We start from the raw sequence: 70,704 nt of genomic DNA, 5'->3' as shown, positions 1-70,704 counted from the left end.
TTGCACAAAATTAAATTAAGAGAAATCTAAAAAATAAATCAATAATTACATTAGGTTTTAGTAAAGGCCAAAAAGAAAAACAGAGCATAATTCAATTTTTTATATTTGAATGTGAAGGTGAGGATAAAAGAATAAAAGAGATTCTCAAACTGAAGGGAATTATATTAATTTTATATTGCTTCTCATATTTGGCATATAATTTTTGTCCAATGATTCACTCATATATATTATTGGATCGCTTTTGATCCAATGAGAAAATTGCTTAGTCATGTGGGACCCATCTCCACAACAAGTAGTAGGCTGCACACAGTTGAATGTTAATACAACCTTTATGGAAATGTTTCAATTATTATTTCTGAGAGAATAATACAGTTAATTAATTAGGTCAGCTTATTTATTCCTCAGAAAATGTCATCAATTTTGGTTTATGGCATAATTTCATAATCATCATTAGGTAGTGATTGATCCTATTCTAGAACTGCATGTACTTCAATACGGAGGAGATGCTCAAGCATGCCTTCTTTTTTTTAAAATTCTTTTTTAATGATTACATAAGCATATTTTTGTTTTTCAACAAAAAAACATACAAGGACAGAGTGTAACTAGTTTTTATTTTTTGTTTTTTTATTTTCACGATATGTAATTATCCAGCCAACATGGAATAATTTCCTTTTTTATTTCCTGGGCCGCACACATGGAATATCAAAGAGATATGTATCAAATAAGTTCAGTTAAAATTTCTATTCTAAATTAGTCTAATCTAGAGGATGGAGAACTCGAATTTAGATGCAAGGGGGTGGATTCGCTGTTATGGCCGTCTATGTCTACGAAAGTTTAGAAAGGGTTATATGCACATTTTCCCCTAGTTACATTTTTTTATAACAAATAGTAGTGAGATGCCAACAGGGTCTAACTCAATGAAAAATGGCATTAACTTGTAGACTAATGGTCTCAAGTTCGAATTCTCATGGCACCTTAGCAGATGTGTACGAGAAACCCCTCCTCCTTGTACTTGTATAAATAAATAAAAAGAGTAGGTGAGTGAGGTATAGCTGAGTCAATTGGTTGAGAATATTTGTGTAAACTCCCTCCCCCAATAGCTTGTACTAAAAAAAAATTAGTAGTAGGGTTTTCTTAATAGAACTAATTAATTTCTTAAACCCATTAATTGTTACTTCTTACTTCACCAAAATATTCTCTAAATTAATTTTCAAACAATATCTATTTATATTTTTCATTTGGAAAGAATAAAAGCTTTTGTAGCACATTGAATGACCGACCCCATTGTAATTTGTAACGATGTGAGTAAGCAAACGTGTACACATAGCATTACTCATTTGGAAATGTTAATAAACCTAATATCTCATTCTTCTTTCTCAGCTTCTGCAACTCTAATGGCAATTCACCTACAAAAACACGACTTGACCAATTTATGTAACACAAGAAATTAATTTATATTTTTCCATTCAAACTTTTCTTTCTAAATTTTGATTTTCCTTGAATAAAAGGCCAAACCAAACCCATTTGGATTCTCCTTACTGCAAGCAAATTCAGTCCATGGGTTTCTTGCGTTCAACTTGTCAAAGTTCGGCAAAAAGCCATAAACAAATTAAAGCTTGCTGCAATGCGCGATTAGGTATCTTCATGCAAAAGGTCAAACTATATATTTCACATACACATGAAGATTTTTATTTTTTGGGTACTAGTTATCTCTTTAGCACTCAATATCTTTATTTCTAAGTGCATTTGCTTCCATTCTCTGTAACCAAACGCAGCAGCTCTTCATTGACATTATTCGTTGTGGTGGTGTGAAATTGAGGTTTAGCTTTAGCTTGTTTTGCTGAAGCACAAAAGCTGGAAAAGAAGCCTCTCTGTTCTCTCTACTCTTTGAATTCACTTCCTTGATTATCAAGGTAGCTAATGTGACCCTTATGTTGTCTTTCTTTTCTTTTGGTCCACATACATACATGGTCTTTTTTTCTTCTTTTACTTGGTACATGTATTGAACGTCATGGGACAAAAATCAAATAATTTTTTTTTTGGAAATTGGGGTAGACAAATTTAATCTTATTAGTTATTTTTTTAGTACAAGCGATATTCTAAACTATAGAGGAGGGGGGTTTCTCACACGCACACAACCAAGATATCATAGGGGTTCGAACCTGAGACCTCTTGTCTACAGGTCAAGGCCCTTTTCCCACCAGAATAGACCCTCTTGGCTTAATCTTATTAGTTAAAATATGGGGATTTGGCCAATTGGGTATCTTGAACTTCTGTTTAAAAAAATGATTAAGGACTTTCCAAGGTTCAGAAATTGAGGGCCTTGATTGGTTTCTGGGGTCCATTGTGCAGTAAAAATATGAATGAGACAGAGAAAGAGAGGGAGTTTGGGGTTTACAAAGCAGTGCCGAAAACGCAGGGGTAGCCCTTTTCTACGGCAGCAAAGCCGGCTTTTAAATGGTGTCTTAAGGGTGGAAATGTTAAGAGTTGTAGTGAAGGGAACGCATTCACTTAAGTTCTTTGTTATTAAAATCCCATCAGTTTTTTAATTTTTTGCGTACCATGTGACCTTTGATGCATTTTCCATGGGGGCTTCCCTTCCCCTACACTTTTGTTTTACCTTTTACTTGTATATATAATTCTATATTTATATATAACTACAAGAGCCCTCTGCTTGTCAACACAATTAGGACCAGCTCAATTCAAAGCCAAGGCCTCTCCTTCTTTTCGTTGTGAACTTGGACTCCTCATCTTGGTTGGTGGTGAAGTCCTAGTGTTGAAAATTCTGATAGAATACCAACCTCTACTTGTTTCATAGCTAGCGGTCTAAGAAGTTCATATTTGTTGTTTTTACTCATTTGGGTTGTGGTTTTTGGTAAGTGTCAAGCTTTGGTTGGTTTACAAGTTTGAGGTTTTTAGCTCCAGATCCAAGGTTGGCTGACTGATTATGAATGTGCTTGGTATTTTTTCTTGCAGGTGTTGGATTGATCTGGACTTGAATTCAAATGACGGGGCTAGCTCGAAACCAGAATGCGAGAAGCGGGGATTACTTGGAAGGAATGCTAAATGATTATGTTGGAGGGAAGGCCAAGTTGAAGGCTCATAAGAGTACTTCTGCTAGGCTTGTCACTGCTCTCACTTGTCTCCAATTTGCGTTTGCTGTTTATGCAACGTTCTTACTCTACTACATGAGTCCTTCGATCGATTTACGAACCAAACCAGATTTTGCATGGGCTACCAAGATTGCACAGCAGTGGAAACACTTCATAATCCCACCCCACATTCTTAATCACTACCAAGTATCCTCTTCTCTTGTTGGAGCCGAAATCCAACCGATCACACCCTCAGACGTTTGTGAGCAAGAAAAGATTGATTTCATGCAAAAGAAGTCCAATGATGCACAGATGATCAAGCTGAAGACAGAACTTTACAAAGAGGTATTGGACTTTCAGAGCAAGTCCATTGGTACAGAAACTCTTGCTCAGCTAATGGCAATGAAATCAAAGTGGGATTTGAAAGGTCCCAACAGACCAAAAATCACTGTGATCTTAAACCACTTCAAGAGAAAAACACTTTGTGCTCAGCTTGACACCTTGCATGAACAGACCCTTCCTTTCCATCATGTTTGGGTACTTTCATTTGGGAGCCCAAATGAGCTCTCTTTGAAGAGGATTGTAGATAGCTATAACGATTCGAGGATAAGCTTCATAAGTTCAAGCTATGACTTCAAGTACTATGGAAGATTCCAAATGGCTTTACAAACCGAAGCCGATCTTGTGTATATTCTTGATGATGACATGATTCCTGGTAAGAAAATGCTGCAGATATTGTCACATGTCGCTGGAACAGAGAAGTATAAGAACGCGGTTTTGGGCAGCATAGGGAGGATTTTGCCATTTAGGCAAAAGGACTTTACCTTTCCAAGCTACAGAAAGTTCAGGTCTAAGGAGGCAGGGCTTTATTTGCCTGACCCTGCTTATGACATCACACTGGATAAAATTGTGCAGGTGGACTTTCTTTCCAGCTCTTGGTTCTTGTCTGCAGAGCTTGTTAAGACACTTTTCATTGAGACACCCTTCACCTTCTCAACCGGTGAGGATCTGCACCTCAGGTATGTCCAATTCAATTGAAACCCTTCTACAGTTTTGGTTATTTTTCATCTTGTTGAAGTTTTTACTTTTATTTTTATTTTTTAATACAAGCGATAATCTATTTTAATCTAATTTAAACTACGGAAAGGGGGATTCGAACTCGGGTGTAGAATGGGGAGCACATCCACTCTAGCCAACTTGGCTAAGGCCATGTCCGCATTGAAGTTTTTACCTTGATATAGGCTATATTTCACTAGAGAAAATAAAAGTTATAACTCCCGTGAACTTTACTAAGTTATTGGCTTAACTAAAATATTAATATGTTTAACAAATCCACATTAATTCAGGTATGCTTTAGAAATATTTTATAGGGAACAAACTTGATCCTAGTGTAGATACTAGAGAGTTGAAGATCGAGTCTGTAACCAATTGGACTTTCAATTAAATTCTAATTCCGAACTTAAATTAGATTTCTTTTCTTGATGGGATGAATTGGTTGGTGTGAAGGAATTTCAACACTGTTGCACTAACATTGCAGTCAACTTGTCTGTTATGGATTAAAATATAATATCTTCCCTTTAATATGGCTATTTCTCTTGCCATGTTTCCACTAGTTTGATTTTCTGGATCCACTTGCTTCACGTTGTACATGTTCATTTTGCTTAATGAAGCAACAACTTCTGGGAAAGAGTCAGCCAAATTCCCTTTTCGAGATTCCCTATAGCATTATGGGATTATTATACTCAACTCCATTAGGGTGCTAGGAATTTAACAAATCAGTGGAATATTGTATTAAGCTGCAGATCATAGAGCCCCCTCTTAACAACTAGAATTTTAAATATTCCCTTGAAAAATATTTGGAACATTGGTTACAACAAAGAAAAAAACAATTAATAGGGTAATGGATGTTAAATTCTGAGCTACCACAAGAATAAATAAATAATATTTTTATTTATTTTTTGGTGGTGAGAAGTAAGAATTTCGTTGCACAAGAATAAAGAAAATGGGTAGTTAGATTTTGATCCTGGGATAAGATTGGATTTTGATTAAATCCAAGTGTTAACCTAAACTTTACTGTTTTCAAAATATTTGCTATGTATTATATACCATTTGAATAAGTTTCTAATGGTTACCTTTCTTGACAAAAATGCAGCTATCAGCTACAAAAGTACAGAAATGCTGGCTCATTTGTTCTGCCAGTTGACCCAAAAGACAGGGAAACTTGGGGTGACAGTGAACATAGGCTTGCTTATGTGTCTGAAACCACTGTAATTTTCAAAGATATTGTTCAAGTCAGAGATGATCAATGGTGGAAAGCACTATCAACTGGTTATATCACTCAGTGGGCTGCAATGTATCCTCAAAAAATTGATGCTCTCTTCTATGCTCATTCTGTTGATGAAGTTAAGGCACTTGCACCCCTTCTTGAGAAATTCAGGTCTACTGTTGGAAAGAAAGCCTATATTGCTGTCTCCGGAGGCAATTACTGCGCCTGTGAAGATGCAGCAACTGCTCTAAAATGGCCTCAGTTGGTCTGCAAAGAGCGAAGGTTTAAGATATTCGATTTGGCTGTGGGGGCTCTTTCGGGAGTATCAAACTCGGAGGTGGTAGTGCTGCAAGGAGTGTATTCTAGCATGAAGGGTTTGATCAAAATTCACAACCCAAGTGTGGTGATCACAGTGGCTGACATTGACCCTAATGTGAAGAAAGCATTGAAAATGGCAACAGAGACTAATTTGAATGCTACAACATTGGTTCTTTTACCAAGGCCTTCAATTCCAAAGGTTCTTTGGATGGCTGATCTTAGAACAACAGCATTGCCAAGTAAGAATAGTAACTTTTCTGTTTTTCATTTCCATTTTAATTTGGGCTATACAAACTTTTAATGGATACCATTCAACTTCTATTAGTTGATTGAAACTTTGCTTCAGAATATATCAGTAACATTTAGTACCCTTTCCTCCTTTTTTTTAAAACTGCATTCTGATTATCTTTCATCTAACCAACCTATTTATCGAATGCAGATTGGAACCGAATGCGGATTTCCATCAACATCATCACCCAAAACCGAGTTCATTCACTTACAAGGCTTCTCAAGTCTCTCAGTGATGCCTACTATCTTGGGGATGAGGTACCTATCAGCTTTAACATGGACAGTAAAGTGGATGAGGCAACCGTTAGACTAGTAAGTTCATTCGAATGGCCTCATGGACCTAAAACCCTCAAAAGGAGAATCATCCAAGGAGGGCTTATTAGAGCTGTCAGTGAGAGTTGGTACCCTTCATCTGATGATGATTTTGGTCTGCTACTCGAGGACGATATCGAAGTCTCTCCTTACTACTATCTATGGATCAAATATGCCCTCTTGGCCTACCATTATGATCCACAAGTGTCTCTCCCTGAGCTATCCTCAATTTCTCTTTACACCCCTAGGCTGGTTGAAGTGGTGAAAGAAAGGCCTAAATGGAATCCAACTGAGTTTTTCAAGAAAATCCATCCAAATACACCTTATTTCCATCAGTTGCCCTGCAGTTGGGGTGCTGTCTTCTTCCCCAAGCAGTGGAGAGAATTTTATGTCTACATGAACATGAGGTTCACTGAAGATGCCAAGAAAAACCCAGTTCAAATTCCCAAGTCTAGGACCAATGGTTGGCAAGCTTCATGGAAAAAGTTTCTGATAGACATGATGTACCTCAGAGGCTATGTGACTCTTTATCCCAATTTTCCGAACCAGGCAAGCTTTTCCACTAATCATATGGAGCCTGGGGCTCATATCAGTGCCAAGGACAATGTTGTGAAGCATGACAAGTCAGATTTTGAAGTGCCATTGTTGAAGGAAGACTTTAGAAACTTTTTGCCAGGTGGCAAATTTCCTCCAGCCTCAAGGTTGCCATCTTTGAACCTCTTCAACCAGCCACTCTCCCTTAAAGGCCTAAAGGCAGCTGGAGCCAAGTTGGGGCAGGATGTAATTGGATGCAATAATGCCACAGAGATAGTGATGGTTGATCATCAAACAGGTCTGCCATCAAGGTGTGCCAAATTTTAAATTGAATTGTTGTAATTTGTTATTCTTTATTTTTATACAAAAAACAAATGTTTCTGTAATTTCCTTCTTTCCTTTTTTTTTCTTTTAACTTTTTGTGAGTGGGGTTGGTGTGAGAGCAATTGGGTGGAGGAAACAGTGCTGAATTAGGTGGTGAGGATAGAATTTTGGCAAGTAGAATTGGGATTATATTGCTGATGTTGTAATGCAGCCAAAGTGGCTTGTATAAAAACCTTGTGAGTAACCAAAAGTGGTTAATGTGACTTTATAAGCAAAGGAAAAGATTGTTCAATGAATGTAAACTCTCTCTCTCTCAAATGGTTGACTGTCTTGTTATTTTTTTTTCTTTCATACAAGCAATATTAGGGTATAAGGGACTCAAACACAGAACTTCGGGTGCATAGACGTTTTAATGTATCATATTTCCATTTCCAATTTTTTTATTTCTACTTATTTCATCTTCAGTCCCACTCTTTTGGGCTTGAGGCCTGAAGCAACAAGTCCATTCCACAAAACAACCTTGACAAAACCCACTACCAGCATGACAAAAAAATAAACCACTACCATATGTCCTATATGTATTGAATAATACAACAAACAGGTGATGTACCCGGAACATATAAAAATTTCTCCACTACCAGAAAATCTCTACAAAAAGCCATTACACGGATCGACACCCATCTTCATTCTACCTTTTTATTCTACCAACCGGCTAACCCATGTTAAACCCGTTTACAGTAAGACCAGCCCAATGAGCTAGGCACTTGCCTTGGGCTCGTTTTAAGCAAAGGTCCTTTAGAAAAGGCTCAATCTTTATTTATTTATTTTTTGCCAAACGGTAGAAGGCTCAATATTTAATTGAACTTTTTTTGTAAAGTAAAAATATTTATTCCAAGGAACAATTTAAAACAATTCTTTTCAATAAAAAGTTATAATATGTTCTGTAATATTGCAGGTGTAACTATAAGTGTATTTGCATTAGTATAAAATTAATTTTGTATTTAAAACTTAAATTAAAAATAAAAACAACTATTTTATAGATTGGTATATGATTTTTCGGGGAAAAAATTTACATTGGAGTGCCAATCCAATTTTTTAGCATCTTAAAGAAAAAAAAATCTCTAATACATCTTCTTGTATTGGGATAAACATTTGCTCTCTTTTTCCCCATCAAATATGACACAAGAAATCATATTGGCACAAAAATTTAAAAATTATCAAGTGTGAAATAACACAATGTGGCATATTAACTTATTTTTACGAATTTCTTTAAATTATCACACACATGTTAAATGCAGAGTTTATATTTTTAAGTTTAATATTAATTATATAACGTGCTATAATTTGGGTGAATTGTCACATGTGAAGTGATGTTACATTGTTAATACACATACATGCCAGCCGTTTGTAATACCAAGCATTGAGTGTCTTTGCCAAATTTTGGTATTTTTACAATTTCTTTATCTGAGGTATTTTTATCATTTTTGTGTGTGGAAAATAGCATATTGACACAAAAGAACAAGTATACGACAGAGAAATGAAGGACGTCATGAGAGTTTGGCGTGTACACCTGAAATTAGGGGTGGGCACTCAAACCGGCGAACCGGAAATCTAAACCAAACCTCACCGAACCAAACCGGAAAAAAATCGAGTTGACCAAAAAGTCAAAAACCGGTCAAAAACCGAACCGGACCGGTTTGGACCGGTTCCGGATCCGGTTCCATGTCTTCAAAAACCGAACGGGGCCGAACCGAACCGGTGAAACTAAAAAAATATATAATTTCAATATATATATTTATATTTAATGCTATATTTTTAATTTCACTAAAAAAAACATAATATTTATCCAAGTTCAATGTCAAAATATCTCTATTTTCTCACTTTAATATTTATTTTTTATATGAAATTGAATAATTTGTTAATTTTTAAGTAAAAAAATAATATTTCAGTTGAGAATTGTATTAAAAAGTAATTTAAAAAAATAATTTTTATAATTCGGTTCAAAACCGAACCGGAACCGGAATCGGACCGAAACCGGTTCAAACCGAACCGGACAATTTTTGAAATTTTTTTTATTAAAACCGAACCGAATCAAACCGGATGAATAGTATTGGATCGGTTCTAATTTGAGGCAAAAACAGGTCCAAACTGAACCGTGCCCACCCTTACCTGAAATGCAAATGTTAAGTGTCGTACGTGGCACGCATTTAAAAAAAGATGAGAAATAAAGGGCAGGTACGTTTATCAAAGCTCGAACCAAGAGCAAAGCGGGCAATTTGATCAGCATATACAAAACTGGAGCAAACCATTTTTCGTAACCAAAACCATAAAAATACCGAGTGTAGCCGCGAAGGTGTTTGTAGGCTGTAGCAGTACATTCTCTCTTTCTCTCTCCCATACGATCGGCGACGCGCGTAAGTTTCAAACCCTAGAACCTCTGCAATGCCATTCCTGTCTTTGAATTTTGATTTCGAATTTTCTGTTTGTTGAACGAAGACAATGTGATTTTCATTTTTGTTCGTTTTCGTTCATTTCGGTTGGTTTCAATACTTCCGTATGCCGCAATTCAATTTGATTGCTTAATCGAACGTTGGGATCGTTGGAAATTTTGATATTTTCTTATGTTGATGAAGAATGCGAATGTGATATGAGGAAGGAGCAGGGGATGAATGGTGAAATTGATTTGTGATTTTGTGTTGATTTAGGAGTCAATTTCGGGGCTTGTTAGTTTGATAAAAGATTGTGAGATTGAAGAATGCAATATTGGCTGAAGAAGTTGCTGAACCAATCGAGTTTTTTCTGGGAGTGTGAGCTTTTGAGTTGAGTCTCAGAGACAACACCAATATGGTCACTGTACATCGTAGGTGCGTATTAATAAACTGATGCAGAATGCCAGATGCTTCCTAAAGATTGTTATTTTTACACTCTGTTCCTCATCAGTTTTTTTCTTTGAACTTTATTTATTTATTTTAATTTTCAGTGGGGTTGGTAAAAAATCAAATGACAGTGCCAGGCTAATTTTCACTACGACATTGGGAGCTGTCTTTGGATTTTTCATTGGCGTATCATTACCGGCAGTTTCTCTAACCAAGGTATATTGGCCTTCATCAGTATGTGTCTAAAATGAATTGGACGTGCATATGTATTTGATTTGTTTTAAACTCCACAGATTAGGTTTCCGTCAAGCATTATAACATCTCTTGATGTAGCCTTCACCGAATTACGAAGACCTAATCCTCCTCCAAACAGAAGTCTTGAAGATGAAGGATCAGAGGGTGTCCCTAAGGTGCCTATTGTGCTCACTCTGAATATATGTGTTTATTGTTGATTTTTCATACTGTTTGTTGTAGAAGATAGTGATAATTGTAGGAACTCAATATTAATATTGGTGACCGAATGTGTTGTTTTGCACAATACTTTTTATAATCTTACCAAAGGACACTATGCCAATAGTTAACTAAAATTCCTCTAATAAATAGTTCCCAAACTTGTTAGACCTATATAGCATATGTTCATCAATGCATTTTCATATGTGTAATAGTTGTCTGACCAAATAAATTTCGTCTGATTTTCTTTGTTGAACTTTATGATTCAGATAATTACAGGCGTTGAATTTGGCTATTAGATGACTGATTTTGGGTTATGAAAATCCTTTCTTAAAAAATTAGTTAAGTGAAAAATCATACTTGTTGATCCTTGTTCATCTGTCATGTTTATTGTCATCACACCACAAAAAGGAACTATTACAGCCTTCTCTTTCCTAGAGGTTTGTCCTTGGTGGAAATTATTCCGATTGATATTGTTGCATGTTGCTGAATTTAGTGTAGTTGGGGTTCTCGATTTTTATTGTTATAAAATTTTGTTCCTAGTGCTAGTGTTGCTGCCATAATTCATGTCCATCGCATTAAGCAATAGTGCTTCATATTATTTTGTTAATTTTCTCACAGATATACGTTCCAACAAACCCTCGTGGTGCAGAAACACTACCTCCTGGAATTATTGTTCCACAATCTGATCTTTATCTGCGTAGATTATGGGGTGAACCCAGTGCGGTATGATATTTAATGGTTATATTCAAAATAGCAGTGTTGCACATATTTTAATTTTCAAACTAATTTTATTTATTTTTATGAAGTAGCCACATGTCTGAATGAATTAGGATTCATGTGTTTTGCTTTTGAGTGGAAAGGAGGAAGTCAGGAGATAGTATTGGAAGGAAAGATTAGTTGGGCGAATTAGTCAAATTTCGGATGCATAAATTGTCCGTATGTGTCTATATCAGTGTGTAACCTTGGAGTAGTTTTCCAACTAGTAGTAGTCCTACACTTACTCTCCAGCTTGGGGACCGTTATTGATTTTGCATGTTGCTTATTTATCTGTCTGTGAAAATGCTTGTAATAACGATTTTGAATTCTGCAGGATCTGAAAACAACGCCTAAGTACTTGGTATCATTTACAGTTGGTATTAATCAGAAAAAAAATATTGATGCAGCAGTAAAAAAGGTTTTAAAAAATGTGCCATTCCTATTTTCTTTTTCTTTTTCATTTATTGATTTGATTTCAAGAGTACTGATGTTCATTCATTCTTACATTTTGGTAGTTCTCTGAGAACTTCGCAATCTTGCTTTTTCACTATGATGGTCGGACTAGTGAATGGGATGAGTTTGAGTGGTCAAAGAGGGCAATTCATGTTAGTGTGAAGAGACAAGCAAAATGGTAAGTTTTAATGGTGTTTTTCATGGTTTAAAGTTCTCATTTGTGTAACTGTTTTCAATCCGAAATCATTTTAAACTAGTTGCAGTCAGTTTTAATTTCTTTACAGAATCGAGCTTTTGCAGCCTCTTGTCATGTATATACTTTTCAATGTTTACAGGTGGTATGCAAAAAGGTTTTTGCATCCTGATATCGTAGCAGCTTATGAATATATTTTCATTTGGGATGAAGATTTGGGAGTTGAGCACTTCGATGGAGAGAAGTAAGTTTCTCTTTCATCAAACATGTTTTTTTTTTTGTTCACCCATCAATCATGGTTTCTAGTCTTGATTTTACCATTCATGTTTTTTACTCATTCCCTTTTACCTTATTCTCCAATTGATGCTCTGTGTGATTTACCAGGTATATTCAGTTGGTCAAGAAATATGGTTTGGAGATCTCTCAACCTGGTCTTGAGCCCAATAATGGACTGACATGGGAGATGACAAAGAGGAGAGGTGACAGAGAAGCTCACAAGTACTCTCTCTCCTCTCTTACTCAACACCCCTTTCCCCTTATACACTGACTCAAATCATCATGCAGCTATAAAATGTGCCATGTGTTGAAAATTAATTTCAGCATTTCTTTATGTCTGGGTTGATAAACAGGGATACAGAAGAAAAACCGGGCTGGTGTAGTGACCCACATCTCCCTCCATGTGCTGCGTATGCTCTCTCTCTCTCTCTCTCTCTCTCTCTCTCTCTCTCTCTCTCATGTACCATGAACAGCCACGTGCATGCACATGTTTGTTGTGTTCATGCATGTATCCATGTTTGTGTGAGCTCGCGTGCTCTAAAATAATGTGGATATGCCTTGCCTGGTACTCTAGTGCTTATCTTGACAATGTGCCCATTTATACGCTATGCTATTTACTGTTTCTACATTTTATTCAAATTTGTGGGTGCTTCAAGCAAAAAATTTAGGAAATTATCAATTTTGTAAATATGAGCTTTATTCAGTTGAAGTGTTTATTAAGTTGTTTGGAGGTTAAGCTTTGTTAATAAGGTTATACTTACATATTTTGCATGATTAAATAAACAACTTTATTTTATTTTATAGTTCTGGTCTCAAAATTTAGTCAGAATGATTCTAAGTCTAACAGTTAACATTTCCATCTGAACATCGTTCAGATTTGTGGAAATAATGGCCCCGGTTTTTTCTCGGGAAGCTTGGCGGTGTGCATGGCATTTGATTCAGGTATGGTGTATTGTTAATTTCCGGCTGGGTTATTCGTACATAATGACAACGTACAACAAGATCTTTTCAAATTTCACAATCTTCTCTTTTGAAGGGATTTTATGTTCTTTTTCTTTGTTAACTTCCCTTTAATCGATAATAAAATGTTTTGTTTGTGCTTGTAGAATGATTTAGTGCATGGATGGGGATTGGATTTTGCTCTCAGAAGATGTGTAGAGGTAGGCAGTCTTTGCATTTTATTGTTCCTCTTCGTATTTTTTAGGATTGCCTTACATGGGTGGTTATGTTTCAATTAATCAATTTTAAAGGCATGGTGAAATACACAGTTTCATTTCATGTCATTGTTGATTGGTTACTGCCACCCTCCATTTCGTTACCTGCAAAATACTTTTTAATACAAAAACATATTTGTGCACTTCGTGATACTATTATTTCTTTTGTCTGAAAATTCAAAGCTTAATTTTCATGTAGTGTCTGCAGAGGGTTTCCTTGAAACAAAAGAAACAATGTATTGAATCAATGCAGGCAATGATTGTTGATTTGTTGTTGGGCATGTGTCAACACCAAGGAACTTGTAAATAAGTGCCAACCCAATTCCATTCCTTATTATAAATAGCTCAATGTTTAAAATACAAGTATGAAATGTTAAACAAAATTATGCCTTACCTATTTCTTTGATAGATTATTTATGAGCTATGCTGTCAATGTGAGTGCCTGTCATTTATGAACATCATATTAACATGTTTATTAGATGGCATAGTCTGATCTGTTCATTAGTGTAGCCTTATCTATTTTTGGAATGCAATTCATCTGGAGTAGTAAAGTAGGCATGTGTTAGCTTGTACTATTAATTGAAGCGTTGCAATTGCTAGATGAGATATGCCTTTCTACTCTGAGAAAACCTTAAGACTTCTGTTTTCCTTTTGTTTTGTTTTGTTTTTTTTTTTGTCTCACCAGCCTGCACATGAAAAGATTGGCGTAGTTGATTCACAGTGGATTGTTCACCAAGTAATTCCTTCTCTTGGGAGCCAGGTGAGTGATCATTGGTATCTGTTCTAGAGAGATAGCCCATGTATGCATACACACATTTACGAGCATATCGTATGTAGACAATGACAAAAAGAAATCATACATAGAATAGGCAGGGTATAGTAAAACTTAAGAAAGTGGTACGTCTTGCTTTGGTTAGGTTTAAAAAATTATGTGAAAAGATTGATATCTGGTAATTTTTAATTTTATGTAGGCATAGATGTAGGTGGAATGGCACAGCATATTAGTAAGGACCAAGACCCTGCTTTTATTTATTTATTTATTTTTGGGCAGAACAAGACCATGCTTTTTATGCGATGGTGTTATCAATTTGTTTGGCGTGAGGTTGTTATCAACTAGTTTTCTACTTTTAAGTTGGTAAAAAGCCAATGGATGTCTCTACCTTGCATGGGGTGCTCATATCATCTTGTAGCTACTTTTCTTATGTTTAACACTTTGTCTTATTTCTCTAATGAAAACCTGTTAATCTTGATCATTCTTAAATCATCATCAATTTTTAGGGAGATCCTGAGGATGGAAAAGCTCCATGGGAAGGGGTACGTGACATGGTATATTAAGTTCTTATCATACATTCTACACTTCTTCTTAGCTATGTTCTAGATTATTGAAATGGATGTCTTTATCGTTATGGTAGAGACTTATAACCCATGATTTCAACCGCTTTTTTCAATGCATTTACTGGTTTACTAGTTTAACCTTTTCAAACTTCTGAGTTAAAAATTCTGCATTCGTAATTGTTGGGGAAAACTATTTCCATTTGACTGTTTTACTTTCTTTCCTGGTTTTCCTCATGCAGGTAAGAACAAGGTGCAAAAATGAGTGGGCTGAATTCCAGGCTCGCCTCCTCGGCGCAGACCAGGCATACCTTTCTCAGAGAGGAAGGGGGTAAATACAACTTTAGCCCCTAAAACAAAAGCCTCCACCTCCACCCACACCCACCCCCTTTTCTCATTTTGTACATGTTTTTACTTGGCGAGAAAGGGGGTGGGGTGTGTCGAAGAAGAGTCCAATTCCGACTGTAATATTTTCTCCCCTTGCTGAGCCGAATTCTATGTATCTTACACGTTGTTAGTTTTGTAAGAGGAGAGAAATTTACCCTGCCTGAGGTAGAGTTTGTTGAGTATCAACCTTGTGCGTTTCATAGAGGGAATTGTGGTCTGCAAAGGCCAATTTTGTATGGATTTTGGAAGTAAGCTATTTATATACAATACAGCACATCGATCAATGCCAACATTTTCAATATCGCTGGTTGCTTTTGCTTCTCAGGTCTCTCAGAGTCCTCTGTGTGAATCAAAATCGATTTTGAGTCTCTCAGAGTCCTCTGTTTGAATCAAAATCGATTTTGAGTTTATTCATCGGTACGAAAGAGTCGGTACATTGATGAACTTGCGTCCAGACGCTAACTAGGAAGAACAGTCGGTACATTGATGAACTTGCGTCCAGACACTAACTAGGAAGAACAAACAATCAAAGACACATTACATGAACTCCTATGGTTTATCAAATTTTCTTTTTCTCCTGATAGGATTTCCATACTCCTCAACATCTTTTTTGTCATAGTTAAATTCAAATTTCTTGGCTGTTGCACCAAAGTACTTGTAATGGTTTTTTTTATTTTTTTATTTTTAATACAAGCGATAGTCTAAACTATAAGGGAAAGAGGGTTTCTCACACACACTACAAGGGTGTTATATGGATTCGAACATAAGACCATTGATCTACAAGTCAATACCCTTTCTCCTGGTTATACCCGTTTGTAGTAATGTTTTAAGAGTGTAAATAATGTGCTTACTAAAAAGGTTTCTAGAATACATGTTCATAAAATTCTATAGAAACTGATGCTAAACAAACTGAAAATAATCAAATCAAAATAAAAATAAATTAAAAAAATGAAGTTAATATAAATTACTAAACTGAAAAATATTAACACTATAAATTAGCGAATTTTTTTTATTTTTGGGTTTAGTAAGTTGTAAAAACTCGAATCGAACTAATGACAAGTCTAGTTAAGACCAACAAAAGAAGAAGAAAAGAGTCAGTGTGTTATAGCTAAGTTCGTTGAGCTCTTCTACCTCTATTCATGTGGACGGAGTTTCGAAACCCACCTAATGAATATTTGTGTAAAGCCTCCCTTCCCAAATTGCTTATACTAAAATAAAATAAAAATAAAAATAAAAATAAAAATCTAACCGGGCAGCCAATAGGTTGTGTACCCGCCAAAACGACATTGAATGAAGTCCATGCTGTCGTGCCCTTCCTTGTCCAAAAATGAAAAACTCAAAGGAAGACAAAGAGACGCAAATGCGTGAACGAGATGAGACTCTCTCTCTCTCTCTCTCTCTCTCTCTCTCTAACTCTAACGCAGGGATCTTCTTTTCTCATTCTGAGAGGAACCAAAAATGAGCGCGATCGATCTAAACCCCTACGGCGACGGTGCATTGTGCTCGTCTTTACGCTCGCGGTGTCGACGGCGAAATCGAAGCGGCTCTTCAGGTTCCTAGTCTTCCTTTCCTCAGTCGTTTCGTTTGTTAATTGTGTTTGGTTGCAGAGAAAATGTTACAAAGAAAGACAGGGAAAACGAAGGTTGAGTATAATGTGATGAAATATACAGAAAGTCGAGAAGGCTTTGACGGAGAGTAGTTGGGCTATAGAGTTGCAACGAATGTGGAGATTAAGGCTCGATTTGTGGAGGAAGTTCCTAAGCTGCCCAAATTGGCTCAGAAAAAAGGTGAACTCAAATCTATGTTTTTAAATTTTAAATTTCATTTTTGTTTTTTCAATTGTTGTGTTTAATTGAAATTTTATGAAAGATGCTTGATTAGATATGATTTGGTGAGTCACATTCAATTCTGCCAGTGATGAGATTTTGTGTCGAGATTAAGTGTGATAATATCTCCAAATTGATGCCATATTCTTATAACAATGATTCTGAAACAAGAGTGCTTCTTGAGTGCTTCTTGTAATGGAACAAAACAATCTTCATCAATGAAATAGGCTTACTGTAGCAAAATCTAGCAGGAACAAGACTAGGAAGTTGAGGTTGGGGATTTTATTTTATTTTTTCCAAGATAGGACACAGAGGAAGCTAATTGGAGACAATTTGATTCTAAAACGATTGGCATAAGAATTGGGACTCTGAAAATCCTTGCAGATAAAGGAACCCAAATTTGGTGGTGGAATAGCATCAGTTTCTTTAAGCCTAATGACCTGGCCTGTGTTGATTCTCAGGCTTGATATTGGAGTCATTTACTTTTCTCAAAATTTACAATCTCTGAAAAAATACAAATTTCTGAGAAGGGCTTCATGTCATCTGCTTTTTGTTAATTCCTTCTACTATACACCATTTCATTTTTAATGCTCATATTTGACCGTCAAACAACCTTTTAACATGTTACCCTGCTTCAAAACTTTACTTGCCACCTTATCATGTTTCCACTGCACTGTTGGTAGCTGATGTGAATTTTGCTCCGATAACAGAAATTGAGTCATACTTGGGTCAATTGTTGATCACTAATTTATAGATACTTGATTCATACTTTTCGATCACTAATTTATATCAAGAGCTGAAATGGCTGTCAGGGGCAAGATACTAAATGTACATACCTAGACTTATATCTTCAAACCTAGATTTGTTGATTTCTATCAACTCTATTATGTCTTAAGACATTGTGTAGATTCAATTTGTTTTGCATCCTGTCTAAAGTTGACAAACTCCACCCTTATAACACTAAGCTGTTTGCTTATAGTTTCAATGCCGCACAATAGCAGGTTACAGGGCTGTCAAAAGAAGAACTAGAAACGCGTAATGACTTCGTTCTTTTCCTGCCTGAGAGGATTTAAGAAATACCATATGGAACAAAAAGTGCAGCCAGAAAAGCTGGGGGATGGGGAACTTCAACTTCTTATAAGATAAATGTGTCGTATGTTGGAAATTAATTTCAGCATTTCCTTATGTGTCTGGAATGATAAACAAGGATACAGAACAAATACCAGGCTGGTGTAATGACCCACATCTGACTCCTTGTGCCGCGTATGCTCTCTCTCTCTCTCTCTCTCATGTGCCTTTCTAAGCATGCACTTGTGTTCACATCCATGCTGGGTGTGTGCATGCATATAGTATGTATGAATTCGCCTGCTCTAAAACAATGTGTGTATAGAGTGTCCGGTGCACTCTGGACAATGTGCCCATTTATGCACAATGCTATTTATTGTTTGTTTCTTTACTTTAATTGTTCTATTCTTTGGGTGCTTCTTGCTAAAATTTTATGAAAATGGTCAATTTTGTAAATATGAGGTTTATTCTGTTGAAAAGTTTACTAAGTTTGGACGGTATACGTATTTGAAAGTTTTGCAAGATTAGAAAGCAACGTTAGCTTGAAGGAAGATTCAATAGCTGGAAGGAGATGATATTTGTTCTTTCTCTTAGTTTTTGGTCTCAAATTGTAGTCATAATGATTCTAACAGTTAAAACTTCCATCTGAGTATTGTTCAGGTTTATGGAAATGATGACCCTTGTCCTTTCTGGGGAAACTTGGCGTTGCAGGGCATATGATTCAGGTATGGTCTATCTTTAGAATTCATACTAATCACTTACAAACAAGATCTTTCTGAATCACACAATCTTCTCCTCTAAAGGATTTTTATTTATTTTTTCTTCTTTAACTTCCTTGAAATTGATAATGAAATGCTTTGTTGTATGCTTGTAGAATGATTTAGTGCATGGATGGGGATTGGATTTTTCTCTCAGAAGATCTATAGAGGTTAGCAGTTTTTTCATTTTGTTGTTTGTTCCTCTTCTTCGTATTTTCTTTTCTAGGATTTTTGCTGCTATGATATTTGCCTTGAATGGTTGTTTATGTTTCAATTGCTCACTTTCAGACCTGCACTAGAAGATGCTTGTTAGCACAATAGTAAAGACGTTGTTTAGTGGTACTCTTGTTACTTATGAATAAAAGTTAAAAGCTTAAGTTTCATTTAATATCTGCAGAGGACTTCCTTGAATGGAAAGAAATGAAGTATCAAGTATCAAGATTAAGTTGGACTTGCTTGGACCGTATGCATCAACAGGAAGGAATTTGAATATAAGTGCCAACTCAATTCCAGTCTAAATATTAAGCAACAGAATCATGTCTAAATTATTTTTTGGATAGATCGTTTATGAGCTTCGCTCTCTCTATAGGAATGCCTGTCATATATGAAACATTTTATTTGACATGTTTATGAGACAGAGTATTTCGATGTGTGGATTATAAAAAATGTAGCCCTGTCTAATTTTTGGACTGCAATCCTCTAGAATGGTAAATTAGGCATGCTAGCCTGTACTATTCACCGAAGGGTTGCAACTGCTAGATGCTCTAAGAATCTTGTTTTGTCTGTCTTTTTTATTTTTCTCTCACCAGCCCACACATGAAAAATTGGCGTGGTTGATTCACAGATGATTGTTCATCAAGTAATTCCTTCTGTGGGGAGCCAGGTGAGTCATTATTGTTATCTGTTACAACTTACACCCATTATATGCAAATTGTACATAAACATGTACCTATCTTGTGAAGTGTCTAGTAAAACTTAAGCAAGGGGTACTTCTTGCCTTAGTTTTAGAATATTATATGAAACGTGAATGAAATGCTTTATTGAATGCTTGTAGAATGATTTGGTACATGAATGGGGATTAGATTTTGCTCTCAGATGATCTGTAGAAGTTTGTAGTTTTGTCCATCTTATTGTTTGTTCCTCTTCTCGTATTTTCTTTCTAGGTTTTTGCTGTTATATATGTTATTTGCCTTATATGATTGTTTATGTTTCAATTGCTCACTTTCAGACCTGCACTAGAAGATACCTGCTAGCGCAGTAGTAAAGGTTGATATTTAGTTTAGAATATTAGAGCATCTACAATGGACTCCCTAAACCACCTCCTTAAGACAAATTTTAGGGAGGAATCGTAAAAATGCAACTCCAACCATGCTCGCTATCCACCTCCTAAAATAGGGAGTCCTCTAGAAGCTCCTAAATATGAGGAGAGAGAAAGGACTCCTAGTGGCTCCCTAAAATTTAATGCTGCTTTATTTAATGAGTATTTCAAACCTTTATTTAATGCTAAATATTTTATTTTTTTATTTTTTAATAGAGATGGACCAATAAAAAAAGAGTTATAGCATTTATGACTCTCCAAATTAGAGAGTATGGTTGGAGTTGAAATTTTTTAGAGAGCTCCTAAAATGGCTTTCTTATATTTTTAGCTAAATTTCAGCTAAGAAATAGAGAGCATCATTGTGGATGCTCTTATATGAAACGTGAAAATGTTGATATCTGGTAAATTTTTATCTTATGTAGGGATAAATATAGGTGTGACGGGGGGCTGAATATTAGTAAAGATTTCTCTACCTTGAAACATCATAGCATGGGGTGAAAGTAATCATATCATCTTGTAGCCACGAAGGGGGTGAGTTGAATTAGAGTCCAATTCCTAAAAGTTTACATGCAGAAGTTAACTCAAAGAAAAAAAAAATTAAAATTAAATTGCGTATACTAATTAAGAAAGGAGATTACAAAGTGTCAAAATTTGGGTACAAATATTCAATGTTTCACCCGTCCAGCTGTTTAAATTTGTCTATGTTTGTGTGAGGTTGCCTGCACACATACAATGTGGATGTGCTTTGCCCGATAATCTAGTGCTTATCTTGACAATGTGCCTGTTTATGCAGTATGCTATTCACTGTTTCTTCATTTGCTTATTTGATTCTTGTTGTGGTGTGCTTCTTGCAAAACTTATAGGATATATATATATATATATATATATATAACGGTCAATTTTGTACATATATATGAGCTTTATTCTGTTGAAGTGTTTACTAAGTTGTTTGTTTGGACGGTATGCTTGTTAGTATGCGTACACTTACAAGTTCTGCAAGATTACATAAACAGCGTTAGCTTGAAGGAAGGTTTGTTTGCTGTAATTGTTCTTGTTCTTAGTTCTGGCCTCAAATTTTATCAGAATGATTCTAACATTTTACACTTCCATCTAAGAATTGTTCAGATTTATGGAAATAATGCCCAGGTATTTTCTCGGGATGCTTGGGGTTGTGCATGGCAAATGATTTGGGATGCTTGGTGCTAATGAATTTGCATGCAGAAATTAACTAAAAGAATTAAACAGTTAAAGAAAAATTACATATATTCATCAAGAAACGAAATTACATAGTGTCAAAATTTTGGTACAAATATTCAATGTTTCATCTCCTTGATACAAATTAATATTGAGTCATCTCCTCTAATATTTATGAGAATTGAGTCGATGATCAATGGCCTATTAACTCATCCACAAACGAATAGTTGGAGAAGCAGTTGATGTCTTCTTCTAAAGGTTGGTAATTGCCCATATGCTGGAAATGACTTGGATTACAATAAGCTTCCATTTCTCCTCCTTTAGTTGATTCAGCACCGACCTCAGAAGTTGGAAATGGCACTTGGCTTTCATCTGTAGCAGCAATCTGTGGCATTTGTGGCAATGGCCATTCCCCGGCTAGGTCTGGAAATAATTCGTCCATGTAGTCGTCAATGGTCGGAGAATTGATCAAGTATCCTTCTTCATCACTATCACCCAAGAATATCAGTGTGTCATGAGGACAGTAATCAGTGTTGTTTAGCAACTGATCCTGATGTTCATCAGAATTATTGCTGCCCATCTGATTATCATTCACTAAATTACTTGGCTCACAAGCTTCTATTACACCATCAACAGAGTCGGCACCGACCGAAGAAGCTGGCAAGGGCACATGATTTTGATCAGCAATCTGTGGCAGCTCTGGCAGTGGCCATTCCATGTCACTGAAAATCATCTTAGTATCATCAAGAGTATTAATATCATCAAGAGTAATAATTTCATTGACCATCATGGTATTATCATCAGGGAAGTAATTACTGTTGTTTATGAACTGATCATCATGATTATTATAAGTCAACTGGTTATTACCTTTCTCATCATCAGAGACCACAAGAGTACTAGGAGAGCGGTAGTTTTGCGGTTCCAGATTCATATTTTCTTGTGATCCCATTTGTTGCTCATCTTTTTTCACTTTTTTGCCTTTTGTTGTAAGACTGGGCTTGGGCTTGGTGAGCATCTTCTTCTTTGGATATTGACGTTCTGATAATGATGAGGAACTCTTTCTCTTGTTTCCGAACAACCTCTCGTTCTTTCTCAGCCGACAAATCACAAAATCGAAAGCGCAACCCTCACCAGAAAGACTATATTCCTCTAAAAACCACCCACTGTGTTCCTCGGACCCTTCATTCTCGTAGCGGAATTTTCGCTTATGTCCGATTTCATTCCCCTCTTCATCATAAACAGCATCACAACGTTCTCCACTCCACGTCCCTCCTCCAAGCCCGACCTTGCGGTTGATCTTTCGGGAACCCGCTTTGGAAGATAACGTGTTGAGTTCAGAGAAGAAATACAATTCTTGATCGTGGGGATGGAGTTGCTCTCCTCCAAAGCCGTTCCAAATCTCGGAGGGTTCGAACTCGGTGCCGAAAATGTTGAACTTCCGGATAATGGTGTCATACGCTGCCATTAGAGCCTTTTTCTCTACAACCATCTTGTAGAGAAAGAGAGTGATGAGTTCTTCGTCTGTGGGGCGGAAGCGGAAGCCGACACGATCATCGGAGTCAGCCATATCCTTAACTATCAACAACAATAGAACCCTAGGTTCTCCGAGATGGATGAGAATATAGAGATTAGGAAAGCTAAGCTGAACTAGGGTTTCAATTTGAGATGTGGAATTGTTTCCTTATCGGATGTGGAGAAACTTAGAAGAGAGAGACCTTATATTTATAGTCAGAGTGAGTCAACTGGTTGTTTCCTTATCATATATGGAATCAGATCCCAAACGCATTTATTACAATTCTTGGATTGGAGGATTTCAAACTACTTTTGGCACAAATTAAGGAAAAGTAAAATTAGCCGTTGGGAGTATAAATGTTTGTCCGCACCACACCCTCTGTTCCAGTGGTGGCTCTTGACGCTTGAGATTCGCATATCGGGTCGGGTCGGGTCGGGTCGGGATTTGGAGCCTAATAGGTAATTGAACGAACGATGCCGTGTTCGGTTTTTTGTTTTGCTCTGTAAATAGTTTGGATGTGTCAGAATTTAATAACAAAAACGAAAACTGGATTTGGAAAAGGGTCATGCTAGGGAGACCAACTTTAGATACCAACTTGTGTACCAACTCTCTAATAGAGGTGGAGCCCACCAATACAATGGGTCCCAGACTCTATTAGAGAGTTGGTACACAAGTTGGCTCTAAAGTTGGTCTCCCTAGCATTTTCCTTTGGAAAAAGACAAAAAAAGGTTTGTGGTTTGTTTTCGTGTAGTTTATTATTAATTAGGAGTGAGTGTGAGTTGATAATTAATAATTACGTTGAGTTTTTATTTTTTTAGGGGAATAAATGTGTTGAGTTTATTTATGTGTATAAATTTGTGTCGTTTATTATGTGTATAGAAACATTCTACTATAGGAATTACTGCTGAATGATAAATAATCAGTGGTAATAGATTAGTCTTGTAATTGCATATCATTATAGGCACAAACAACAATAAGGTTTTTATTTTATGTACGTGATATTGGGGAAGGGGAGTTTTCTTACACGTACTCTCAAAGTGTCTTGAAAGTTGGGTTCGATCTTGAGATCTAGTCTGTAATTCAAGATCATTTCTATTAGGCTAGAGTCCATTGACACAACAAATAAGTTGTTATAATGGACAATTTTTAGCAAATTATAAAATATAAAAAAACAGATAAAACAATATCAATTTTTCAAATAAGCTATTGATATATGATCTTCTCTAGGCCAGTCCCCTCTTGATAAAAGAAGTTAGTAATGACTTTACAGTGTATTATTATTATTATTATTATTATTATTATTATTTTTTATGGGTCAAGATTTGCACTGCATTTGTTATTGTGGATTGATGATATGATTAGGGGTCGTTACGGTTCGGTCCGGTCCAATTTTCACTTCAAATTAGAATCGAAAGTGGTACTATGTAATCGGTCTAGTTCGGTCCAGTTCAAGTAAAATAAAAAATAAAAATTGGCCGGTTTGGTTTTGACCAATTTCAGTCCAATTTTGATCAGTTCTGATTTTGAACTGGATTAAAAAAAAACTTTTTCTAAATAAAATATTTATTTTTATTTTTAATAAATAAGTTATTTTTTGGGTTTGAAAATTAACAAATGATCCAATTCATACAATGAAGTTGAACTTGAAAAAATATTAATTATATATAGCATTAGATTTTTAAAAAATTTGTAAAAATAAAAAAATACAACCGATCTGGTTTGGTCTGGTCCGATTTGGTGCGGTGTGAAACTGAAACCAAAATCGGTTGGAATCAATTCGGTCTAGTTTTGGTCCAGTTTGTTGACTTTTTTGGTCAATTAATTTTTTTTCCTATTTTTTTTCAGCCTGTCTGATTTAGTGTTCTGGTTTTCTAGTCCCTATGCCCACCCCTAAATATGATTAGATAACCATGCCCTTGTTTTTATTTTATTTTTATACAATGCCCATTTTCTCTTGCATATCTTTGAATCATGTGTGAGTAGAGAGAGCAAAAAAGAATATTTGTTAACCACAGAAAAAAGCAAAAAGAATGTTCTCTTAGAATTGAATAGATACATGTGTTGTAAAACTCTTTGATTATTGTTAGCTGCTGCTTCTAGTGCTCCATCAACACAAGCTTCAACTCTTTCTCTTGTTCCATGAAGATGACCTCTCATTACTTCTCAGCCGCCAAAATCACAAAATAAAAACCATAAGTATGAGTACTAGTGTAGATACCTTATACTGGAAAAAAGAATAATAATTCTTTGTCCAGGGTTTTCATAATAGTAATACTGTAGATATTTGGTACTAGCTAGTCTGGAGATCAGAATGTTTAAGCTGTGTTTGGAACACCTTAACGAAAATTGATTATAACTAGCTACCAAGAACTTATTATTTTGGTACAAATTTTATCAGCAATCACTTGGTATCACATATCTTCTTATCAGCCATAGAGTTTGTGGGGTTCATCTCCTTTGATTGATTGATGGCGTGATGAACGATTTCTTTTAGCTGTCCTCAAAATATAGGGGTACTAATGTGATGATTCTTGGAGGCCTTTTCATCATTATTATCATATAGATGAACTAGGAGTACTTGGATTATTAGCTTCCATATATTGATGATCTTAGAACCCTAAAATTTGAATAATGAAAACCGTACCACATCATTTGGTTAATAAAATTTAGCAAACAGGTTTGGTTAATTTAGTTTGTATCCACCAACTTCTTTTTTTTTGGCCAGTCTGTTCTAAAGATAGATTCGAGGTTCTTTTCATTCATATCTTACTTTTGTTGGATTTTAGAGCACAATGAATGAGAAAGAAACCCCAATACAACATTTTCAAAGGTACTGTTAAATAAAAGTTTGTAGAAAGTTCTAATTCCTACACTTTATTTTAATAATTAACAATTATCGATCATGATATTTAAATTTAAGATCTCCAACAAAGTTGCTACTCAATCAAATGAATGATTACCGTTTAAATTCGTACCCTATCTCAATCATCTTTACTTGATTAGCATAAGTAATCTAGCAAGCATATCTGATCCTACAAGACTGGCTTAGAATTCAAAAGATCGACGTTCGTTCTATGCATAAATACATATAGAATGTTATGGCTTTCACATTTCCAAAAATGGATGAAGTTTAAGATTACAAGGGTGGGGTGAGGGTTTGTTCCATCATGCCTGGTGGGTGCTACAAAAAGGCGACAAAACAATGGGCCAATTTTTTCTTTCTATTTTTTTAAAATTTGGAGTGAGACTAAAGTTTTCTTCTTTCACCAAACATTAATTGAGGTTGCCAAACCATTTTGCTTGCATTTGCAGAAACCTCACCCTCACAAAAGAAACGTTTCACCTCACCTTCCTGGCTTGTGTACTAAGAATTATTTCATATTAAAATGATAGTTATGGTGTGCAAACAAGTTTATGAAAGAATATCAAATTGGACTAAAACACCCTTTCCTCCCACAAAAATAAGGATCACTGACTGACTAATGTGCAGCATCAATTGTTGACCCAAAAATGTCAAAGAAGAATAGACCATGGTAGATTGTGAATTTACATCATGCCAACACTTCACAGCTCAATTAAAGAGCAAAGGTGGATTTTTATTCTAACTATATTTTGCCCACAAAGTTGCTATTTAATTTAGTGATATTTTGTAAATCAATATTAAAAGAAGTTTCGAGTTCAAATTTTACCATTGTGTTAATGAAAAAGACATTATACTTGTACAAAATCACTTATAATTAACCAAGAACGCAGTGGCTCCAATTCATATCACTTGAGCTAAAGCTCATCATCATGGTATATGTAAAAAAGTATATGCATAAGAAATAAATAAAACAAATGGTGAACAAAATTTAGGGGGGGGGAAAAAAAGAATTGGGAAGGGGCTTTTTTGGTAATTTAAATTGATATGAGGTTGTAGCGTACCATCTTAACGGTCACTTGAATTTAACTGTCTTGTTGCAAAGTTTGCTTGTAGTTGCCGTTAACTTGCTTCTGGAAAATCAGGAAGGGAGCCACGTCGTGATAAATATTAAAAGATCTAAACAAAACAATCTCTAAAAATTAACGCCGTTTGGCACCAACCACAAAAACAACCTAAAATAAAAGGGGCGCAAAAGCCTTACATTCTCATAGAAGCCAAGCCAATCATAGCCACCACACTATTCTCTTTATCTTAGCTCTCTTCCTCCCTGAGTTTTTAGAACTCAAAACTTGGTCCATCTTTTGTTCTCTCATATATTTCCAACTCCACCGATCAGTTTTGAAGCCACGGTTTGCTTCAAACTTGCCAGTCGGAGCTGGTGGCGATTGCATGGAGTTGTAGCACATTTTGATCATCAAGAAGTTGATCATTTCTGGGTGAGGTTTCAGGGCTACTGAACTCCCAACTGGGTTTTTCCATTTCATAGAAAAGGTACTTCCCATCCCATATATCTCTTTTTTCTATAATTTTAATCTTTTTATCGATTTTAATCGTAGAGTATGTATATATAACAGTCAATGGAGAAACTCGTACGTACATGCATACGATCGTATATTTTTCGTATGATAAAATTAGTTCTACATGTTGCTTCATGGCTTGCATGGGGAAAGGGTGGAGGGTTAGGGATGATAGAAAAAACCATTTTGTATTTTGTATGTATAAAAAAAGATAAGAGTTATAAGCAAAAATTAAGAATCGCTGCACATTGAAACCTTGATCAAATGCTTAGAGCTCAGACACTTCTAAGCCATTCAGAATGGAGATTCAAGGGTTATTAGTAGGACAAAAACTTACAACATGTAAGCTGGCAACGTTATGTTATATATTATATATGACAAGTCTTATTAATACTTTTAAATTTTTTAATCACTAGTTATCTAATTTTTATTTGGAAGTAGCATTTGGCATGGCTTGGACAAAATATATTCTATTAAATTATTTCTTTTCTTTTCTTTTTGATAGAAAATATATCACTGAAGATCATCATGGGAGAAATGACTGGCTTCCAATTGGGAGTTATTGGTGCACTGTTTCTTTCAGTTGCATCATCTGTCTCCATTGTTATATGCAACAAAGCTTTGATGAGCAATCTTGGCTTCCCGTTTGGTAAGAAATTAATTTCTATATAACTTTTACTACAATATTTATACACAAGTCTATATCATTGTTTTTGTCTTTTTTTGGTAGCAACAACACTTACCAGTTGGCATCTGATGGTAACTTTTTGCACTCTTCATGCGGCACAACGTCTCAATTTTTTCGAGAGTAAGTCGATTGACATGAAGACTGTCATGCTCTTTGGCATTCTAAATGGTATTTCAATTGGTTTACTCAACTTGAGCCTGGGATTCAATTCCATTGGGTTCTACCAGGTAATTATTTATCTCCATTTATTATTTGTTCATTTTGAAAAATGAGACAACTTTCACGTAAAAACTCTTTCTACTTTTCTAATACTGGACCAGTAAATATAGTACATGTAACGTCTCACCTCGTGTCATATGTTCTACGCAATTGTATAACATTTTGGATTCTTATTTATTTTTTCAGATGACCAAGCTTGCAATTATACCATTCACTGTGTTATTGGAAACTCTTTTCCTTAAAAAGCAATTTAGGTGATGCTTCTTCATAACTGGAAATTGCACAATATATTAAAAATAAATATTTGTCAATAAATTCAGTAACCCTTTTATTTTTTTATTTCTTGCAGCCAGAAGATAAAGTTTTCTCTCTTCCTATTACTTGTTGGAGTTGGGATTGCTTCTGTGACAGACCTCCAGCTCAATTTTGTTGGAACCATTCTCTCTCTTTTAGCCATCATAACAACCTGTGTTGGCCAAATTGTATCCTTCCTTATTTTATTTTATTAATTTAACACTTAATTTATTTTCCAACTACCTTCTGTTTTCAAGTCTCTTTTGGGTAGGTACTTTGGCTCAGTTGCTTGTACAAGAGGTTGATCCTTAACTAAGCTTCCAATTCAGCTAACAAACACAATTCAGAAAAGGCTCAATGTATCTTCTACGCAGCTACTCTACCAGTCAGCCCCTTTTCAAGCAGCTATTCTTTTTGTATCAGGCCCTTTGGTGGACCAGTACCTCACCAAGCAAAATGTCTTTGCCCACAAATACTCTTCCATAGTCTTGGTATAATCTCCCTTTCTTCATTAATTTATCATACATATGGGTAATGTTCTCTAGTCTATATGGCATGTTATGCTCTCAAATTATCACCATTTTGACCCTACATTTTATCAAACATCTACATAATTAATGGTATTGATTGATCAACAAGAAAAAATTTCACATTTACATAATGTTCTCTTATCAGACAGTCTGACATGTTTTGTTGTCAAACCGTGAATTTATGTCATTAATCATGTGACTTCTTGTTCAATGCATGTGTCACTTAAGGTTAACAATCCGAAATTTTCACAAGAACAGAAAAGTTGGTAATCTAACAACATAACATGTTAAATACCTTACACGAAAACGTTTACACTGCTTATATTATATGCCTCATAGCTGCGTATATTACATGCTATTGTCATATGGTACATATATGAATGTGATTCGATCTTTCAAGCAATTGTATATGTGCAGGTATTCATCATCCTTTCATGCCTCATAGCTGTGTCTGTGAACTTCAGCACCTTTCTAGTAATTGGCAAGACATCGCCTGTCACATATCAAGTTCTAGGCCACCTCAAGACATGCCTTGTTCTGGGCTTTGGCTACACATTACTTCATGACCCTTTCACTTACAGGAACATAATTGGAATTCTGGTTGCCATTTTTGGGATGGGATTGTATTCATATTTCTGCTTACAGGAGAACAAAAAGAAGCAAGCAGGTGACCTCTCTCTGGGCTCCCAAATTAAAGATAAGGATGGCATTCCACTTTTGAGTATAGATAAAGATGGTCATGAGGTTAAGAAATCAACCAAGAACTCTCTTGTTTGATTGATAGGGAACTTTTGATCATGGGTTCATCTTTCATGTGTTCATTACACTCTGAATTTTCAGTCTTCAAGACATTTTGATGGGTGTAAATGTTTTTCATTCTTTTTTTTTTAGAGGTGGAGGGGAGAAAGACTCAAATCTTCTTGTGGGTGTAAGGGTAAAGTGCTCTACTACTAGAGTCAGAAATCCCACAAAATGTTTTTTATTCTTTGAATTAATAAATATGCCATTTTCAAATTCAATTATGAAGCCTTTTTTTTTTTTTTTTATATATATATAATTTATTTATAATAAATATAACTTTATCGAGATATTGGTACTTGCCTAATTGAAGCCTTTTGTACATTGGGCTGGTCTACTATATAATTGGGCTCGGACTCTTCATAAAATGGACTAATTTGTGAATACACAAATTGGCCCATTGATTGTATCTTGCACCAGGAATAACCCAAAGCCATTTGAGGCTTGGCATTGCCCAGCTCTCGCACCTATGTTGAGGGGTTACAATAAGGAGGTTCAATCCAACAGTCTAATAATAACTTTGCACTTAATCAAACGGCTATTAAGGATCCCCTCATTATAATCCCTCACAATAACTAATCATTTTTAGCCTCCATGTGCTAGAAGAGGTATTTCGAATTTAATTTTAATAGAGTAAATATAAAAGAATTTAAGAAAAGGACTGAAAGTTGTTCAGCCTAATTATTGCAGCAAAACCCCAAAAAAAAAAAAAACAAAACAAAAAAAAAACAAAAAACAAAAAACTCACTTTATCAAAGCATTGATGATACAACATGTCGGCAGTTGGTTTAGGGTTTATGAAAGTTATAGCAAAAAATATGCAATTTTAAAAGTTCTCAATATGTTTATGTTAGCTAATATAAGACATTTTTTTGAAGTGTAAAGATACAAAAAAGTGCAAAGGGTGGATGATTTTTTTCAAGTGTAAATAGAAGCTCTCCATGTTTAAACAAATTCAAGCTTTTATACTGTCTATTTAATAATTATATAACTGTTATATTTTTATCAAAAATGAGTGGATAACACATGTATCGATATATTAATTCTACTCTAGATTCATAATGTCCACCTATATTATAATACATGAATTAGTAGCATTAGGTGACGGTACAACAATCACACCTTAAAAAATTTCTAAAAGTTAATGGAAAAAAGAAATACTACTAAACCAAGTGTCATGCGATTAAAAAAATCAAGTGTCATGCGATTAAAAAAATCAAGTGTCGTGCATATTAGCGTCATAATTCATTAATATATATATCTTAACTCTAACTAAACCCGAATTGATAACTCCATAAATTGCAATATATGTGTTATTAATGTATTAATATGTCACAATGTATTACCATCACATACAATAATTTTCCTTAAAAAGAAACTGATTATTATTATTTTTCTTTAAAGTACCACGGCACAATGCTAACTTATTGGGTGCCCCAAAGTTGCCAATGTTGTTGAAACTCATCACATTAGTGTAATATTCTGTATTATTACAGTTGACCCAATTCGGGAAATCATGGCTTGTGCACAAAGACGAAGACGTTTGTTTTCCCTAAGACATCAAGCCTGCTCTCTCTATCCATGTACCCATTCACGTTGCGAACATTTTTCAGACATTAATGATTATTTGTCAACATGCCAGCCAAGATAAAAACACAATGGATTATGGAGGTATGGAAGAACATTAATGGCAAAAAGAAGCTCCAAAGTTAGTTGGCATGCAATTGTTGCTAGATGTATGGGCTTGACAGGCTTTGAGCTATTGAATTTGATGTCATGTTCTCAAGAAGATTGCATATGCCATTGAATTTGATGGTATGCTCTCAACAACTCATAAATTCATAACTCAAGATATTAAAAACATCAACTTATTATATATATTTTTAGAATCTTTTTTATTGAGAGGGCCGATAATATACTAAATTTACACACACTATATAGATGCTAAGACTCGAATCTAGGACTTTCCTGAAAAAGCAATTGCTCGAAACCACTACACTAGTGAGTCCTTTACTATTACATTATTTTTTAAACACTTGGCAATGTTTTTTACGCTCTTTATTTATTTACAACAAATAAAAAACTAATATGTACCTCAATTTGTATCCAAAAGTTGGTATCTCCTCTAGCATTATTGATCCACAATTGATTAAACCAATTAAATTTTTGCAAAGCTTTCTCATCAAAATTCATAACCTAACATTAATGACAAAAGGATGTTAGCGTATGCACCAATGCAACATCTATCATGGAAATTAGGTGTGCACAGCGAGTACAGCACCTACCACAGCTCAATGACAAAGGTATTACAATGGCTACTTGCACAGGTTCAAAAGGCTAGCTATTTTATAAGAGGGAACAAAATTCTTGCATACAACACCCGTCTTATAGAAACTGATCATCTACTGACATTCTAGGAATCAATAATATGTAAACTTAGCGAATAAAACTCTTTAAATTGAAGTTTGTTGATTTATGTGGCAATCTGAAAGCCTTTTTTGCTACTCGAATAATTTTTGCTCTAATAGACTCTTCAATTCAATTAACGCAATATCATGAAAAAGAATGAAAAATATGAAGACATGTGAAAAATGGCTATGTATTTATTATATGAAAAAGAAAAAATGCGTGTTTTTAACATTTTCAAGGTAGGTTTTATTTTTCCAAAGTAAAATTAAATGTTTGAAGAGCCAAGTCAACTTACTAGCCCTGAAGAGAGAGAAATAGGTTACAGCTTTGATGACGGAGGTTGAAGAGGCTGTTGGGGAGAGTTTTTCTGATGTGTGGCTCATTTATTTTAAAATTCAGAAGTTGTTGAAGAGGCTATTGAAGATGTTCTCATTATATGCAATAATTTCTTCATTGAAAAGAGCGTATATAACTAACTTACAAAGTGTAAATTTTTATTGTATAGATGTTATTCGTTATCTCGCACGTATAAATGCGAGAGTTAATGGTACATAGTTAGAGAGGTAGCAAGCAGCACATAAAGCTAGCTTCACCTTTTGTTAAAGGACTTTGATCTTGAGAGAGGTAAATAACAGAGAGCTTTAGGTTGTTAATATATATACATGCAATGCAGCTGTATATAAAGATCTGAGGTGGTCCTTTTAACACTTTAAAGGGAACAGTTTGAATTTGAAATAATTCATGCATGCAATTTTAATGTCTTTTTTGGTCGGCTCCAGATTTAATGTTGTTTCCTTTTGCATGCATATCATCTTTTGCGACCAAAAGAAGTTGATGGTGGACGACGAGTTTGATTGTACATGCATGCGAAGCAACAATTTCATAGCTTTTCAAATGCGGAAGATGATGTAGAAAAGCGCTCTGTAATTATTTTTCTGAAAAAGACTAAATTGCCTATGTCTCTCCTCGCTATCTCCATGGTAAAAGGAGAACATGAGAGAGAGAGAGAGAAAGAGAGGTGTTTGTCGTTTTCATGTATAAATAATTAGCAAATTAGAATTTGGAGAAATTTATTTTGGTGTTTTCCGAATTGGGCTGGCTGGCTGCATCTGCATGCTTAAATCATATAAAGCCACCCTCTAAAAACGAAAAATGATTGGCCAACCAAAAACAAATTGAATGAACGTATAGCGTGCCTTCTAATGTAAATGATCGAACAGAAAGTAAAGAATACTTCTCATACTTTTGTGCTGTCATTGCATAAAATAAAAAAGATTAAAATCAACTAACTTTTTATTTAATGATATTTCTATTTTCAGTTCTATAAAAAAAAAGATATTAAAAAAAAAATATTTCTATTCTCAATGTTAAAAAAATTCCGAGTTCTATTCACACGAAAAAAGAAGAGAATGTTATACAATACATTCCGAAGCCTTTACCATCTTTTTTCCCAAGGCTCAATTTGGCATCTTTCCAATTTTCTTTTTTCCTTCATCTAGGGTGCGTATTTGAATTTTTATTTTATTTGAGTGGCATTATTTTTTAATTGGTTATTAGGAAGTTGTAACACACTAAGAACCAATTAGAAAATGACAAGAGATTAGTTGTAGGTTTTTCTCTCCAAATAGACTATGTAAGAGTTTTTGTATAAAATGGGCCTATTTATAAAAAAGCTAAATAAAAAAATATGTTAATCTATCTCTATATGCATCTCTCACACATCACTTGCATATTTATCATTGAATAATGCTACTCTTGCCACATTTGTATACCACATTTTCATACCTCTTTATGTGGCAGATGAGGTGGACAATCATATCAATTAAAATTAATTTAATATTTCATTTTATTTTATGATTTATGACACTTTTTAATTGATGTGGTTGTTCACTTCATCTGCCATATGAAGTGGTATGAGAATGCGGTATACAAATGTAGTAAGAGTAGCATTACTCTTTATCATGAAAGCAGTATCCTTCAAATTCGGGGCAATCACATTGACATCAACATTGATATACTTTTCACGGAAATTACTAGCAGCCGTTGGCTTTAATTTGATTAGGTATTCATATTCTGAATAATTATTTGAACTAGTTCTGAAATTAATGTATTTCAACCTTTATATATATATATATATAATATTATTCATTTAATTATATGTGGTTTTGAAAGATTAACACAACTTTCGAGATAATTGGAAAATTATATGTGGGTTTGTGTTTTGTTGTTCTGTTTTAATACTCATTCCTTATCCAGAAATCTTACCTAACAAAGAAAAACGGGTTCAGATTGAAAACAAAGTCATACATATTGTTGTTGTTTTCTTAAGGTAATGGATAAAGGCAGATTTTAAGCAACTGATTTTACTAATATCTTTAGCTAAAATCTTTAACAAATGACATATCCATTAAAAAAATTATTTTTTATTTTACAAATGCTGCAAAAGTTAATTTGTTTTGCTTAAACATATTTATTAATTGGTGCAATAACTAAACTTAGTATAAACGGATTGATTTATTTAGAATAAACAAATTCATGTAGCAGATGTGGGTTAGATTATCGCTTGTGTTTTAAAAGAAAATTTGATTAAAAAATTTATTAGTTTCATTCCTTTTTGGCTAACAATTAATGTACGTATATTGGTCTGTTGTAGATTTTCCAAGACTCCAACATCATTGGTGACGCAATGGCAACCTCACCCTAATCCACAAGAAAACAACAGAAACAAGTAACTTTGTTTTTGAATGAGGTAAAGAAAACGAACTTATTTAAATTTGATCCACAACATAATTACGGTCAAATTCAAAGAGATTCGTTTCATAGGTTAAAATCTATGGTTAACTTTTTTCTTCTTCTTTTTTTTTCCTTTGTGCAGCTTTTTTTTGATTAATCGAAGAATATTCTCTTGCACCTTTCTCTTTCGTGACGATATGTGCAAAAATTTTTGCTGATATTGACTTTTATACAAATCATTAGTATTAGTAACTTACGTAATCATTTATCATCAAAATTAAATAAAGGCTAGTGTTAATTTTATGATTTTATTTCTCTCACATGAATCCTTTCTTGCTTTTCAAAAAGTCAATAATACTATACATTCCCTTTGTAAGTTTCTCTTTTACCTTCTTCCTTCTTCCCATACTACAATGATGTATTATAATTGAAACTGTTCATTTTTGAAACATCATTTAAGAATTGTTGCTTTAAATAATCAACCAAGTTGAAAATCGTTTAGTCATTTAATTAACAATGTGATAATGATGTGTTTTATCAAAATATTAGGTCCACCTCTATTTATCTGATAACAGTTATATGATTAAACGATTTTCCTATTTGATTGATTTTATTGAGTGAGATGGTCTTTTAATGGTGTTCTAAAATACATACTATTCTGATCATCAAGTCACATTGTAAGATGAAAGCAGAATAGTAGAAGGTAAAAGAGGAAGGTATAAAGAAGAATGTAGGTAGCATTACGCTAAAAATAAAATTTGCTAATGTGAAATATAAAAGGAGTACATAAATTTTAAGAAACCTCTTTAAAAAAAAAATAATTTTGTAATCAATTGTCAAGTTTAAGAGAATTAAGGGAGGCGGTCCAAAAAGGTGTGTTTATTGTAAATCAATGATGAAATTTAATGAAAACTTCAAAGGCGGTGTGAGAAAACCCTTTATTGTGAGCAAATAGATTCTATTTTTCATGAGATGTTAAAGAGCAGTTGAAACAGACATATAGATAGTAGAGTAGAGAGTAGAGTAGAGTTGTTCATCGTCTTGCGAAGATAATGTTTTTATTTAGTTTGAGGTGTCTCTTGATTTCATTCGAGACACTCTAGTTAAGGATAGTTGTTGGAGTATGGCTTTACTCAGATGTACTCTTTGTAATAGTAATAAAAACATTTTGTCCCCATAGCTGATTATGTGTGATGTTTCAACATTAGACATCTTTCTATTTTGTACACTAATATGATACACAAGAAAAGTATCAAAGTCAGTTCATTTTTAATTTACGAATGATGGGTTCCAAGTCCATTCAACCCAAGGGTAAAACAGTAATTTCGGCATAGTATTATTTGCCTGGCAATCTTTGTCTCTTATATGCACTCATTCAGTTGCTTTAACAGAGAGAAACAGAGAGAGAGGGAGGGAATCCCACCTACAATTCCAGAGATGAACGCCATGATTCTCTGTATTCAATAGCTGGGTGGGTTGAGTTCAGAGGATCGCCATTCTGCTATCTCATCCGCATTTCAATCTTTATTTCCACTCTGCCATTAAAAGGAACCAAGGGGTACGAGCCACACATATAATCGGGGCCCAGCTATGCATGGATGTTGAGGTACTGAGAAGTGAGCGAATTACAGAAGTGGGTTTGTTGATAATAGAGGTTTTTCGAAATGGATATGTCGCAAACTGATCAAAGAATGGAGGGTTGGCTTTATCTCGTTCGTTCTAATCGGATTGGGCTACAGTACTCGCGCAAACGCTACTTTGTTCTTGAAGGTCACCTTCTCAAAAGCTTCAAATCAGTTCCCGTTTCTAACAATGAGGTTCATGCTCTACTGCCTTTCCATTTTTGTTCATTTCAATGAGCTAATGCTGCTTTCCAGAAAAATAAATAACTACAAACAGTAAACCGCTGATGAAATTTATTTGGAAGTCTGTTTTTCTTTCCCCCTTTTTGAAGTAATTGGGTGAGTTTTGGGGTTTGAGCATTTATTTGATTTCTTATATGGTAATTATATTAGTAAAATGGTATCAGAGGTTTGCTTATTGAGTTTCTGGGATGCATTGTTTCGAAGTTTTTTTTATTGATCCATCAAAATGATGTATCTTTCTCACTTTTGTTGAAGAATGATCTGCATTTTTCTTTAATTTCCATTGGATCATTATCTTTGTATTGATTGTGGGAAAACTTCCCTCCAAATTGTTGTTTCGAATGTGTGTGCGCGTGTGCCTATAGTGTGTACATATACCGAAAACTGCTTTAGAATGAGCAAGATGCTTGCGCAGTTGATTATATGAGCATCCGAGACAGTTGAAGAGTGTTAAAATGTATGTACATCTTGGGAGGGCTTCAAACTGTGAGGATGATAGTGATTATTTGAGTTTCTTTTTCCATTAACTACTTTAACGAAGAAACTTTTGAGGATGGCATATATTGAATCTACATTTCAGTTTTCCAAATGTTACCTTGTGGGTTAATTGCAGCTTGTTTGATGTAGTAACTAGTAGGATTGCTAGTTTCCCTTTGGTCCCCTCGCAAAATTTTTTACATCTCATTTGCAACTATGGATATATTTAGAAAAAAAACCTATATAAGTTTTATTTTTAATTACGAGGAAAATATCTTCCTGTAAAACATTGGATTGAAAATCATAAAGTGAGAAGAAAAATCTATAGAATCTTGCAGGACCTTGTCTAAGGTAAATGTGTCACTTTTGTGGCTGGCTCAGTTGCTTTTTCCTTTTTCTTTCCTTGTAAATGCTTTTTTCAATAACCATGGCTTGCAGAAGTTGGAGATGTCCTTGTTTGAAATTGGCCGTTTGAATCCTACTTTTAGAAATTTGTGCAAAGAATTATGTATTATGGTTTTATACTGTCCTTTTCATTTGATTTTTTTGTTGTTGTTGTTGAGTTTTTCATTTATTATCCATCATCTTTTGTTCTTTAGCACAAGTTATGTCCATAATTAATTCAAGAAACATGAATAACTAGTGTCTTTGATTATTTTTATTTTAACACAAGCTGAATGAGGAACCTTGAGTAATAATTTGGCTTACAAACATTCTGAGTGGCAACTTTGTTTCCGTCACTTTATTTTACAGATTACAACACTATTAGGTAGGCATAAGTACAAATAAGAACCTTAATGTTTTCCTCCTTTTCTGTGTATCAGGATCCTGTAAGAAGCGCTATCATAGACTCTTGCATTCGAGTGACAGACAATGGACGTGAGAGCATTCAAAGAAAAGTATTGAGTTGTTATAGAGTGTCCTACTTCAGCAATGTGCCAGTTTATTCATGTCTTCTGATTTTAGTGGCTGTGATATGTATTTAGTAACTGTTGTTTGTGCAACTTGTAGGTATTCTTCATATTCACACTGTATAATACGTCAAATCACAACGATCAACTTAAGGTGTGGTAACTATTTCCTCAAAAATTTGTTTCTGTTACAGGTTAATGTCAAAATAATGTAACTTTATTTTCATAGTTGGGAGCAAGCAGTCCAGAAGAAGCAGCAAGATGGATTCATTCCTTTCAGGAAGTGGCTTTAAAGGTCTAAAATGCTCAGTTTTCTCAATCTATTCCAGACGGTTATGGTAAATATGAATTTAATGCCTATGCATATGTGCAGGGTGGTCCAGATCTTGGGGATAATTTTGTGGATTGTTCCAATAACATATGGCAGTCCTTTAGGTATATTAGCATGAATTTTTTTAATTTGGACGTAACTTTGTTTAACAATGCTTGGCAGCTTGGGTAATATACTGGTTGTGGGTTATGGTTTATGTTTGTGGCTCTGATATGATTCTTTATTCTTGTTTCCTATTATTGTATGGGTACTTAAAAGTATTCATGCACGTAGATTAGCTGGATCTAGTAGGAGAAGTCGAATCAATTCTATAGATTGGAGTCTTTGTTCTTCTACACAAACAGATGCTGTGACATCCGATGTAATTGCTCCTTCACCTTGGACAATCTTTGGTTGTCAGAATGGTGAGAGTTATTCCTAATTTGTGCATTTTGAGGAGGTTATGAAACCGCATGTTGAACTTTATTGCTATTATGCAGGTCTACGACTATTTAAAGAAGCCAAAGATAGGGATTCTCATGGGAAGGTTGGTAGGTTTAATTTTGACCATCTAATTGGTTGTAGGAAAGGCATTCATATTATTGACTATGCTCCTATCATGAGCAGTGGGACGATCATCCTGCCATCATGGCTGTGGGTGTGGTTGATGGAACTTCCGAAGCCATTTTCCAGACACTTATGTCCCTTGGTCCCTCGAGATCAGAGTAAGTTTGCTGAGAACTTTATGTAGACTGTGGGAGTAGAAGGATGAAAAAGTTAAGCTAAAGAGAAGAAATCCTAGGAAGATAGAGATCAAACTGAAACAATAATTGTTTGAAATTGTCAATGCTCAAAAACTGTCCAGCACAATGACAATGAGGTCCATTTATTGAGGCCATACAAATCCATGTATGGAAACCCCAATACAAACCTAATATGGAAGTTCAAATTTTTTAATTAAATTCAACCATAAGTATGGTAATAGTAGAAACCCGAAGATACCATACTATACCCTGCACTGTTGTGCAGAAAGTTTCTAGGCTTCCATCGTAACTCCGTAGCCTTCTATATTATCTGCATTCTGCCTTTTGTCTTGTATTTGCTCCTCTTGATGCATATCTGCATTACACTTTGCATCCACAATTATCTAAATTGTCATGTATGAAGCTTGTTTGTAACTAAAATTAACTTTGACAAATTCTGTTGTAGATGGGACTTTTGTTTCTATAAGGGCAATGTGGTCGAACACCTTGATGGTCATACTGATATCATTCACAAGCAGTTATATAGCGATTGGTTACCATGGTCAGGCCCTGGCCTATTATGATTTCGAATTCTGTTCTGTGGCAGTTGTCTAAATATCTTTTGTATGGTTGTCTTATACAATCAACGTATCATATTTCGCAGGGGAATGAAGCGGAGAGATCTCTTGTTGCGGCGTTATTGGAGAAGAGAAGATGACGGAACATATGGTAGTATTGAAATGGAGGATATTTTTTGTTTTTTATATTTGCATTTAATAGCAAATGTATTGATGCACAAACTGACTTCGTTTGGTTTCTTCTGTCACAGTTATTCTGTACCATTCTGTGTTTCATAAGAAGTGTCCACCTCAGAAAGGCTACGTCCGTGCCTGCCTTAAAAGTAATGTATGCTTAGAAATTGAAATTTTTATAAATCTCCTAGACCTTACAAGAAGTGTTTAATATAGGATAGTTTCTGTAGCTTGGACCTTTGATAATATGAGTAAAGTGCATCGGTGTATTCATTCGTTCTATGTAATTGCATGTGTGTGTGTGCATGTGTTGGACTTGATGCAGCATCAGCATGGTAGTATTAGAACATTGGTGGTATGGCATACAATTTTCATGGTTGTGATGCCTCCAAAGTTGGCACAACTATATTTTCCTTGCACTGCCTGTTAAAGTAAATGCATGCAACTGCCTGTTTAACATTTAATCGTTAATTCTAGTGGTTATAGCTTATTGGATCTCTACTGTGGGAGGTGCATAAGTTGAAAGTTAATAATAGAAGATTTTGAGACATTTATCACTCTTTTGCAGGTGGAGGATATGTTATATCACCTGTGAACCAAGGGAAACAATCAGTTGTGAAGCACATGCTTGCGATTGATTGGAAATTCTGGAAATCTTATCTACAAACTTCTTCAGCTCGTTCTATGACCATCAAAATGCTAGGGAGAGTTGCTGGTAGTCTTATACTGTTGATTGATAGAGCTTTCAATGTATTTTTTTTTTCTTCACATTATTTTGACATCTACTCGGTCAATCAAAACAATTTATTTTTACTTTTCATTTCTGTACTTGCAGCACTACGAGAATTGTTCAGAGCAAAACTAGGAAATTATTCTTCCTCAGAATTTTCATCTGGAGAACTAAGGAGAAATTTTAGGTTGCATCAGAATGAAGGGGATGGTGAGGCTGATGTTCCAACACTAACGGGGAATGAGAGGACTAAGGAAAATATAGCTGAAGAAGTGGAAAAATCACCTTCTGAACATGCTAGTCTTATAAGCCTGAATGATGCTTCAGATGAATTCTTTGATGTTCCAGAACCACCATACAGCGATCAATCAGAAACTGACTGGACTCCTGATTTTGGCTCTGAAATGTACTCACAGGTAATGATGTGAGTTTAAATTTGTCATATATATTGACAATTATTTCACTTTTGTGCTCCGTTAGGTGGTTGCATAACATAATTTACAGTAGACACTCCTAGAATTTTTCTAGTTACTGGGTGGTTCTTGTGGTTTAAACACAACCACCGGCCCCCCTTTTTTCCCCCCTCTTTCTCTCCCTGTCACATGCATGTATGCGTTTGTGTAAATCTCATGTGAGTGTATGCAGTTGTTTGTGTATTCATTCTTTCAATGTTTTAGCTTGGCTAAACTTTTGTTTGGTTCCCTCTTTTCACATACTTCAGCCCACTACGCATTTGCATTGCACTTGTAGCAGAAATTTTGACCTGCTTAACTACAATTTTGTAATTTATTGCTCATGTCTTTTTTTGTTTAACTACTAAAAGTTTAACATTGTAGCCTTTTATTTATTTATTTATATTTTAAGAAGTTTGTTGGTTTACTTCGATTCCCAAAATTTTAAGTCTTTAGGATGTGGACACACAATTATTATATATTCTGCCACTACTCTTTGCATGTGGAATTGAACTTATTTTGGGAGGTTGCAATTGCAGGGATTTGAACTCAGGATCTTCTGCTTTGGTACCATGATAAAGTTTGTTAGTTTTCTTAAGCGGTTAGGATGTGGACCAACAATTATCTTATAATCTAACAGTTTCTAACTTGGCTCTGTTTACACAGTTTGAGTTGCAGGACACGCATCATCCAAAGTTATCAACAGCTGCCGGTTTTGTGAAAAGATTGCATGATCTTGCAGGTTAGTAGGATGTTTAATAATATTTATGGCTTTCTAACTGGTATTCTTGATGTAGTTATGATTTAATGATGGCTAGTGCTTATGTGCTGCAGTTCAGAAGAGGGGCTACGTGGACCTCCAAGAGATGGCAAGGGAAGACAATATGTCATGCTACTACGGTTCCACTCTTCCAAAAGATTCAACTTGTAATTTGGCCTGCAGTTGGACTGCATCAGATCCTTCTACTTTTCTAATTCGGGGAAAAAATTATCTGGAAGACAATAAGAAGGTTTGAACAGAAATGTCTTAGTGATATTGTTGTCTAGCATGAGTACTTTTAGAAAAATGTTTGTTACATGTTCCAATTGTGCTCATTGTACCCAAAGATCGAGATTACAAAATAGTTTGCAGTCAAGCATAGGATTGTGTATCCTTTGAAATTTTAATCGCTTATTTCGGATGTCATGTTCTTGGAATCCTGATTGTGTTGTTTTGTGATAACTGATTTTTATGTGTCCATTGTCATAATTTTTTCCAATATCAGTATCTTTTCTAGCTCATTGTAAATGTGAAACTAGTGTTTTGCCACCACCTTCCCCAATAAAGATAAAGTTTCCTTAAAAATAATTTCCTATAATAGTTGCTAGGAATTTCTAATCCTGATCTCTTTACATGTTCTTTTTCTTATTCTTCTTGAATGTTATTGATACTTCAAGAACAGTTGGAGTTGTAGTTGTGTTCCTGTCCTTACTTTCTCTTTTTGTTGCTTTTGTTTCTTCCCCATTTTTCAGGTTAAGGCAAAGGGCACGTTGATGCAAATGGTGGCTGCGGATTGGCTAAGATCTGACAAGCGTGAAGATGATCTTGGAGGCCGTCCAGGGAGCATTGTTCAGGTCATTAATTAACTGAAAATTTGATTTCCTTTTCACTAAGATTTTTCCTGGCCACCTATCACATATGAGGTTTATTGATATCGTTGAATTGGCACAAAGATGGCTGTAATTTCCAATATTTTACAACTTTTGTTCTGCAGAAATATGCAGCGCAGGGTGGGCGAGAATTCTTCTTCATTGTGAACATTCAGGTGAATCCAGTCTTCTGTACTTTTCTACTAGTTTTTGCATGTTATTGCTTGTCAATAATTACCACATTATCTATGTGAATCAGGTCCCAGGTTCAACCACGTATAGCCTAGCGCTATACTATATGATGAATTCTCCAGTTGAAGATGCACCGTTATTAGAGAGTTTTATCAAGGGGGATGATGCATATAGAAATTCAAGGTTTAAGCTCATACCATACATATCTAAGGTTAGTATATGTAATGATTGTTGCAATCCAGTTGGAATGGAACACTCATTCTTTATCTCCTCATCTTTGTGAAAATGTACTCAAAACACACAACATGTAACACTACCTGAAAAAGATGAAACTTTTTTCAGAAAGCACACAACATTTAACCTCTCTCTCTCTCCACACCGCACCCCCTCTTCCCCCTCTGTTTCTGTTTAACTAATATGCATCCTATCTTTTCCCAAGTAATTTTTTTTTCTTTCAAAGTTTGATTTGTTGCTTGTTTATTGTCAACCTGAAACCAGGATATTAACATTATCATCCCATTTATTCCTGTCTACGTAAATTGTTTGTATCTTTTAAGTTATGTGTTCAATCATTTAGTCATAGGGCCTTCAATGATCTTGAATCTGAGATAAAATCTTTTGATCTGAAACAAATGCACCGCCATTCATCTAAGTTTTATCTTTACTTAAAAAAACAGCATACTTTCATTCTTCATAAAAGATTCCTGATTTTGATATTATGTATTCATGAGATGATTCTTCTGTCCCCAGGGTTCATGGATTGTTAAGCAGAGTGTGGGAAAGAAAGCGTGCCTCATTGGTCAAGCACTTGAAATTAATTATTTCCATGGGAAGAACTACTTGGAGGTATGTAAATTTGAAGATATTGTTATGGATGTACATTAAAAATTGTTACTTGGATTCTTGAAATTACACCACATATTAATCCCCCTGGATATAGAATGATGCAGGAGGGGCTCGTTCTTTTACTTGGGGTGTGTGTGGGGGATGGGGTTTAAATGTTTACTTCTCCTGTTTTTGTGTAGATTTTTCATTATATAACTAATTCTGAAATATTTGGCTATGATTCAGCTTGGTATTGACATTGGGTCGTCCACCGTTGCAAGGGGCGTGGTTAGTCTTGTCCTTGGGTACCTAAACAATCTTGTAATTGAGATGGCATTTTTGATTCAGGTAAGCATCTAGTTCATCATAGTAACAATTAATACTCTTTGCACTTTAATATATTGTGTGAGCCAAAAGCACATATTCAAAATGACGAGTTTGCTAAAAAGTTAAGTAGCAAAAAAAAAAAAAAAAAAAAATTAAAATCATCTTGCTTTAGAATAATCTGCTTTCTTTGATGACCGACTGGTTTCATTTACATGCTTGACTCTCAATGTTTCTTGCCCAGGCAAATACGCCAGAAGAACTGCCGGAGTATCTTCTCGGAACCTGCCGCCTTAATCATCTTGATGCCTCTAAGTCGGTTTTAGCAAAACCATCATGATTATTATTGTGTCCCAAGTCATTCTCAAGTTCAACGACAAGATATGGCATGACATGGAAGGTGGCCATATTGTTGAATTGAACATATATAAAACATAAATTGGAAATCAGGGCAGCTGGAGCTACAAGTAGAAGTCATTCTTTTATTCAATCAAAATTTGATATTGGGAACAAGGCATGATGACACTGTAGATATCATTAGGATTGATTTTCCACCTTTGTAAAGATGGCTTTTTTCTTTTTCTCATTCATTAGTGCTCATTAATTCTTCGTTTCAGTTTCGTTTATTTTCGTTCTAATTTCAGTAAGAGAAGATTGTCATCCTGCTCAATTGTTATAGAAATGTGAAGCACAACGTGAAATCATTTTTAGTTGGCCCTTTTGTTATCAATTTCTGCCCTAATGATAGAATAGGTATAAAAGTCGGGTGATTCAATACTAGTCTTTTAAAAAGTAAAAAAATGAAAAGTACCAACATTCTGCACAAAATGTCACCTACAGTCTGCAGAGCGGATGTCGTTTTCCTGGTGCCTGCGTCCGCCTTACAGGTCAAATAATTAAAAAAGAAAATACCTAGGAGGATCATTGGATTGGATATCATAGGAATTATGGAACCATAATATCAACTTTTTACTACACAGCCCAAGAAGGCAACAAAGTCATTATACCTAACTAGGTCATAGAGCTCAAGAGACCCCAAAGTCTTATCCATGTATTTTGAATTCCCTATACTGTTCTAGACTACGTATCGGTCTGAAACATGTCTCCTCTTCCAATGCTTGCTTTTGCTTTGGAGCAAAGCTAGTTGCCTTTCTCTTAAACCCTAGCAAGCTGGCATCAACTATATAAGAAAATAGAAACCCTAGCTAGGTAATATATAATGTTTCTTTAATGTTGGATCGAAGACTTTTGAATTTCATTTTGCTGTTGGTCCTAGGGTTTATTGTCTAGTTTACTATTGTGCAATCTATTGGTCCTTTGTACTCTTCTGCTGGTCTCTTTTATTAATGAATGAAATTCCATTTGGTCCCTTTCTTCTAGTAGGGGTTTTTTTTAGACTTTCTTTCTTGCTTGGTTTTTTGTGTGTAAACGAATACGTTTCAGGCGGCTCCCTTGAGTATTTCCTATGATTATCATCACCGTATAAAAGCTTAGGTAAATATATATTAAGAGGATAGAGGTAAATTAGTTTACGCACATATATAATAGTTAGTCTTTTAAAAATTAATAAATAAAAAATATCAACCTAATAGATTTTCCAAGTTCCAACTCCAACAGCCAACCACCTCCCAACTTATCAAGGACAAGGAGAGAGCCAGCCTTATATAAAAAATGAATACAAATTCCAATTGACATGCAAGCCATGCACCACAGTCAATCCTGCCACCCTGCAGTCTGCAGATGGTCCATATATCATGCACCTGCGATCCTGTGATCCTGGATTGTATATCACAGGAATTATATATGGAACCAAAATATCAACTTTTTACTACAAAATCACATCCCACGACACAACCCAAGGCAACAAAAAGCTTCTGAATTCAAGTTTTTGGGAAAACATGATCTGCTGTAGCTAGCTATACTAGTGTATTATTATGTACGCTTGCTTGACAAAGCCCATTAATATACTAACTCAATTATGTCAATCGTGTCAATTCCAAGTCTCAAACGTAAAATCTTTTAAATAAATTATCTCAAGCCAGTGAGGCCATCCTCAATTTGGTTCTTCAGTTACATAATCAGATATAGCATATATATACACATTTGTGTAAAAATGTGCGTCTTTTAATCTATATATAGTTTCTATTGAGGTAAAAAAAGATGCAACTTTTACCTGTGGGTGGGTGTTGTTCACAAAACACACCAGCCCACGACAGTCAATCCTGCCACACTGCATGCAGTCTGCAGAGCACCCTGCCACCCTGCGATCCTGCGACCCTGTCTGCCACCTTCCACCTGCAGCCGAGCCGATGTCGTTTTGCTGGTGCATGCATCCATTGTACAGGATTGGATATCAAATCATCCACATTTGCCCGAAAAAAAGAGAGAGAAAAAAAGGTCCTTGTGTGTATAGTATTAGTATATGTCACGCACATTCTCCTAAAAAAATACCTCGGATTGGATATCATAGGAATTATGGGACCAAAAAATATATATATATATATATATATATATACTTTTTACTACAAATTCACATCACACAACACAACCCAAGGCGACAAAAAACTTGTAACTTTTACAGAATTAGTATAAATATTATGTAGGAAAAACCTACTGCTAGCTGCTAACCATTCCTCTGTCTAGAAACCCTGGACTCCACTATAAAAGAAGCCCTTCCCCACACTCTTCCTCTTACACTCTTCTTCTATTTTTTTCTCATAAAAAAGAACTCTTCTCTATCTTTTCTCACTATGTCTACAGACGAAATTGTTGTAGAGCAACAAACTTCTGAAGTCACTAATATCAATACCCTAAACCCCCACCACCCAGAGGCAGCAGGAGTATTATCATCCACTTCCCACGCCATTACTATCCCCTCACAGACAAAGCCGACATTATCACCTAGTGCCCAAGGCAGAGCTGAAGAGAAAGCCAAAGAAGAGAAAGAGAAAGCAGAGAAAGCCGAAAAAGAAGAGAAAAGATTGCCGCTAACACTCGCTGTGTTAGTGGGCTTAGCAACTGTCTTGTTTGTTATAGGAATTAACCCGGCCTCATACGCAAAACCAGAGTTTGACAATGTTGTTTCCCGAGATTCTCAGTGTAAGCCTCATGATTGCCCCTGCTGTCCCTTCTTTGTCATTGTTTCCCTGTTTCTTAATATTGCCATAACGTTGGTGTGGTGGTTACTACTATTGATGTGCCGTAGGTTTCCCTACAATGGGATATTGTGGGGAATTCTATTCTTTGTTTGGGCAATTTATTGGATAATATTACGAGCGAAAATTCCATTAAATTTTTGGAAGCCGACGTGCGGGGCCTTCAGTTCTCTTCTCCTACTATTATTGTTGTTGAGGATAAAGGCACAACCATGTTGGGAACCAATTAAAATATTTATGATGAAGCATGTAAAGGCCTTCTGGGATAAATTTGTTTGCTGCTTGTTCGGTATTCCATGTTTTGTCTGGAATATATACGAGGTGTACAAGGAACGCTAGGTATGTATTTTCAAGGAAGAAGGAAGAAGGAAGGAGTTAGGGGCATCCGGCTTTTATTTATTGTCTAGTTTAGTTAATAGGAGTAAGGGGCATCCGGCTTTTATTTATTGTCTAGTTTAGTTAATTGGCCATTAATTTGGTCCTTTCCTTTGTATTGTTCTTGTTTAATGAATTTCTATTTGGACCAAAAATAGTTATTTTGTGATTTTTGCTGACTGTTTTTCTTTTTCTTTTTTCTTTTTAAGAGCATGAAAAAATTACTGTACAAATCCATAAATTTATGCTAATCACCATTTGAAATTAAAATTTTTTTAATGAGACAGATACACATTAATGACAATTAAATTGCATAAAATATGTTGAAAATAAATTCAACACAATAAATGGAGACCCAATTTAAATACCACTGACACTGTAAGTGAGGGTATTTTTGATATCTGAAAAAAATATATAAAATCTGGCACTTTAATATCTTGTATGAGCAAACAGCACATATTCAAAATGACGAGTTTAAATTTGTGATATAGATTGAAAATTACAGTAGACGCTACTGGGCGGTTCTTGTGGTTTCAACACAACCCCTGGCGCCCCCCTCCTCCTCCTCCTCTCTCTCTCTCTCTCTCTCTCTCTCTCTCTCTCTCTCTCTCTCTCTCTCTCTCTCATGCATGTATGTGTTTGTGTAAATCTCATGTGAGTGTATGCAGTTGTTTGTGTATTCATTCTTTCAGGGGTCGTTTGGTACACAGACTTGACTTGGATTGGCTTGGACTAAATTTAGTACCATGTTTGTTTCATTTAATTCTAGTCTTAGATGGGATTGCTAATACCGGGCCCACCAAAAACACCTCCTTAAGAGGGGACTACTAATCCCATGTAGAAAGGGAGGATTAGCTAGTCCTATGTTTACCAATGTATGAGATGCATATATTATATTGTAATACTAATAACATATATTACTATTATTATTATTATAGAAAATTAGTTAAATACCCATTCCTAGACATAGTTCTATAAAGAAACCCTATACCATTCAAGGTATATAAACACACCCAAAATAAACCCAAAAATTAACAGCTATTGATTTCTTAAATTCAACATCTATGTTTGATTACCGTTTTGCCCTTTTTCTTTGTCTATTAATCAACTCAATCTTCATCAACGAGCATCTCAAACTTTCTTCTTCTTCAACAATGGTGAGGTTCATCGAGCTCTGCTTCTAGCTTTTCTCCTATTCCAATTCTCCATTGTATCTTTGTCGTCTCCACCATAGCCCTTGCTGACTCCATTGCCGCAACGAGCCGTCGATTCACTTTCGCCCAAAATTCCATCTCTAATTTCCCTTCCTTCATCTCCATCAGATGCTCCAGTTAAAGCACCACATCCTTCTTCACCTCTGATGCCACCTCAATCATTTCCATCTTAATCTCCATCAGCCGACGACATGCCTCCAATTCCTTCTCCAGCACCGTTGAATTCGAGCGACGTCAACCACAACAATCTCGGAGGAGACAGAGCTAAGAAGTCCTCTTATTACTGTTCTTGGATTTAGATTCTCAGTGATCTAGGTTATTTGTGGAGAAGTGGCTGCAGCTTCTTCCTAAAGTTGCTGAAGAGGTATATCCAACATGATGTGCTCTTTCTTGAACAGATAGTGTAATATGATTTGGGGTTCAGTAATGTTGTTTGTTTGGTATATAGAGATAAACAAAAGCATTTTGTTTAACTTTTTTTGTTGTTGCTGATTTATGACTTCAAACCTTTTTATATGCATATGATTAACATCGAATGGAAGCCTTTGTAGATATAGTTTATTTCAATGGCTAAACTTATAATGGACTCCGTTATGATCTTTTGTTTTCAGCTTTATGGTTGATATACATTTGGAAGAACTCCGAGAAATAGTTGTTCAAAAGTGCAAGTTGTTCAGTAACATTGTATCTTAGTTTAATATGTTTGACATCTACATGTTGATGTAATGTAATAAAAATTTATTTGTAAAATCTGTATTATTGATGTGTGTATGCTATGGCCATGTGTGAGTGCATGTGGATAGAAAGAGCGACTCTGTGTGTTTTTGTGCAAGAACAGAGTTGCATATGAATGCTTCTCCAACAAACATATCTTATCTTGAGAACATTGTTTCAGAAAAATGTCGACCGAAGAGAAGAGAAAACTTGGGGTAGCCCTTACCAGATTGTCGCATGAGGATTTCAGGCTACTGCTGATGAGGTGGACAAAATAATCCAGGTTTCCAGGCTACTGCTGATAAGGTGGACCATGACATTGATGCTCCGGAAATCATTTTCATTATTGATCAATTGGGACTAACACACACCAATGCCAGGTAATCATTTACATTATGCACAAAACATTGTTTAGTGTTGACTTGGTTTTGATGTTTGGTACTGTTTGGATTTTTTATCGTACCTGTTATGCAAATGAAATGATGTAGTTGTTCATTTCCAGTAAGTGGTATGAACAGTTGTTATATTGTACATACCTTGCAATTGAATTGACTTCTATGACATAGTATTAATAGTGTACTTCGATGACATAGTATTAACAAATTTTCAGTAACAAAGCATGCTCTATATTTTGCTCTCTATATATAGCTGTGCACTTGAAGTTTATGATATGCATAATGTGATTTTTACTAAGAAGATAGTTCTATGACATAGCATTAACAATGTAATTTTTTTTCTTCTTGTAGAGATATTTCTTTATGTCTTTGCGATTGTTTCTGGTGAAACTGTGGACAATTGGATGTAGTTTCTGCAAATGATATCGGATGTCTTGTTGGGCTTTTTTGGGGGTTTTTTTTTTTGATTTTTTTTTATTTTATGAAATGGTATTAACAATGTACTTCTATGACATGGTATTAACAATTTACTTCTATGACATGATATTAGCAATGTACTTCGGGCTTGCTGGGCTTATTTTGGATTTTTTTAATGAGTTTTTTGTATTGGGCTTGTTTTAAGTTTATCAATGACAGTTATGTAATTTAGAATTCATTATGCTTGTTTTTCTCATTGTTGTTGACTTGTTTAGCTCTATCTGTGTATGCTATCTAATGTTTGGTTATTGAGAAAATTGAATAAAAGACAAGAAAAATAATAATTACTGTTCTTGGATTTAGATTCTCAGTGATCTAGGTTCTTTGTGATTTTAATGTGTAAAACACTATTTAGTGTTAACTTGGGTTTTGATGTTTGGTACTATTTAGGTTCTTTATCATACTTATTATGCAAATGAAATGACATAGTTGTTAACTTCCAGTAAGTGGTATGAACAGTTGTTATACTGTTTATACCCTGCAACTGAGATGATTTCTATGACATAGTATTAACAGTGCACTTCTATGACATAATATTAACAGTGTACTTTTATGGCATAGTATTAACAAATTTTCAGTAACAAAGCATGCTTTATATTTTGCTCTATATATAGCTATGCACTTGAAGTTTATGATATGCATAAGAAGATCGTGTTATGACATAGTATTAACAGTGTTTTTTTCTTCTTGTAAAGGTATTTCCTTTTGCCTTTGCGATTGTTTCTGGTGAAACTGTGAACAATTGGAGGCGGTTTCTACAAAGGATATTGGATGTCTTGCTGGGCTTTTTTTTGGGTTTTTTGAGTTTTTTGTATGAGATGGTATTAACAATATACTTCTATGACATGATATTATCAATGTACTTCTATGATATGGTATTAACAATGTATTTCGGGCTTGCTGGGCTTGTTTTGGATTTTTTTTGAGTTTTTTGTGTTGGGCTTATTTTAAGTTAATTAATGGCAGTCATGTAATTTATAGGAACATCAACACTAATTTATTATGTAGTAAATAAATTTTGGGTGTGTTTCTAAAGTGGATTCCATGTGGGGTTTTTTTTATAATTTCAATCCCTATTTTGGGTATATTAGTGAAGCTCCCTTATTATTATTACATACACATATACTATAATGTATATATATACATGTATATACACATATACAAGTATATATATACACATATATACATATATAATATATATATAAATACATATAGATATATACACATATATTATTATTATAATATACTCATATACACATACATATTAATATTATAATAATAGCATACATGTATACATGTATATATGTAACATATATTATATTATATATTAAGGTACATATATACACGTATATACCCGATCTCTTAGACCATAGGAGTCCAAGAGATTTGTGGTCATATATCCGTTACTGTACCTATTCATAAAAATCAAATAGGTACATTAATATGTTATTCATGAAATAGGTACATTATCATTAAAGATTATATAACATTTTACTGTGCCTATTAAAAATAATAGGTAGATTATTATCCATGAAAAACTAGGTATAATAAAACTTTAATAGGTATATTATCATTCATAAAAGAAAAAGAAACTATATATAAATTTTGTATTTAAATAAATAAGTCATGAAATAGGTACATTATTATTAAAAATAATTAAAAAGTCACGTAACTAAAAAATCAAATGTTAGAATAAAGACTAGTTGGGTTAAAATATTAGGAGATAAACACATAAAAGCATAAAGGTGAGTGAAAAACATGAATTTTTCCTATTTTAAGGGTAGAAAAAAAACTTAAATTTATGCTAATCACCATTTAAAATTAAAAAAACTTAATGAAACAGATACACATTAATGACAATGGAATTGCATAAAATATGCTGAAAATATATTCAACACAATAAATGAAGATCCAATTTAAATACCACGTGACACGGTAAATGAGGGTATTTTTGGTGTCGAAAAAATATAAAATTTGACGCATCAAACTTGATTTGGTAATTTCCTTAGTTAGATTCTAGTCACTGGACCACATTCCAATTAGTCCAAATATTTCTAACACTGTGCTAATGCATTATCTTAATTCTCAAGTGCATATATTTTCTTTATGATCGAATTAGCAATTCTTATCAACAATTGATTAAAATTCAGGGATTCTGATGAAGTGAAGCAGCCATATTATTTTCGCACTAAGCCTTCACCTTCAAAAGCAACCAGCAATTTCTCCTCAACCCAGACCTTGACGTCCTCTTTTGTCATCCCACATGCATGTCAAATCTCATCTTGTAATCAGCCACCCCTTCTTTGATCTCCCATGGGGTCCTTCCCCCGTGGGTCCTTGGATCTCTCATATATATACGTGTTGGAAAGTCAATTGTGAAAATAAATTTCTAAAATTTCGACCGAAAAGAATCCCTGAATTTTTTTGATAATGTACCTACAAATAGATCAATGAGCATGGATATTAATGTCCACAAAAGGAGTTTCTATTGAGACTTTTGGTTCCCAATTTAGTGCCAAAACAAACCTTTGTGTGGACACTAATGTTAATAGAAATCCCTTTTTTCGACACCAATCCAAATCCTATAGTGGTAAATTGTATTTCCCATCCAAATCCTAATTAATTTGGAAAACCAAACAAAATGTATTTCCAATTATATCCCTAAATAAGAAATATGCATTAAAAAGTGTAATATATGTTTGCCTTGGTATTTTTAATTGTTACTAGTGGTAAATTGGTCATAAAAGTTGTAATTAATTGTGGCCTTTGTACCCCGTGAGGAGGGAAAATGAAACCCAAGGTGGATGAAAGGTTTCATTTTCGCCTTATTTTCCCATGATCCAGGAAATCATTTCTCAAACCTGGACTTACCAAACATGAGAAAGCAATCTAATAATTTTGTGAACCTCAAAGACGTTTTGTGATAAAAAGCCAATTTTATTTTATCTGTATATTAGGAAAATATTATCAATAACTGAATTCAAAAATTCATTTATGAAATTCAATTATATGGAAATAATTCATTAATTTTAAAATTTCAATATGTTTTCATTTATGAAATTCAATTATATGGAAATAATTCATTAATTTTAAAATTTCAATATGTTTTCCTTAGTTTACCTCAAACGGTAAAATCTACAGAACAAAAAAGTAATACAAATCAAATCACCTACATCTACAACAAAAAAGATGTGGATATTAAACCTAACAGCAGCTTGTCTTTTAGACCTAAATTTAGGAACCCCGATAATAAAAAACTTTGGAGCACTTTCTAGTCTTGTAACAATTCCATGATGTTCCATTAAAACTCAATGGAAGCTTCAGATTGCACATGACTTGGCCAGACAATCCAGCACCTTTTTCTCGGAAAGCAATCACCACATCAATATTGTAAAGGTCAGCATTGGGAAGCACTGGTTCCTCAAACATCATAGGCTTCCACCCTTGAATAACTGCATTATTAAAAACGCTTGAACTTTTAGGGTTTTGATCAAACGATGTTTGCCTATCCATCAAAGTCACAAGACCAAATCTCTTGTTTTGGTGGTATGCAATGACTTGGATGTCAGTCAACTTAAATAAGATTTTCTTATTGGGGTTTGTGAGGGTGATGTTGAGGGCGAGGTTGTAAGAGAGAGTATGGTTGGTTTCGGTGTAATTCAATCGATTGAGCTGAGCATTGGTGACGTTGAATTCAGGGACTTTGTATGTCTCCGGATTTGTCATTATCGCCTGGCAAATAAAAAAAATAGGCAAGCCGATACACCCCAAAAAAATGAAGCATCCCAGCAAGAAACTGAGGAGATCCTGAATACTAGTGATACGATATCTGTCTGCTAAGCTGTTAGTTGCAGACATGGCTAACAAAAAGCAAGAAATTGAGAGAAATCCAAAGCCTTGTTAAAGGAGAACTGAAAATTCAAGTGCCATTTATTTAGCTTTGGAGAGAAAGAAATAAAATATACAGGAGGCTTAGGAGGAGACTTTGAATTAATCAAGTTTGGAATGAGCCTAAGCATAATCCTGAGAATGAGGAAACAAATTTTAGTCAACGTTCTTTAGATCGAGATGCAAACTTGTAGGTAGGAAATTAGTTTTGATGTTGATTTTTGTTGTTGTTGGAATGGGGTTTAAACCCCATACAAAAATCTATACACAGCAAAGAAACATGAGCAACTTCAAATGTACACATTTAATCCCCCCGGGTACATAGAATGATGCAGTAGGGAGCTCTTTCTTTTACTTGGGGTGTGAGGGATGGGGTTTAAATGTGTACCTCTTGCGTCTTGTCGGGTAAGCATATATCCAGTGAGTTCTAGGAAATATTAAGACAATAAAAATAAAGATACAAAACATGACGTACGTAACAATTCCTCCCTCCTAAGTCATTCACTTTTCCCCAAGGCTGAACTTGAAAAATTCGATTCCCACTTTTTCAATGGTGATTTTGGAAGGTTCATCCTCCACCAAGTGCTCCATTTGTTAGATAGTCAATGTGGTCAATTCCGTCTAGTTAAAATTAAAAAACATTCAAAATAAATATAAGAATGTTTTTGAAAAATATAAATGAAGGTAAAGAAAACTAATCCTTCATTCCATTTCGTGTTTGAGAACGCTAGGAAATAGGGACAAAGAAATACCATTTTTTCTTATTCTCATGTTTGGTATGCACAATATTATGAATTAAAAATTTGTTAAATTTTCCTATAAAACTTTTATGAAAATTATTAATGGTTAAAATGACCAAAAGTGGTATTTGAGGAAAAAAAAAAATCTAGGAAAATTTTCACAAGCAAGCAAATAGAATTAGTTTTAAGGTCTGCTCATTTTCATTCATGTTGTGCTGAATAGCTACTCATTTTGTCATTTTCTATGTTTTTTTTTCCGAACACTTTCCTTCATGTCCCCAGAACAGGAGGCCGTACATATTTCCACTGGTAATTCCAATAAGTCCAATTTTATTACTTAAAGATTGTAACCCCGTGATTTGACAACTATATTGATTCATACTTCTGGCTATGTTTACACTTGCAGTTTCTTGAGAAGGTTGTACTATAGCTCTCTGGAATGCCCTCGATCGTATGATAAGCTTCGATTTGATCCTAGGTAATATCTTGTTTTCTCTTGTATAATTTTGTTTCTTGACATATTCAGTTTCGTAAATTTCTCAATACTTGAGTATCACTTCATTCAAATCATTTTGTTGCATGACAATCAGTAAACTCGATTACGTTGAGATGTATGTAGGTTAGAGACTTTGCAGGAAGGTGTTTTTATTTGCAGATTACAACTTGACAGATATGGTGGAAGTTGGTAGCTCCATTGGCTTGCAGAGGGTTGTTAAAGCTTTTATTTTCTATATTGACTCTGATATTCTACTTATTGACTCATAAATGGGAGAAAACACATAATTAAAAGGAGACAGATCATTAGGTGTGGATTTTCTTAGAAAATTATTTCACAAGGTTTTCATAGGTACGCGACTGCTAGGGTAGCATCTTAAAATAAAGCTAAGCTTGACATCAGCAACTAAGTTGGATGTCTTACAGAACTACATCCTCATATTTACCTTATTCTTTCCTAACTTTTCACATGTCTGCATCATTAATGGATGTTAATTCTGTACCCTTTGCAGAAAACACAAGTGCAGATTGTTGGTTACTCATGATGATTATAGTATGATGTCCAAACTTCCCAGGGAGAGAGTAGTGACAATACTTGGGAATCCGGTAGAGGTAGCTGTTAGGTTTTTGGTGCATCTTAACTTAACTTCTGCAACACAAATGACAAGAGGTATACGGGCAAAGACTAAAAGAGTAAGCACACTGGATATTTGGTTCCATGGATGACGCTTTTTTCTGTGCTGCTTGGACCCATTTGACCTTTTTACTTGGTTATGTATTTTCAGTAAATTCCTGTTGAAGTGTAGTATTTCTCCCTGGGGACATTATTTGTATTGACTTTGCTGTGCAGAGAGCTGGGCGAAAGCTTAGGAGCTCAAATAACTTTCAGAGCAAGGACCCATACAACATGGAAGAAATTGTGATGCCATTACACAAGTACATCAATCACCCTGTAGCCCAAGAAGTTGTTCACAATGGAGCAACATGGAGGACTTGCTTGCTAATAGCTATATATCCTGAGCAAAAATCATTAAACCTAACTAGGTCATAGAGCTCAAGAGACCCAAAATCTTATCCACATATTTTGAATTCCTTATACTGTTCTAGACTACCCTAGCGGTCTGAAACATGTCTCCTCTTGTAACGCTTGCTTTTGTTTTGGGGCAAAGCAAGCTTGCCTTTCTCTTAAACCCTAGCCAGCTGGCATCAATAATATCAGAAAATAGAAAACCTTAGCTAGGTAAACTATACTGCAAAAGAAGCCCCCACCCACCCACATTTCCTGTTCATTTCTCTGCTTGTTTAGGCTTCCTCCTCTTCCTAGCTAACCAGTCTACTTTCTTCTCTTCCTAGTCTATTTACTCATTATGGCCAAGCAAGAAAAAGTGAGGGTATCCCTAGCATTTATGGTCTACTTAACTTTAGTAACCCTATGTTTTGCCACCTTTCCATCAATCTATACTTATCTAGTATCAACTAGACGTTTTGATTTTAAGCCACTGCGAGCAATTTTTTTCCAAAGAAAATTAACTTTTGGAAGATACAACGTTGGCCCACATTCCAATTAGTCAAAATATTTCTAACACTTTGCTTAATTCTTATGAATTAGCAATTCTTATCAGCCTTCACAACCAACCAGCAATTTCTCCTCAACCCAGACCTTGACATCCTCTTTCGTCATCCCACATGCATGTCAAATCTCATCTTGTAATCAGCCTCCCTTCTTTGATCTCCCATGGCGTCCTTCCCCCTCATGTATGTACGTGTTGGGAAGTCCATCGTCAAAATAAATTTTCTAAAATTTCGATCAAAAAGAATCCCTGAAATTATTTGATAATGTACTTACAAGTAGATCAATGAGCATGGGACTGTCAATAGAAACCCCTTTGTGGACACCAATCCAAATTCTATAGTGGTAAATTGTATTTCCCATCCAAATCCTAATTAATTTTGAAAACCAAACAAAATGTATTTCCAATCCAAATCCTACTGGAAACACATTTGGTTTGGTTTTGCAGTTATATCCCTAAATAAGAAATATGCATTAAAAAATGTAATATGTTTGCCTTAGCATTTTTTAATTGTTAATAGTGGTAAGTTGGTTATAAAAAGTTGTAATAATGCTCGCCTTGGTTTCCCATGACACAGGAAATCATTTTCCAAACCTGAACTTACTAACCAAACACAGGTATTGACTTAGTGATTGCTTTCCACGAAAAGATTCATGGATGGTTTGGCTAGGTCACGTGCAACTTAACCGTTCCATAGTTTTTTAAAAGAACATCTTGTGATGGTTTCAACACTACAATGTGCTCCAATGTTTTTTGTTTTTAATTTAATCATTAATTTCAATTTTTTCCTTGTGCTTGAAAACAATTGTCAAATTCTGAATCTCTGATGGATGAACAGATAAGGCATGGCACTTTAGATATCATTAGAATTGATTTCCACCTTTGTAAATATGTGTTTTTTTTTTTTTTTCCTTAGTGCTAATCTTCACTTAGTTTCGTTTGGTTTCGTTATCAAATTCTTTTACTTGCTCAATTGATATTTTAATGTGAAGCAGAACTTATTTTTTGCTGCTATACTTCAAATCATTTTTAGTTGGGTTGGGCCTTAAATCTGGCAAATCATTAACTCAGTTTCTGCCCATGATCAGTACATATAGGTATGGGCCGGTGATTCAATTGTAGTCTTTTTAATTTAATGAAACATATCAACCTATATATGCGAAATTTTATAGTGAATGTCATATATAGACCCGTTATGTGGACTTTCATATTAGCCACATGATCATTTCAATAAACTTATGTGAAGTTATTATTCAGATGAATCATATGGCTAATATAAAAATCCACACATATAGTACACCTTTACTATAAAACGACTCACCCATATATGTATATCATTCATCATATGATTCATTTCTCATCACCGTTCACCTTTTCTCCACTTTCCCATATATTTTTATTATATCTAAAAGAAGAAAATAAAAACTAAAAACAAAATGATTATTGTCAATAAAGTGCTGCAATAATTATCCAGCTCATGGGTCTCCATTCCTATTTTAATCTTTACAATATTAGAAATGGGACTAGCCTAGGATGTGGCACTAGCAGAAAGAAAATGAAAGAAAAATGGTAGAAGAAGCATAGCATGTGGCAAAAACAGCAAGTGGATAGGCAGAGGATTCCACCAAAGAGGCAATGACACAGAAAATTGGGTCATGTTGAAGAGTTATCACAGTTGACGGCTGTCCTTGTGATATAGAAGTTGTCTCCCGTAGAGGGTGGTGGCCGGTAGGATTCCATTTCTACTTTGGCCCCATGAAAAAAGCAAATACAATATTTATTTATAATAATAAGAGCTCCACAGTCCACGATTCCACAATCCACCGTTGTCCAAGGATGAGAGGGACACCCTGTGCCGCACTACAGCAATAGAAAAATAGTCCACCCAAACCCCAAACAGCCTGCCCCAACGTTCTGCCCAAAAACCAACAGATTTGCCCAACCTGTCTAAGGGATGCTATTGTCATTTTGTCCTTCTATGACATGATGATTCCGTTCAAATCTACTACGGTCAATTCTGTCTAGTTCAAATTAAAAACCTTCAAATTTAAGAATGTGGTTTTAGAAAAATATAAATTAAGGTAAAGGAATAGGGACAAAGAAATACCATTTTTTTTTATTCTTATATTTGGTATGCACAATATTATGAATTAAAAATTTGCTCAATTTTCCTATAAAAATTTTATGAAAATTATTAACTAAAAGTGGTATTTGAATTAGAACATGATAAAGTTGGTCCCAAAAAAAAAGTGAGTCAAATGATTTCCCAAATGGGAAAAAAATGTATATGAAATTCCCGCTCTATATGAAAAGGGTACTTATCAAACATGAAAATGCAATTTCATATTCATTCGTAAGGGACGGCAAAAAAATTATAGAAGAAGAAATAACAAAGAAAAAAAAACTTAAAATGGAAAATCAAGCAAAACTAGATAGACAAAAAAATAAACATCCTTTGTTTTATTTTCTTTTTCAGAAGGTTGTTGTTTATGTTCCAAAAAAAATCATCATGAGATCGTGACAGTGTTTATAATTCAATCCATCATTTATTGAATATTACCCTCTATTTTTTAAAACTGTCTTCATTACATAACCAAAATAAAAAAAATAAAATAAAATAACACAGACAACAAAACAGAAAACAGACATGATTCAACTGAAAATTCTAATTTTTTTTATGACGATTTTGCCCCTGTAAAACAGATGGCTTTCGGACAAACTTCCCTTCATTATTTTTCCATACAATAACCTTCTTCCATTTGGAGTGGCGCGCGCACAAATACACGCAGAGACTTTTAAAGACCCACTACTGATCATCAACCAATCAACATCAAACACAAAATTGCAGAGCTTCTAAAAATAAAAATAAAAAAGAAATTTTCCTGTGAAAATTGCTGTTTCTGTTTGGTTGCTGAGAAAATTTGAAACCAGGGGACCGGGCGACCTTTTCAGGATCTCTGGAAGGTTCTGAAAGGTGGGGCCTCAACCCTCGTTGATCGGCCTCACCGCTGTCTGCTAGAGTCCCAACACCGTTTATGAGCACGAGACCCCCAATTTCGATACAGGTGAACCAAACCATCGAATTTTGTTCCATTTCCCTTTCTTTTCTTCATGTCTTCTTTGAATTTCTCGCTTTCTTCTTGTCGTTCCGCTCGTTAGGGTCTTCTGGGTTCTTGCAAGTTTGCCTATTTCCATATCTCAGCTCGTAGTGTCCAAAATGTCTGGTCCTCTGTTTCCTATTTTAGGGAATTGGCTTTAAATCCTGTTTGTTTGAAAGGAAAAGGAAAGAAATTTGTTGGAAAATTTTCACAAGCAAGCATATAGAATTAGTTTTAACTTTTAAGGTGTGCTCATTTTCAGTCATGTTGTGCCGAATAGCTACTTATTTTGTCATTTTATATGTTTTTTTTTCCTCAACACTTGAGAAAGCTTCCAACTTTGTCTTATTGTTACTTTGTTACAGTGTGTGGAGTAGGAATAAGGTGTATGGATCCTACTCTGAAATTCTCTATCCTGCTGTTGCTTCTCGGATTGGGTATGTATCAAACTCAATTTAGTCTCTTTATGCTTATCCTATAATCTGTTCTTATCATTTCTTAATTTTTCTTTTTGGTCTGCAAGCTATTGTATTTTTCAAGTTACCTCTTTTGTTCTTTGTAATATTGTACATAGTTAGTCTTCATATATGTTGGCATGTAGGTATGTATGCATATATGTTGTGGCAGTTTAGGTGGGATTGTGTGGAGATGAACCTCATGCTATGTGAACCATTCGAGTGCCAAACAAACTGGGGGACCTTTCTGTTTTGCTTAAACCGTTTTTAGTTACTTCTTTCTATTTTCTTTCATTTCGAACCCTTTCAATTACTTGGATAATTATTTTGGTCAGGCTGCTATTCTTGGGGTTCTCATAACTCATCCACAGCTGTGAATGCCTCTCCTATTAAGAATGATTTTGAGCATTGTGAAAGAGTTGTCAAAAAATGGGCATTTTCTTCACTTCAACAAGAAGTTAAAGAAGACAAACACACACTGCGGGATTTGCTATTTTTCCTTCACGTCCCCAGAACAGGAGGGCGTACATATTTCCATTGGTAATTCCATTAGGTCCAATTTTATTACCTAAAGATTGTAACTCCATGATTTGACAACCATATTGATTCGTACTTCTGGCTATGTTTACACTTACAGTTTCTTGAGAAAGTTGTACTATAGCTCTCTGGAATGCCCTCGATCGTATGATAAGCTTCGATTTGATCCTAGGTAATATCTTGTTTTCTCTTGTATAATTTTGTTTCTTGACATATTCTGTTTCATAAATTTCTCAATACTTGAGTATCACTTCATCCAAATCATTTTGTTGCAAGACAATCAGTAAACTCGATTGCATTGAGATGTATGTAGGTTAGAGGTTTTGCAGGAAGGTGTTTTTATTTGCAAATTACAACTTGACAGATCTGGTGGAAGTTGGTAGCTCCATTGGCTTGCAGAGGGGAAGGGTTTTTCGTTAAAGCTGTTATTTTCTATATTGACTGTGATATTCTACTTATTGACTCATAAATGGGAGACAACACATAATTAAAAGGAGACAGATCATGAGGCGTGGATTTTCTTAGAAACTTGTTTCACAAGGTTTTCATAGGTGCTTCTGCTAGGGTAGCATCTTAAAATAAAGCCAAGGTTGACATCAGCAACTAAGTTGGATGTCTTACAGAACTACATCCTCATATTTACCTTATTCTTTCCTAACTATTCACATGTCTGCATCATTAATGGATGTTAATTTTGTACCCTTTGCAGAAAACAGCAGTGCAGATTGTTGGTTACTCATGATGATTATAGTATGATGTCCAAACTTCCCAGGGAGAGAACATCAGTAGTGACAATACTTAGGAATCCAGTTGACCGTGTTTTTAGTACTTACGAATTTTCGGTAGAGGTAGCTGCTAGGTTTTTGGTGCATCCTAACTTAACTTCTGCAACACAAATGACAAGACGTATACGGGCAAAGACTAAAGGAGTAAGCACACTGGATATTTGGCCATGGAAATATTTGGTTCCATGGATGAGGGAAGACCTTTTTACTCGGGTATGCTTTTTTCTGTGCTGCTTGGACCCATTTGACCTTTTTGGTTTCTGCAGCTCTCATGTATTTTTAGTATATTTCTGTTGAAGTGCAGTATTTTTCCCTGGGGACATTATTTGTATTGACTTTGCTGTACAGAGAGATGGTCGAAAGCTTAGGGGCTCAAATAACTTTCAGAGCAATGACCCATACAACATGGAAGAAATTGTGATGCCATTACACAAGTTCATCAATCACCCTATAGCTCAAGAAGTTGTTCACAATGGAGCAACATTTCAGGTTGTTTATCCTCCTATGGTTTAATAGCATCATGGGAATCTTTAATGCTTCTTTTATTTTTAATTAAATTTTTGGTGGCTCCGCCCATGACCTAGGAAAGCACTAGACAGCTTTGCTTAGATACTAAACGGTTCTCAAATTTTAGTTAATATTGGGATTATTGTGTTTGGTTGAATTTATTCTACCATGTTAACTGATTGAATGATCTTCTAGTTTGATCAAATGTTTAAAATATTGGATGATATGCCTAAATATCAGCCCGTATTTCCCTTTTTTGTTGGTACCAACACTGAAACTAGTCCTTCCACTCTGTTGTCGGAACTTCAGCAATTGGTTGAAATTTTGGTTGTTAAACTTTTGAAAAGCTTTAGTAGCTTCTTGAAGCAACGGCAAGCGGATGTTTTTGCAGGTTATAGCTCATTTTTTGCATCGTAGGCTCCGTTGTTTAGGGATTTCTTTAATAACCTAACACATTCCTCACCCCCCCCACAAAAAAAAACCAAAAAAACCAAAAAAAAAGTGGTCAGAATTCGATGCAGTTACGAAGTTCTCTCTTCTTCTTTTTTTTAGCATCGCTGTCAAAATTTATATAAATATATTTATTTTATTATCTGGTTGACTGTTTGATTCGAAAGGTTGCAGGATTGACAAACAACTCCTATCTATCAGAAGCACATGAAGTGCGTCATTGTGTACAGAAGTATAAACTTCTTGGTGACCATGTCCTACAAGTTGCAAAGGTAATACAAATCAACTTTTTAAAGTTGTCCACATGATTTGGTTACAAATATTGTTTCTGTAGTAATCCTCATTTACTTATGGTTGCTTGTAAATTTTGCAGAAGAGGTTGGATGATATGTTATATGTTGGTCTCACTGAGGAGCACAGAGAATCTGCAACAATGTTTGCGAATGTAGTTGGTGCCCAGGTGATTTCACAGCTGGGAGTATCAAATGCTAGTGAGGAGAGTGCTGCTGACAGCAAATCCGGTCAGTGTGACATCTACTTAACATTCTGTTGTCTAACCTAGTTCTGGTGTAGTACTGCAAAAATAATCAAATGGAGTTGTTCATTTTGTTCAGTGTTAAGAGCACAACAAAGTTGAGAACATGCAGTTCAACTTCGAATTGTGTGATGCCTTAAAGCTGAATTTATTAGGATTACAAAATTTTATGTTGCATAGAACTTTGGGTAACATGTGGAATTTTCATTTTTACTAAAGTTACCATATAGAGTTTATTTAGGCAATGAATTTGGTGTTTATCTTATTCTTCTACTTGTGCTACAGAACAGAACTACTCAGATTCAGATTCCAAGCCGGATAATAATGATCTTTGGGTAATTAGCAAAAGCCATCATTAGTATGTGAAATGCTTCATGTTTGGATGGTGATTTTGCCAGATTTCTCACTGCAATTTTGCTGCATATGACAGAACAGAACCCCAAATGAGAAGGAAAGTGAGTTTGCTTCTCCTGAAACTGTTGAACCAGCGAAAGGAAATGTAAGTCATTTTCAATATTGATAACAATAGTCGATCCTGCTACTTTGTTGACTTTGATCCTCTTTACACCTTGTTAGATGACTGTGGAAGAACTTATGGAAGCTTATGAAGACTGCATTTCTAATTTACGGAAGTCCCAAACACTCCGGCACAACGCTTCTTTGAAGAGAATCTCCCCGGCAAACTTTACAAAGGAGGTAGCATTCAATTTATAGTTTCTCCAAAGTAGCTGGTACTCTAGATGATGTTTTACATCATTCATTAACGTGTGTGTATATCATCCTCTCCTCCTTGTACTGGTCCTCTTCTGGGTTAGATGCATCAACTTTCTAGGACATATTCTGAACAGCTCTGATTTATAGAATATAATATTGTAAAGCCTATTCCCCTGGTTTGCATGTTACTTCGTGAACTGCCTCCTAAGCACTTGAACTTGCTGTATCGCTGTTGCGTTGCTATAACTCACCTTTCTTGGCTTGCATAAATTATTAAATTGGGCTTTATGGTCCCCTTGTCTTTGGATGACATTTTGACCTTTTAATTATTACAGGCACGACTTCAGGTTCCTGAAGCGGTCCTCCAGCAGATAAGGCAACTTAACCACCTTGATTTGGAGCTTTACAAACATGCACAGAATATCTTTGCAAAGCAACATAAGCGTAATTTTGGCATCACAGTAAGTCTCTTTGTTCAAGGCCAATAATTCTTTATGTTAATACTTATATATATGGTTGGATGTGCTGGACTATCTTTATGGTGTCAGCTTGTCTTCCAATTGACAAATTTACATTCAACTATGCCTTTTTGGTTTTGCCAAAATTGAGTTTTGGAACTGTAAACGTATTGCAGTGGAAAAAGATACATTATATGTTTTAGGAAATTGAAGCCTTTTGTAGGCGTTCATGTTTACGAAGTGCAAGATGTTTTCCAGGTTCCAAATTACGTCCAATGACAACTTGTAAATTCTGTTATAGTGGAGCTTTGGAACTGAAATAGTTATTGTTGTTCGAAATTGTTAATGTGGTCTAACATTTGAGAGTGTTCAGATTGCTCGACCTATGTCGGTGTTCATGTTTTGTACAACAACCATCATGGTTGTTTTCACTGGCCAAATCATATCCTGACGGTTTCTCCATCTAAAGAGCAGCTTGGTTTCATTGCATAATTACAATTACTATTAGATATTTATTTTGAACCAAGCTTTATCCTGTGTCATCTACATGCAGAATGCACTGATAACCTCTTACTAGTATCTAATGTTTATGTTCTTTTATGCATATTTGAAAGTCCTTTGCTAGCTTCTATTTATCAGCTTGAGGTTTGGTGATAGGCATTGAATATAGAAGATGATGATTAAGTTCTTGAACATATTTACATAATTACTTTACATATTCTGCACTTAATGATAAAACTGATACTATGCTATTGCCTTTTCACAAAATAAGCTTTCAATAGTATTGGTACGCTGTGGTCAGTGGTCACATGACATTCCAAAACATATCTGCTTCATCCTTTTTAGCTCTTTTCAGGAAACCTCTAAATTCATGTTTCTGTGTCATCAATTTCTACACCTAACAGTTTACATGCTTCGATAGCATGCAAGTTTTGGAATTTTACTTGTTGAAGGGGGAGGTGCACAAAGACATTTCACCATAGCTAATTAATTGAACGAATGTAGTTCCATTCATTAATGTGATCTAAATTGCAGGAAATTTGGCGGAGGATGCTGAAGAGCTCATATGGCACAGGCATAAAAGTCCTCTCATTAGGCACGACTCTTGTTTTACTCCTTTTGGCCTTCCATGTATTTGTTAACGCGAAAAGAAGAACGTCAAAAGTTAAAGTATGAATATATCTTTCATAGACTGTAAGGATCACAGTGTTAAAATTATTGGGAAAACTGATTTAGAAAGAAGGGATCACGTTGCTTTAGTTTTCATCCATTGGTTTTATTTTGTTCCTTGTAAGTTTTTTTTTTTTTTGGGGTGATTTCGCATCAGCCAATCCTTGGTTGGATCAGTCAACTACGTATTTGAAACTCAGTCGCAGAAAAGGTGACTATTTAGTTTCAAGGGTTGTAGCTATGATGATATCTGCATCTTGAAAACAAAAATGGATCACCAAACCAGTCATGCTCCTTAAGAAGTTCAATTTTTGTATAATTAATAAAGATTATTGTGAGTTCACCCTCTTGCACTCAAGTTCGAGTCCCTCTTCCCGTAAATTAGATTAATTTTGAGTAATTTAGATTGTAGCTTGTATCTTTTTTGTAAAATGATTATTGTGACTTGTGACTTATGACCTTGCTTAGAGGCAGTTGAAAGTGGAAATTCTGCCAATCAGAGTCGGAAACTAATGAGTTGATTTATTTCTTTAGGTGAGAGATTCCGTAGTACTTACCATGAAAGGTAAATAAAATAAGAATGTTCCCCAGTCTCTTTACCATTCCACCATGTTTCATGTGGTTTCGACTTTTTGCCAGTAAGTCTCTAGTCTACTAGTTGGTGCAATTCGGGTACAATGACTTCATTTTGCCAATTATTTTTCAACAAAATTAGCACATTCCGGGCAGATGTGAGGTGTGTTAGGAAAAATCAGTAAATAATTATATTATTTTATCACAGTAATTAATGCGGTACAGCAATTAATTATGAAAACTATTTAAATAAAAGTGGTGGTATTGGTGGGATGGTGGCAGTCATAGTCTAAAATGTCGATAATATTGACGAAATATCGAGGATATTATCATTTTTTTGGGTCACGGATATTTCGGAACATATTCATATACATCATATAAATATCGATAATATCGACGATAATTTCCCTCACACTTCAGCAATATTTTGTCAAAATATCGTTATAATATCAAAAATATCGATGTAAAAGAAAAAGGAAAAAAAAAACACAAAGCACACACGCAAAGGGGATTTGAACCCCTGCCATTTCACTCCTCCAACGCCTTAACCACCATGTTGCTTATGTTTTTGTGATAATACACGAAGGGAAACTCTATGTGGTACTAAGTCACTTATGTATCTTACCATGCAATGCATAAAGTGTAAAATATTAGTAAATCATTATATGTAAATGATTATGGTGTGTTTAATCTTTTTTCATTAATTACTACATATTTTATACATTCACAGTGTTTGTCATCTTGCTATATAATCAATTTAAATCAATTAAACCCATCATGCAATGCATTTCTTTCAATTTTTTGTGATAAACTAATAGATAATTGACTAAATAAACATCCTCCAAAATTTCAATAAAAATTTCTAAGTTTTCTTACAATTTCTGTGGTTTTTATTCAATTTTTATCGATATTGATAATATCCCGAAATTTCCATAGAAATTTTCATGTTTTTGAACTACCGATATTTCTGATACCATTGATATTTTAGACCTCGGTGGTGGTCATTGTCAAGGAAATGTGGTGGTATCTCTTGAAATTTTAGAAATGATGATTATTTAGATAGAATTTAAAGTTGGGATTTCTAAATTCCATGTGTTTTTTCCCATGTGAAAATTCCTAAATTTCTTTGTTTTTTTATATCCAAATACGGGAATTGGTTTATATCAATTTAGAAATTCTGACTTTTGTCAAACAATCACTTTTCCTTTTCATATTTTGTTTGTCTTTTGTCTTTTTCTTTTTTGTCACTTTCAATAATTCTTTGTTTGGTGTTCTAGATAATAGGAAAGGGAGTGATTCTAGATAGGCCAGAATCACTTTCGGGAAGAAGCACCTCGCATGTGCTTCTTCATACAATCACTTTTGGTGATTTTAAGTGACTATAGGAAGATACACCTCTTTTGTGCTTCTCCATAAAATCACTTAAAGTGATAATATTATATGGAGAAATGATTCTCCATAAAAGTGATTATTGGCCTATTCAGAATCACTCTCAAACGAAGAAACAATGATAAAGTTTCTCTTTTCAAGAAGCGAAAATTTTGCTCAAGCATAACAAATATAACTCTAGAAAAGGAAAAATCGTGAATAGTTGGGATTCCCGATATGGTGATATTTTATTCCATTTTTGCTTCAATTGAAATTAATTTTCCGTTTAGGTAATTTGCTTCCTTTTAAGATTCTTAGGCTTTTAGGGTTTTATATTTTTATTTAAACAAACTTACGGAACCGTAATCGGTAACTCTAACATATTTTTCATACAATTTGAGAATTTTCTCTCTATTTTGGTGGATTTCGGAATACTGTTGTTTCTACTGTCTCGCCTCAAAAAATAACATTTTCTCGTTTTCTGTGTTGGAAAATGCAATTTATGGTGGAGCACTGGTCGAACTACCGGTGGAAAGAGAGTACTATGATATTAGGGCTTTCATTGTTTTTTTAATTTTTGTTGCCAAAGAAGGAAATCTTGTTTTGGGGTAGGGTTCCTTAGCCAGAAGACTAGGGTTGTTCACCTCTTCGATCAATTTTCCGCTAATTTTAAGCGGATCTAATGTAAGTTGGATACATTTTATAATCCAGTCTAACAAGAGGTTATAATTCAATCTAATCTCATCTAATATTGGATTGCATTGGATTGAATGATTATTTTTAATATCGAATTTTTTTTAATAAAACTAATATCTAGTGACATTTAGGTATTACTACACCGTCGCACGAACAATTGTGTCATGATAGTCCAAAAGTCTAGTGTGATGGGGTTGTCTACAAATGTTCAGTGACAATTAGGTGTTACTACACTACTGTTTGAGCGATCTCATTATTTTGTCCAAACAGTTTTGTTTTGTCTTCGAGTTTTAAAATTAGGGCTTGCACTTGTGAGCATATTCTAAAACCATCATGAGCCTATTTTTTGTGTGGTTTGGGCACTGTTTAGGACATACACTGTTGTTCGAGCGATTTGATTATGTTGTTTTGTTCTGTCTTGCGTTTTAAAATTAGTGCATGCACTAGTGGGCATATGCATGATGAGCTTATTTTTTTTGTGGTTCGGGCAGTGTGTGGCCAAAATAACTAAAATTTCGATGTATTCTAGATGTAAATGTGTTGTATGGAGAAACATTTTTTGTGCTTTTCAGGAGAAGCACTTTTTGGATAAGCAATTTATAAGTGTTTTTTTCGAGAAGCGTTGCCAAGTGCTTTTCTAGGAAGCACACTTGAATTATCAATAAATTTTTTGGTATATTTCTAATCAAAACGTTGCGAGGATAAGTTATTTCAACATAAGCATGTCAAAATTAGGGTTCATTGGTACCAAATCAAACAACAATGGCTAACATGAATGAAAATTAGAGCCAGGTTTTGGCTAACATTCAATGAATGGAGATTTTCACCCAATAAATACAGTTTCCTTTGACTGCAATGTGCCACTTAGTAAATAGGAGAGCATCCAATCCATGAGATATATTTCCTTTTTAGCTTCTTTGCTTTTATCTCCCTACTCTTCTTTATATGTTTTGAACAATATAATATAAGCAATCCATGCTTTGTTTGTTGGAACACCCAATTCAAATACGTTGAGAGCTGATATCCATGGAAAGTATGTCGAGCCTTTCAACTCCCGCAGTGAGTTTACTATTCTCTTTATATACATTCTTGACAAAAACAAAAAAATTTCTCTGTATATACATTATTTATAATATATATATATATATGGGATTTGTTGCTCAAGAAAATCACTTTTATTTTATTTTATTTCTTCAGAAGGGAGATAATTTGATTGAGACCAAGATTATCTGCGTCACCAATTATCAGGTGCTTAATTAATATGCTTGGAGAGAGTGTGTTTTAATTAATATTCTAAGATAATTAATCTGCATTTTTTTAAAAATAATAAAAAGTTTTGTAATTGCAGGCCTGTTTTGATGATGAGGATAGTTGGCGGACTATTGATTGTTATAAGAAGGATTCAAAGACTGTGACAACCGGAGAGGGGAGGACGAGCAACTGGAGGGTGATTTTATTTGGTCTGTGTATGGGCATGGCCATGTACAAGCTTGTGAAATCTAATGTCGCCAAGCGTGCCTCAGCTTTCAACTCATCAAAACTTCGTCCCTATTAAACTTTTTGTAAACTTGACTTTTTAGCAAATAAAAAAAGGAAAATTTTCAAGTTGGTGTTGTGTGCATAGTTATCTAGAAAAGCGTTGTTGGAAATAATTTTGAGATACGTCGTTTTAGGTATCACACCAAAACTACCAAAAAGGGGAGGTGAAGGGAGATGAATTTTAATAACACACCAAGAGCTTACCTTTTATTAACTGCTGATTTATTGGTTGTGAAAAATTTAATTGTTTGCTCATTAAGTGCTGATTTGAAATTAATGTATAATTCAAAGACCATTGCAATAATTAATCTGAATAAAAAAAAAGATTTTGAGTCTTTTGACCTTTAAAAACGAACTAAAGAACCTAAAGACAAAAATAGGACATCACAAAGTCAGAAGATCATCTCGATTCAGTTTTAAGTTGTTGATCGATAGAAGTTTAAGGATTTAAGGAAATTTAATTGTGTGCTATTTTCAGTTGGTTGATCGTTAAAATATCCGAAAATATTTAAAGCGTATAGCCGGGCGGCTATACTCTTAAAATATTCGAATATATAGTACAGCCGGACGGCTATACCATTTAAATATTCAAAAGTCGTTTTCCGCCTCACAGAGATCTCCCCAAAAAAACCGAGTATAGCCGTGCGGCTATACGGTTTAAAAAATTAATATACAGTATAGCCGCGCGGCGAGACTATTTCTAATAAAAAATTCAAACAAATCGCT

At 34.8% G+C, this 70,704-nt stretch overlaps 7 protein-coding genes and 1 long non-coding RNA gene across 12 annotated transcripts; 6 read left to right on the top strand and 2 right to left on the bottom strand.

Annotated features, from left to right (window-relative positions):
• Positions 1,809-7,430, top strand: LOC18774237. 2 transcript variants are annotated; one of them, XM_020565314.1, is made up of 4 exons: positions 1,809-1,913; positions 2,977-4,111; positions 5,245-5,915; positions 6,116-7,430. In XM_020565314.1, the coding sequence occupies exons 2-4, from the start codon at positions 3,006-3,008 to the stop codon at positions 7,135-7,137; spliced, it is 2,799 nt and encodes a 932-aa protein (XP_020420903.1). In that variant the 5' UTR covers positions 1,809-1,913; positions 2,977-3,005; the 3' UTR covers positions 7,138-7,430. The 2 variants fall into 2 exon arrangements, with proteins under 2 accessions (XP_020420903.1, XP_007206436.1); XM_007206374.2 differs by lacking the exon at positions 1,809-1,913 and adding an exon at positions 2,396-2,875.
• LOC18773463 lies at positions 9,389-15,377 on the top strand. 3 transcript variants are annotated; one of them, XM_020567582.1, is made up of 15 exons: positions 9,389-9,548; positions 9,840-9,998; positions 10,142-10,226; positions 10,304-10,420; positions 11,082-11,186; positions 11,554-11,637; positions 11,735-11,850; positions 12,008-12,109; positions 12,250-12,363; positions 12,495-12,551; positions 13,017-13,083; positions 13,248-13,301; positions 14,041-14,115; positions 14,634-14,681; positions 14,930-15,377. In XM_020567582.1, the coding sequence occupies exons 2-15, from the start codon at positions 9,979-9,981 to the stop codon at positions 15,020-15,022; spliced, it is 1,137 nt and encodes a 378-aa protein (XP_020423171.1). In that variant the 5' UTR covers positions 9,389-9,548; positions 9,840-9,978; the 3' UTR covers positions 15,023-15,377. The 3 variants fall into 3 exon arrangements, with proteins under 3 accessions (XP_020423171.1, XP_020423169.1, XP_007207337.2); XM_020567580.1 differs by having other exon boundaries at positions 10,115-10,226; positions 14,634-14,669; XM_007207275.2 differs by having other exon boundaries at positions 10,115-10,226.
• Positions 18,365-19,372, top strand: LOC109949934. Its single transcript, XR_002272255.1, has 3 exons — positions 18,365-18,690; positions 18,840-18,893; positions 19,121-19,372. It is a non-coding gene; the product is annotated as an uncharacterized LOC109949934 (long non-coding RNA).
• Positions 21,429-22,802, bottom strand: LOC18772461 (NAC domain-containing protein 89). Its single transcript, XM_020565647.1, has one exon. The coding sequence runs from the start codon at positions 22,800-22,802 to the stop codon at positions 21,429-21,431; it is 1,374 nt and encodes a 457-aa protein (XP_020421236.1).
• On the top strand, positions 26,841-29,938 carry LOC18773340 (uncharacterized membrane protein At1g06890). The gene is made up of 7 exons (XM_007205428.2): positions 26,841-27,162; positions 27,694-27,837; positions 27,919-28,103; positions 28,282-28,349; positions 28,445-28,577; positions 28,719-28,880; positions 29,337-29,938. The coding sequence occupies exons 2-7, from the start codon at positions 27,717-27,719 to the stop codon at positions 29,694-29,696; spliced, it is 1,029 nt and encodes a 342-aa protein (XP_007205490.1). The 5' UTR covers positions 26,841-27,162; positions 27,694-27,716; the 3' UTR covers positions 29,697-29,938.
• Positions 36,250-44,779, top strand: LOC18775526 (protein ENHANCED DISEASE RESISTANCE 2). The gene is made up of 21 exons (XM_020567304.1): positions 36,250-36,676; positions 38,026-38,100; positions 38,213-38,266; positions 38,342-38,407; positions 38,486-38,547; positions 38,702-38,847; positions 38,923-38,969; positions 39,050-39,147; positions 39,632-39,727; positions 39,830-39,894; positions 39,995-40,066; positions 40,486-40,632; positions 40,753-41,063; positions 41,766-41,841; positions 41,934-42,109; positions 42,612-42,713; positions 42,854-42,904; positions 42,988-43,131; positions 43,671-43,766; positions 43,992-44,093; positions 44,314-44,779. Exons 1-21 carry the CDS (start codon positions 36,524-36,526, stop codon positions 44,407-44,409), a joined length of 2,235 nt encoding a protein of 744 aa, XP_020422893.1. The 5' UTR covers positions 36,250-36,523; the 3' UTR covers positions 44,410-44,779.
• Positions 53,634-54,125, bottom strand: LOC18772108 (NDR1/HIN1-like protein 3). Its single transcript, XM_020565646.1, has one exon. The coding sequence runs from the start codon at positions 54,123-54,125 to the stop codon at positions 53,634-53,636; it is 492 nt and encodes a 163-aa protein (XP_020421235.1).
• On the top strand, positions 59,547-66,145 carry LOC18772752 (protein-tyrosine sulfotransferase). 2 transcript variants are annotated; one of them, XM_020566806.1, is made up of 13 exons: positions 59,547-60,158; positions 60,557-60,628; positions 60,982-61,186; positions 61,284-61,355; positions 61,893-62,181; positions 62,317-62,457; positions 63,093-63,197; positions 63,299-63,446; positions 63,746-63,795; positions 63,891-63,959; positions 64,037-64,156; positions 64,510-64,635; positions 65,668-66,145. In XM_020566806.1, the coding sequence occupies exons 2-13, from the start codon at positions 60,580-60,582 to the stop codon at positions 65,806-65,808; spliced, it is 1,515 nt and encodes a 504-aa protein (XP_020422395.1). In that variant the 5' UTR covers positions 59,547-60,158; positions 60,557-60,579; the 3' UTR covers positions 65,809-66,145. The 2 variants fall into 2 exon arrangements, with proteins under 2 accessions (XP_020422395.1, XP_020422396.1); XM_020566807.1 differs by lacking the exon at positions 59,547-60,158 and adding an exon at positions 60,177-60,437.

This window comes from Prunus persica, chromosome G6 (assembly GCF_000346465.2).
Source record: "Prunus persica cultivar Lovell chromosome G6, Prunus_persica_NCBIv2, whole genome shotgun sequence".
NCBI classification, from domain to species: domain Eukaryota; kingdom Viridiplantae; phylum Streptophyta; class Magnoliopsida; order Rosales; family Rosaceae; genus Prunus; species Prunus persica.
This window is presented reverse-complemented; position numbering and strand designations above follow the sequence as displayed.

Excerpts from the sequence above, each read along its gene's own strand:
- LOC18772461 (XM_020565647.1), bottom strand. The coding sequence starts at position 22,802 with ATGGCTGACTCCGATGATCGTGTCGGCTTCCGCTTCCGCCCCACAGAC.
- LOC18774237 (XM_020565314.1), top strand. The coding sequence starts at position 3,006 with ATGACGGGGCTAGCTCGAAACCAGAATGCGAGAAGCGGGGATTACTTG. Across the intron at positions 4,112-5,244 it reads GGTGAGGATCTGCACCTCAG|CTATCAGCTACAAAAGTACA; the intron begins GTATGTCCAATT and ends ACAAAAATGCAG. Across the intron at positions 5,916-6,115 it reads TAGAACAACAGCATTGCCAA|ATTGGAACCGAATGCGGATT; the intron begins GTAAGAATAGTA and ends TATCGAATGCAG.
- LOC18772752 (XM_020566806.1), top strand. The coding sequence starts at position 60,580 with ATGGATCCTACTCTGAAATTCTCTATCCTGCTGTTGCTTCTCGGATTG. Across the intron at positions 63,198-63,298 it reads ATGTCCTACAAGTTGCAAAG|AAGAGGTTGGATGATATGTT; the intron begins GTAATACAAATC and ends TAAATTTTGCAG. Across the intron at positions 63,447-63,745 it reads TGCTGCTGACAGCAAATCCG|AACAGAACTACTCAGATTCA; the intron begins GTCAGTGTGACA and ends CTTGTGCTACAG.
- LOC18772108 (XM_020565646.1), bottom strand. The coding sequence starts at position 54,125 with ATGACAAATCCGGAGACATACAAAGTCCCTGAATTCAACGTCACCAAT.
- LOC18775526 (XM_020567304.1), top strand. The coding sequence starts at position 36,524 with ATGGATATGTCGCAAACTGATCAAAGAATGGAGGGTTGGCTTTATCTC. Across the intron at positions 36,677-38,025 it reads TTCCCGTTTCTAACAATGAG|GATCCTGTAAGAAGCGCTAT; the intron begins GTTCATGCTCTA and ends TCTGTGTATCAG. Across the intron at positions 38,848-38,922 it reads AATCTTTGGTTGTCAGAATG|GTCTACGACTATTTAAAGAA; the intron begins GTGAGAGTTATT and ends GCTATTATGCAG.
- LOC18773340 (XM_007205428.2), top strand. The coding sequence starts at position 27,717 with ATGGGAGAAATGACTGGCTTCCAATTGGGAGTTATTGGTGCACTGTTT. Across the intron at positions 28,104-28,281 it reads ATTCCATTGGGTTCTACCAG|ATGACCAAGCTTGCAATTAT; the intron begins GTAATTATTTAT and ends TTATTTTTTCAG. Across the intron at positions 28,350-28,444 it reads TTCCTTAAAAAGCAATTTAG|CCAGAAGATAAAGTTTTCTC; the intron begins GTGATGCTTCTT and ends TATTTCTTGCAG.
- LOC18773463 (XM_007207275.2), top strand. The coding sequence starts at position 9,979 with ATGGTCACTGTACATCGTAG. Across the intron at positions 10,227-10,303 it reads CGGCAGTTTCTCTAACCAAG|ATTAGGTTTCCGTCAAGCAT; the intron begins GTATATTGGCCT and ends TAAACTCCACAG. Across the intron at positions 11,638-11,734 it reads TTGATGCAGCAGTAAAAAAG|TTCTCTGAGAACTTCGCAAT; the intron begins GTTTTAAAAAAT and ends ACATTTTGGTAG.